General features: G+C 46.2%; 3 protein-coding genes across 3 annotated transcripts; 1 reads left to right on the forward strand and 2 right to left on the reverse strand.

The window, feature by feature from the left end:
- Positions 1–527: 527 nt before the first annotated feature.
- Positions 528–24,907, forward strand: ITM2C (integral membrane protein 2C). Its single transcript, XM_040074583.2, has 6 exons — positions 528–651; positions 15,163–15,297; positions 16,845–17,033; positions 17,292–17,402; positions 20,950–21,100; positions 23,087–24,907. Exons 1-6 carry the CDS (start codon positions 538–540, stop codon positions 23,176–23,178), a joined length of 792 nt encoding a protein of 263 aa, XP_039930517.1. The 5' UTR covers positions 528–537; the 3' UTR covers positions 23,179–24,907.
- A 16,703-nt stretch (positions 24,908–41,610) lies between these two features.
- LOC120757174 (G-protein coupled receptor 55-like) lies at positions 41,611–44,698 on the reverse strand. Its single transcript, XM_040074333.2, has 3 exons — positions 44,691–44,698; positions 44,412–44,507; positions 41,611–42,643 (listed from the first exon to the last, which is right to left on the reverse strand). The coding sequence occupies exons 1-3, from the start codon at positions 44,696–44,698 to the stop codon at positions 41,713–41,715; spliced, it is 1,035 nt and encodes a 344-aa protein (XP_039930267.1). The 3' UTR covers positions 41,611–41,712.
- Positions 44,699–62,218: 17,520 nt separating this feature from the next.
- LOC120757444 (G-protein coupled receptor 55-like) lies at positions 62,219–63,145 on the reverse strand. Its single transcript, XM_040074809.1, has one exon. It carries the CDS (start codon positions 63,143–63,145, stop codon positions 62,219–62,221), a length of 927 nt encoding a protein of 308 aa, XP_039930743.1.
- Between the last annotated feature and the right edge of the window lie 7,087 nt (positions 63,146–70,232).

Here is a 70,232-nt window from a genome sequence, read left to right on the forward strand (position 1 = left end):
CCATGGGGGGCTCTGAGGGCGTGGGGCCTGCCCGTGGGGGGCTCTGAGAGCACGGGGTCCGCCCAGTGCCCGTGGGGGGCTCTGAGGGCGCGGTGCCCGCCCGGGGCCCGTGGGGGGCTCTGAGGGCGCGGTGCCTGCCCGGTGCCCGTGGGGGGCTCTGAGGGCGCGGTGCCCGCCCGGGGCCCGTGGGGGGCTCTGAGGGCGCGGTGCCTGCCCGGTGCCCGTGGGGGGCTCTGAGGGCGCGGTGCCCGGCCGGTGCCCGTGGGGAGCTCTGAGGGCACGGTGCCTGCCCGGGGCCCGTGGGGGGCTCTGAGGGCGCGGTGCCTGCCCGGGGCCCGTGGGGGGCTCTGAGGGCGCGGTGCCTGCCCGGGGCCCGTGGGGGGCTCTGAGGGCGCGGTGCCCGGCCGGTGCCCGTGGGGGGCTCTGAGGGCGCGGTGCCCGGCCGGTGCCCGTGAGGGGCCCGGTGCGCTGAGGGCGGTGCGGCGCGGCCCCTCCCCGGGGCGGTGCCGGGGCCGACGGCGGCGGCGGAGCGGGGCCATGGTGAAGATCGGCGTCCAGCAGCCGCCCGCGGCGCTCAAGCCGGACAAGGAGAAAGAGAAGGCGGCGGGGGGCGATGGGGTGGCGGGCGCCGTGCTGCTGCCCCCGGGCGCCGTGAGTGGAGAGGGGGCGAGGGGCGGCAAGGGACGAGGGTTGCGGGTGGTGTGGCGCGGCTTCGGACGGGCACCGGCAGAAGTGTCCGGCATTACCGGCGGCTTCGGGGACTTGCTGGGCACCCGAAGTTTAGAGAAGCGGGGCGGGGATGGGGCAGGGCAGTGGCGCCGTGGCTCGAGGAGCCGTCCCTGGGCGCGGGAATGAATGTCCAGCAGAACTCATCCCTTTGGGTGGTTTAGCCTGCGGGAATGTAATTTTGGATTGGTCATACGTGGGTGAATTTCAAACCCGAGCATCTCTGAAGGCTTCGGGTTGGCATGGGGAAGAGGGAAGAGGAGGAAAACAGATGGTACTGGAGCAAGATGAGAAGCGAGGGGCTAAGAGCTCACAGCTCTAGATGCTTTGCTTTGGAGTTGCTCTGCTGCCTTCAGGTGATGGATAGGAGAGGGGGACAAGTGCTCATGCCTGCAGGGGTTGGGATCCCTCCAGGCACAAGAGGAACGAGGGCACTGGAGCATGCACAGCAGATACAAAGCAGGGGCTGGGGTGGGTGGCTCGCGGAAGGTGTGAGCCGTGGCCAGGCCCTGTCGGGCAGTGCTGGGCAAGTGCCAGGGGTGGTACGGCCAGTGCCCCTCTCCAGTACGGACAGTGAGCAAGGCACCGCTGTGTTTGGCAGCAGTTGGGTGTTTCTGAAGTCTCTGGTGCTGGAGAACCCCACTTGCCAGCCCTGCTGCGAGGATGGACCTGCTGGGTGAATTCCACACTGTGCAGTGTGAGGATGTTGTCCTGAGCTGGGCCTGACCCACGGCCTTATTACAGCACTTCCATTTCAGAGGAGAAGTCCTAAATGGCATTTCTGTATTCCTCACAAATCCCTAGCCCGTGCGTGTGGTCTGATCATTTATTGAACCCTAGTATCTCTCTGACTCAAAAAACGATGCAGGAGCTGTGGTTCTGCTCTGTTCCTGAAGCATTGCAGAGTGTTCCTCCTCGTGTACCTCGCCAAACAAGTGGGAATTGCCCTGGAGAAGTGCCTTGCAGCAGAGGCTTCAGGAGACTGCTGTGTTCTGCAGAGTTCAGGGAGTCACACCATGATGATCTCTCCCATCACACACAATGTGCTCGGCTGTTCTTCACTGTGCTGCCAGGGTCTGTCTGTACTCACTCTGTCGCGTTTGCATGTGTTAATCTGACACCAAGGAGTTCTGCAGAGACCTGGGGCAACGTGGCTGGCTGTGACCTCTCAGTGATTTCCTGATCGTATTCCCTAATTACAAACTAAGGTGCTAGTTTTCTTCCTGCCTCTGATGTCCAACCCTGGAAGCTGACTATCACGCTGGACTTCAGGTCATCCTGCCATTGAACCAGCTTTCTACAGCCAGAAACTCAGTTCTTCTGTTGATCCTGCATGAGGTCAGGCAGGATCCATCTATTTCTCATGTACACTGTAAGAAAAGGAGTTTAAAAAGTAATAAAGTAACAGAAGCTTATTTTTATCATTAGTGCTGCCAGATCCCAGCAATCAAAATTATTCTGATTCAGGTCCTGCCAGATGTGTGAAATTGGCTTAGGTAGCAAATAATAAATTTTGTGTTTTTACTTTGCCTTGGGCCTTTCTCTGACTCCTGGGAGGCATGGTGGTGTTCTTTTAAGCCCACCTTTGTGAGCTACAGAGGAACTTAAAAACATGAATTTAGAACAAAGACTCTTCAAGAGTCTCTTGATTCCATTAGACAGGCATGTAAGAACAAACATCAACATGAGACCCATGAAATAAGGGCAGGAGTGTGTTACAGTGAGTCTGTGCAGCATGAAGACATCTAGGGAGCAGCACATCCACTGACATCAGGTGGCCTTTTCCTGATGCTGTTTTTCAGACTATGCCAGTGGATTCTTTGGTGTGCTTGGGCTTAGCTGGACCTTTACCTTTGTAAAACACCCAACTTGTGGCGTTGGTCTTTCAGTAGCCAGGCTTTCTTGCCATACTCGCGCTCCTGCTGCCAATAATTTGTCTGTGTATGTCTTTCTCTAGCTGCCTCGCAGCAAAATGGCATTGGTGACATGCAAACAAGATGCTCTGCATTCCTTTCCTCTTTGATCTCATAACTTCAATCCCAGTGATAGGAGCCAGAGCTGGGAAATGATTCAGCGGCAGCTTCCGCAGCCTGTGAATTTTGGCAGGTGCTCGGTGAATGCAAAGATGCGGCAGGCAGGAAGATGTCTGTGATGCTAATGTGTCCTGAAAAGTAGTAGGTGAGGAGTCATGACAGCAAGCTTGCATGTGCTGAGCTTTGTTTCTCCCCTGCACAGCTTGGCTTGAATCGGGAAGAATATGCAATTTAAACTCCTGTCAGAAATATCCACATAGTCTTGAGACTGTTGCAAGACTTTAACAGCTTATAGAAGAAACAGCCTCCTCATTAGTAGGAACTGTGGAGATGTAGCAGCCTTGAGAAGAAGGCAGCTTGAGGTTATGCAGCCAGTAAAATAATCTGTTGGGTTCACTGGAAAATATTTTTTCAGATGCAAAATAGTATTCAGTGAGTTTTTAATTGAACTTCAGTTACAGTCTGAAATGGAAACAAATACACAGGCTGTGTCTTTAACTGCTCAGGGAAACACACTCCTTGTGATTGTGATGGATGTTGAAATCCACAGGAACCAAATAAAACTGGTGGCTGGAGCTCTCTAATCAAAATGTGGGTTGGGTTTTTTGGGGTTTTGTGCCTTTTTTTTAATCCCTTGTGCATTATTTGGCAGAGACAGCACAAGAGCCAGAGGAGAAGGGGTTTCATTAAAATCCTCTGCCTCACCTGGTGTAGATGAAAGTACTGGAGGGCAGAAGCACCTGTCAGCCCTCTCTCTATCCCGAGTGGACTTTGGCTGCCCCTGGTCAAGGGCTGTGCCCAGGAGGTGCTGCTGCCTGGGGGATTTGTGCCTTACAGCCAACACTGCAGCACAGGCTGCTGTCTGGGGATGGAGGGGGTTGCAGGCAGTGGGAACACATCTGTGTGATCCAGGGGCTGCTTTCACAGAAACCTGTTGTCCTGCCTCTGGGAAAGGAAACAGCTCCTGTTTGTCTCCGGAAGGATGAGCATGGAAGGCAGGGCAGTGTTTGCTCAGCTCTGGCTGATGAGAGAGGAGGGCTTTACAGGCCATGCAGGACTGGGAGAGCTCTCTCCATATCCACAGGCCTGGTGAGCCTGCTGGAAGCACCTGGGCAGTGGCTCACGGGCCCGGGGGCTGCGAGGGGCTTTCCAGGGTGCACACAATGCTGTCTGCAGGGTGTGACCGATGTTTTGCTCTTGGCTGGTTGCAGTAATACCAGGCTTTGATTTTGTGCCTTTCATCCCATCTGCATTCCCAAAGTCTTGACAAGACTCAGTGGTCTTTGGATCACACCCTTCCTGGTTGTGTGGAGAAGTTCTGGGTCCATCCAACCCTGCCGTGTCTGTGTGGTCTCTGTAGCTGCACCCCAGGACCTCTGTCTGGTGGGTGCCTCAGCTCCTGGCTGATGGCTGAGCTGCCCCAGCCTCCTCCTTGTTGCCACAGCTCTGACACCCAGCGTGGTTGCCCTGTTTGGCAGAAACAGTGGGGCAGAGCCTGGAAACACGCAAGGAGCAGGTTCCCTGAGGGCCCCTCTGGTGCCCAGGAAGCTCTGTTCCCTGTGACTGCACATCTCCCCAGTGAGGAGCAAGTCTGCTGTGGATGAGGAGCTCTTAAGCAGGCAGGTAGTGCCCCGCTGCTGGGGCTGGTGCTATGTCCCTGCTCTCCTGCCTGTCCTGATACTCAGCTGGGCATGGTGAGCTGGGAATGCTTTGCATTTGCCCAAGCAAGTCCAAGAGGATCAGTGCTGCATGGTGGCAGCAGGACAGCAATGCCACTTCTGGCTCTCCCAGGGGTTTGGTGCATCACTTGAGCAGTGATGCTCCAGAGCTGGGTTCCAGCTCACGGCGCAGGTGGAGGAGCAGTGGCTCTTTGGGCACTTAAAGCAGAGTCACACCAGCCTGTGGACTCTGCCAGTCCAGTGCAATATTGGGTTTTGTGAGTGACTTTGCAGAATGTTGTGAGGTGGGAGACAGATGGTGAGGGAAGGGGATATGAGGAAGAGTCTTCTAAAAAGGATTTTCACAAAGCAAGCTGTAAATTCAGAGAGAGGAAGTGAAAACTTGCTGGCAGTGTGGATTGATTGTGCTTATTGACATGTTTGCAGGCTTGAGTCCAGGCTTGAGGCTCTCAAGCTGTGGGGGCTCTCATCATGTTCAGGCTTAGGGAGCTGAATATGGTAGATCCCAATTTTGAGAACGTGCCTACTGTAACAGAAGGTTATTCCTGGTCTTTGCCCAACCCTCTTATAACCACATGGGCTGAAGTGATGACTCCTTTTTGTGGCCTGTATGGAGTTGTCAGCTTAAAGCGAAGCACTGTCATTTGGTTTTGGTTCTCTGTGGTTTGGGGATGCCTTGGAAGCAAAGGTAAAGGTCTGAATTGGGAAAAAAAAAAAAGGTCTCTGGACCCTTGCAGAATCCGCTCTAATGAAATAGTAGTCTTCAGTGTTTTATTGGACTCCAGACATGAATATTTGATATGCCAGCTGAGCATGACAAAGGATCTGGCTAAAAGTGGTAGAGGGATTAGGATAGAGAGTGTCTATTCCAAGCTAGAAGTATTATAAATGCAACCAAATTCTGAAACATGTAGCTGTCTTTCACCAAAGTGATGTAGACTGAGGAGCTGGAGACAGAGGAACTGGAAATATCTGTCTAGAGGTGTGTGTTCTCCCAGAGCTGGGGGAGAGCTGGAACCAGCCCAGCTTTGCATGGAGGAGCTTTTCACCTGGGAAGAGCCTGTTGCATTTACCCGCTTTGAGCACAGTGGTTTTGGTGAGATTTTTTTTTTTTTTTTCTTGCAAAACACAGAAAACCAAGAAATACCTTTGAAAAGAAGAGTTTCAAAGGGCACAAATAAACCAAAAGTAAGTATGGGACAGAAGCCCAGAGGAAGGGAGCTGCATCCAGCAGAGCGCTGCAGCCAGGTCTGAAGAGATGGCAGTTGAGATGTCCTTGTGCACCTCTCTGCACAAGTTCCTGATTTTGTGCTACCAAATGTTTGCTCATGATGAGGTTTACAGGAGATGGAAAAGGTGTTTTCACTTGTAGAAATGTATTTTCTTCCGAAATGATATATGAGAACCTGGGAATGTTTTTGGGGTTTTTTTTAATGCCAGTGTTACCGTTTGAGGGAGGACAGTGTGAGGGGTTTTTCGCTCATCTCTCTGCACTTGCTTTTCAGAGTTGTCTTCCTTGGTGCCATGCCCCATCTTTGAAGTCAGTTTGAGCAACAAAGAGAAGGGTAAATTTGCCTCCTCTCTCTTGCTGTTAAACTAGACACCTTTTCTTTGCGGTGAATTTTCAAGTGTAGGATTGACTGTTAGAGTTTTTCTATGCTGTTGCTGGGAGAAGAGATAATAGCTGTCAGTGTTCCAGAAGGGAGCAGTGACTTCAGTTTATGGTGTGACACTGTGCAAGTCCTGAGTTTCAGGGAAGAAGCAGTTGCTGTAACCTGAAGTCTGGTTCCTTGAACATGACTGAACTTGCCCTCAGGAGAAGCTGGACTCTGCCCCTCTGCTCAGAGTGATCGGTGCAAGTTTCTGGCTGTGACTGCCCCTCTGCTCTGCAGGGCCAGCAGAATGCAGGACTTTGGGCGTTCTTGGGCATCTTGGGCATGGCAGTGTCCTTTCTTCCGGCTTTTTGGGAATCAGTCACATCTAGAGGAAGAGTGAGGAGGGACAGAGCTGGCTTCATTTCCCATAGCCAGATCAGCAGTGCTTGGCTTGCTCTTGGTGGGATCCAGAATGGCTTGATTTGACCATCTCTACTTGCCTTTGCTGTGCAAACTCTAAGGTGGGTGCTGTGACTTTAAATTGTGCACACCCAAAAGCTCTCCAGACATGGAACTTACTGGGGGAAGCAGTGTGAGAGCCCAGTGGCAGTGTCCAGGTGAGTCCTGGGCCCAGCTCTGCTCTGCTCTGGGGCTTCATTAGCATCCAAAGCCATCACTAGAGGTGAAGAACTTCAGGTGAAATTGTGTGAAACCTTTTGATGTGTCTTTTCCCTGTCACATTTTCTGCTTTGATCTGGGTGTTGCCACAGCACTCAATCCTTCACACCTCTTGCAAAATCAGCCTCTGTCTCTTGGCTTGTGCCCAGGGCCACTTGCCTGGCTTGGTAGGTGGGAGCAGTTTGTACAACTGCAGTCTGGGAAAAGGGGTGTGTGTCCTGAGCGACAGCTCAGCCCTTTGGTGGGGACCCAGGCTCGTGGCTTGCTTCTTCCAAGCCGTGCATGATGGTAGAATCAGACTGGTTTTGGTGGCAGCTTCTCTTCCCTTCACCCGGGAGGAGAAGGAAGACTCAGCTAAACCAAGAGCAAGCTGAAAGCTGTTGGCAGTTCCTTACCTCAGTTTCGCAGTGTTCTTCAATATTTTTGGCATTTATGAGAGGTCTTCTAAGGAGTCAGGTGTCTGCCCACCTGCATATGTCTTTACCTTTGAGTCAAGGCTCTCTTTAAATTTGCCAGCCTCTCAGTTTAAGAGCTTCCCCTATTCCCAGAGCAGCTGCTCTGCTTCGCTCTTGCTTGTGCTGCCTTTTGCCTTTCATTGCTCTAGAGAGGTTTTGAGACCCAGTGCCAAAGCTTAACCTCCATTCTTCTCCTGGGGAAAATTCCTTTTAATAAGTTCTTTTAATGCCACCTCCCACTTCAGGGAGTCTTTTGTAAAAAACCCCTAAACAGCCCATGGCCTTCACGTGGCTGTGCTGGCTTCATCCCTCTCCCAGGTGAGGTCTGCCCAGGTGCTCCAGAACTTTTAGCTGTGGTGTTGGAGCTGCTCCATGGCAGGGACTGATTTTCCCCATCATTGCAGTGAGTGGCCTGGAAATCAGGCTGTGTTTATCAGAATCAGTATTTTGGCAGTCAGGCTGTTAAATGCCCAGGCTGGGATATTTTTTACCACTTTGTCACAGCTGTTTATTTTCTCTCTGCCTGCCTCTCTGTTCAACATGATGCTTGGGGCTTCAGCTGTGAGCGTGGTAAGAACAGCCTTGTTTTTAGCAGGGGCTTTGTTGGCTCTGCTAATGCTCTGAATGGTTGTACTCCTGGGAAAAAGGAGAGGGAGGCTGGAATCATTCCAGCTGGAAGTTGTTGTACCTCTGCCAAAAAAACAAAATTAAAAAAAAATTGAAATTAATTCCTCACCCCTGTGCAAAGAGGGAGGAGAAACAGCCCCTTAGTTCCAGAAGGGGATGGAAAAAGGAGAAAAAAAATGGGGTTTTATATCTCTCTTGCTGATGAGGGAGAAGGAAAATATGAACACTGAGCGCTTGGGAGCTCCCACATGCTAGGCTGCATTTTTAACATCCTGCTGTCTTTGTCATATAGCAACAAAGCTGGGGGTTTTAATTAGGCAGTGGTTGTTTTCGATATTCTAATTTCCAGCACTGTGAAGTGACTCCTGAGGCAGGTGGTTTTGTTGCTAGTCACGTGCTGTAGTGTCACTCAAAGGTGTGATTAGATTAATTTATTGCAACTTTTTTGCCTTCAGCTGTGATAGTCTCTTAATTACAGGCTTACTTTTGGGTTGGTTTTTTTTTTTTTTTTGCTTCCAGGCATCTTTGTGCCCAAAAGTCATCAGTTGTGTTCTCTGTGGACATGCTGTTGGGTGGCCAGTGCAAGCACTGCTCAAGGACTGTGAGCAGGGACTTTGGTTGCCTTGGAAACTGTGTGCCATATATATATATTATATTATATATATGTGTATGTGTTTTCCTCTCTGTCTGCATGCGCATGTTTCCATTTCTGACCTAGAGCATCAGAAACTCCCTTCAGCCTGGAAGGACTCTCCTTCCATGTGTGGGTTCCTCTCTTTGCTAGCGCACAGCTTTGACCCCTCTCAGCCCGGACAGTTCCTCAGGCAGTCTTCCCCCATGGGCTCACCTGGTGTTCTCATTTTGCTTCCTCTCCTCTCTTCAGGCATAACTGCTCTTGAGGACAGGACCCATTTTTTGTTCATCTGGCACAGGAGCCTTCTTTGGAGTGTCGGGGCTGCTTTGATGTGTGCCAGGATGCCTTTCTGTGATAATTTATCTCTCTGTTCCTCTCCCTCTCCCTGTCTTCCTTTGTCTGCCTTTTTCCTGTGTGTAGTCTCACGTCCCTTCTGCAGAGCTTGGCAGGGGCTCCAGTCTGGAGCCTGCCTGCCCACCCAGCTTGCTCTGGCCATCCCTGGGGGCTCTCCACTGCTGAGCTCCCCCGTGTTGGAATTCCTGAGTACAGACATGGTTGTCTTTGGGAGGCAGCTCAGGATTTCTTTTCCTTAAAGCTTATCCCACAAACTCCCCAGTGCTTTTCCTGGAGCAGGGGAGCAGCAGTGAGTGCCAGCAGCGCCCAGCAGCTGCGGGTAGTAGGGGTGCTGGCAGTGGGTGGGTGGACAGGAGGGCTTTGCTTCACGTGCAGAAAGAGCAGGCTCCTGGTACAGGCATGGGGTTCACTTTCCCAAGAGGGAGCACTCAAAGCTAAGCCATCCCATCAGAGGAAAGGTCAGGCCCTTCCAGCTTACACCTGCTCTAAGTGGCAGCGCTGCTCTTTTCCAGCAATCACCCATGGGGTTTTTGCACTTGAAGTCAGCAGAGGTGCCACCATTGCAAGGCCTTATGTTTTGGTTTTGCTCTGAGCCTAGGACTTGAGGTGCTGGAGGTACGATATTGAACTGATTTTTTTTCTATTCCTATAGTCCATATTGGCCTTTGGCTACCAGAAATGAGTGAACAGCAAGGTAAGTTAGATTGTTCTGATGAGGGTTTCTGAAGTTTGGAGCCTGCATCCTTTGAGGAAGCTCTGGCAGCATCTGCAGTTAGATCAGTGCATCAAACATTGAGAGTTCAGTTTGCTGCTCCATTGAGCAGTGTCCCAGAGAGCGATAACATATTTTAGATGGCACTGCTCTCCAAACTGCATCCCTTTGCATTGCATTTCTCTTCTCACTTGTCAGTCATCAAAATCACATCTACTATTTTTAGTCACCCCACTCTTCTTTTCCTGTTGGATGTGTATATTTAGACACTTGCCAATCTCTGTCTCCTGTTTGTCAGGCCCTGCTGCACCTAAAATGAAAGATTTTAAACCCATGTGTTTCAGAAATGCAGGAAAAAGGATTTGTGGAGGACTCAGCTGTTTCCAAAGCTGAAGTGGCAGAAAAGGGCCGTGAGCTGAGCCCATCTCTGCTGAGGCAATGTGTAACTCAGGAAGGGATCAAGGCCTGACACAATAACTTGAATTTTTTCACTTCTGTCATCTTCAGCAAGACATGGGTGATGAAGGAGCGATAATGTCACATTTCTATTTTTATAACTTTCTCCTGTATTAATGAGAAATTCCAAAGGCAGCATCTCACCAGGTATGGTTCTTGTGAACAGCTCCTCCAGTGCAGTGTCCAAAGGCTCAGGGCTGTGAAGCTGGGGAGATGGGCTCAATCACAGGTGCTTGGGAGGTTTCCCTGCTCTGACTCACTGTGGCCTTTGAACTTGCTTTCCAAACCTTGGACCAGACTTTGTGTCCAGCCAGGCTTCTGTCCACCACCCCCTTGTAGGAGAACTGTTCCTTAACCATTCAGTACCAAACAGGGATAACAGGACACCAGCCATTTTCATCATGTCCTCAGCAAGACCTGAAATTCCAGAGAAAATCCACAAAGACTGAATTAGGACTTTTCCCCACCCCTCAGGCTTCTTTCAAGCCTCCTCTACCCTGTGGGTCTGTATTGTGCCTCCATCTGGGTGTTTTCTGCCTGTGCTCTGTTCCTTTGCTGGCCCCATGAGCTGGCAGGGCACTGAGTCATAGTGAAGAGCCTGTTTTATCCAAGGAAAGAAATTCCTTTTTATATTCCAATATCCTGTCTGCTGCTGGGCGCTGTTGAGTGTCTGAAAGCAATCGTGCTTGCACACTGGAGCAGAGTCAGCATGTCTGGGAGCTCAGCTTGCATGGAGCTGCCTCTGACTCTTCCCAGCGGAATGAAGGATTAGCAGGACAATGCCAGGAAAAACCCCAAGATGTGCAGGTGCTCTTTGTGACAGGTGGGTGCTTTTCCCTGCGCTGTCCATGCACGGGAAGAGCGAGCCCTGGCTTCCCTTTGTGTTGCAGAGCGTAAGGAACTCCAGCCACTGGCTGTTCTGAAGTGCTCCACTGGAAAGGGAGCTGGCCCAGCCCTTTCTGTAGGCTCACAAAGTGCCAAGGAAAGTGGAGCACAGAAGGGATCGTTGTGTGAGTGGCAGTGGGGTGCTCTGCAGAGCTGTGGATGTGTCTGCATCCTCCCCACATGCACATCTGCAGTGCCTTGACTGTGGACATGCTGCCCTTCTGCCACTGCTCTTGCTTTTCCTTCTGTCCTTTTATGGAGAAGCAAATGAATGTTTGTCCTCTGCTCAGCCCAGGGAGGGGAGGAAGGGTCTTATGTTCATTTTTACATAAAATATGTCCAGCTCTTGGAATATTGTGTTTAAAACAATGACAAGATGAGAGCCCATTTACTCATCTGAAATACCTACCCTTGCCTATGCCCCAGGATGGTTTTGACCCTGACCTTTCCCATTCCTCTTGGCCAAAAAAACCCCAAGCTTGATCAAGGCAGAAAATTAATAGGATGGCTTGTTGCAAGCAGTGTGTCTGATTAACGAATTCTCTAGAATATTGTTAAACATCTGGTGAATGTACAGCATTTTTGTGTGTCATATTTTGATTTTTGTCCTTTGGAAATGCACACCTTGAAGGTATGAACTGCTCTTCAGAAAAACCCTGCTGCCAAGTCTGATTCTCCCCTTGCTGGGGAGGCTGGCATTCCTAGTCAAGAAGAGATGAAAATCAGCTGTGATGGATATTCTGGTTTTTAGAATACCCTGTTTGTAAACAATTCTACTGGAGGGAGTGGGGGTCCTGTGGGAAAGGAGGTGAGTAGTGGCACAAGCAGGGCAGCAGCCTGTGGAGCAAGCTTCTTGGATTTTTCCAGGCTGCTGCAGATTGGTTATCCTGGGTGAAGAGGTGTTAGAGCAGGCTGTGCACTGTTCCATCCGTGGGCTCTCAGCGCTGGGGACGCCTCCAGCCCCAAGCTGAGGTGCAGACTGATGTAGCTGCTTTTAAATTCTCATTTATTCACAGTGATAAAGGCTGGTGGCCTTTCCATCTGCTGGGCTGAGGGATGGACACATTTTTAGTCAGGTTTTTTCAGGTGATTTTTATGCAACATTTTGCAGGATTGTGGTAACTGTTCCCCCTGGCCTAGCTGGCTGCATTTTTAACCTCACTGCCTAAATTGCTGCTCCATCAGAATGGTTGCTGTTGATTTTTTCCTTTCCTCCCTCAGAATTTGGGGGTTTGTTTAATAACTCCTTTCAGAGCAAAGCTCTGCTTTGCTTCTCCCACCTTCTCCCACTACTCAAGGCTCAGGCACTTTTCCTGGAGCCAGAAGTGTTTTTTAGGGAGCAGAACTCACCTTTGGCAGCGAGAGGTGGGATGTCTCACGGTGTCTTTGGTCATGCAGAGAAGACAGAGCTGCCCTAGCAAGTAGCAAACATTGAGGGCTTATTTCCCCTCCCTACCATTCTTCAAACACAGCTTTTCTTTTAGTGGGAGTTTTTTTTTTTTGCCCTTTGAGTTGCTGTGTCCTCATGAAGCCTCTCTCCAAGCCCTCCCTGGAGTCAGCACTGGCAGGAGCTGCAGTGCATTAACCGCCACAGCAACCCAGCATCTTTTGGATATGGTTCACTTGCAGAGCACTAAACATCTTCTCAGCCTTGCTTCAGTGTCAGGAGATCTTCTCCTTCCTCTTCACCCCTACTGTCTGTGCTCTTTCTGTGATGACAAGTATCTGGTGAAAGCTGTTTTTGTGAAACACTTGACATCCAGCACGACTTTCTCGTCCTAGTGGTTCATGTCAGAGAGCCTTTAAACTTCCTCCAGTAATGTGATTTTTTGTTTCTTTTTTTTTTTTTCCTGTTCTTTGTGGCTTGTCAGAGTTGCTGCCCATTGTGTGCAGAAGGAGAGGAAAAAGGTGATATTTTTCAGCTTGCTCATCCCTTTTTTTTGCTGGAGGAGCAGCAGCAAACTGATTACAGTGATCCTTCAGTGCAGGGAGCGGGCGGTGAATCGAGGTGCTGTGGGTCTTTCAGCAGCTGGGATGAAGGAGAAATAAATGTAGATTAATTTCTCCTGGAGGTGTGCTGGAATTGTAGCTCTCCCAAAGCAATTTGGTCTTGGCAGTTATCAGGCTGAATGTGGCTAGGAATAAAAAAAGTCAGTATCTATAGGAGTCCCCGTTGGCTGGGGGTGGAGCGGGTAGGAGAGGGGCTGCAGGCTCCTGGCTCTGCCACTGTTCCTGCATCTCGGTGGAGCTCAGGTGAATCCCCCCCCTGCCTCAGTGATGCTGGGCCGTCCTAGTCTGGGACAGGAATGATGCCTCCAAGCCTGGCACTGAACTGCTGCTCCACGGTAGGGAAAGGGGAAAGAGGTGTTTGCTGCCAGCTGGGCTGGGCAGAGCTGGTCTGGTGCCGCCAGAGAGGGGCAGGGGCCCAGGGGCCTCTCCCATTGCGGCTTCAGCACTGGCACCACGCTGTGGGTCTTGGCCATGTTACCCTGGAGAAACATCTCTTCCTCTTAGAAGTGAGAGGCTGATGCTTGCTTTTCAGTCTGTTCCTCCCGTTTGTAGCAGTCTCCAAGTGGCTGTGGAGAGAGTGTCTGTGTAGTCAAACACATCATACCACAAACTGCACGGAGGGAGTTAATCTGCAAGAGCCCTCCCTGGTGCCTCTCTCCCTGCCTGCCTGCTCAGCTGAGGGCAGCTTTCAGCTCTTCTGTGTGGAAACTGGGGTATCTCTGACCCAGCTTCTTTCATCTGCTTCTGAAAGGCCTTACATCATCCTGCTTAACATTTTGGAGGTTTATTTTGGTAGTAAAAACAAGAGCATCATAGGTTGGGATGAGCTGTCTCCAGGAGGTAACCCTGCCTTTGCACTGCCCTCTGTTTTCAGGGCTATGACAAGGTGAGCTGGCTACTGTCTGTATAGATTGGGCAGCACTCTGAAAAGGACAGGTATGTTTTCTTTTGGTGCTCTGTCCATTTTCCTGGGAGCTGTGCTGCAATGTGCTTGAAAATGAAGTTGAGATCAGCGCATCTGTTTGTGTCAGCTCATCCCATCAGGGTCAGGAGGTTCCCCTCTAGGACCAGTAATTCCCATCACTAAAATTTCCAATGAGTTGCAGAATTTCAACAAAAAATTTGATTATAAATACATAAATGCTGTTACATTCAGTAGCCAGAAACTCTTAGTTCCTGGTTTTATTTTTTTATTTTTGGTCAGTCTTTATTGCCCACTGAAACAAAGCTTGTCTTTGTACTGAACAGTTGGTGGGAAGCTGATGATACATATCTGTGTATGTTCACACACACACACACACACACACACACACACACATACACACCTTTTTTTTTTTCAATACATATAAATACATATGTATATATATATATGTCAGTTTATGTGTCTGGGGTAAGGGAGGCAAAATGCCCAAGAAATATTCTACTGCTGCCAGGTGTGAAGTAGCTTTGCAGGGCAGTGCCTGCCTTGTTCATTGCACAGCACCACCTCTTTGGGTGGAAGAGAGGCTGCTGGTGCTCTGGAGCACCCTTTGGGTGGAGCAGCAGGGTGCTGGTGCCCTGGAGCACTCTTTGGGTGGAACAGTGGGGTGTTGGTGCCCTGGAGCACCCTCTGGGTGGAACAGTGGGGTGCTGGTACTCTGGAGCACGCTGTGGATGGAACAGCAGGGTGCTGGTGCCCTGGAGCACCCTTTGGGTGGAACAGGAGGTTGCTGGTGCCCTGGAGCACCCTTTGGGTGGAACAGTGGGGTGCTGGTGCCCTGGAGCACGCTGTGGATGGAACAGCAGGGTTGCTGGTGCCCTGGAGCACCCTTTGGGTGGAACAGGAGGTTGCTGGTGCCCTGGAGCACCCTTTGGGTGGAACAGTGGGGTGCTGGTGCCCTGGAGCACGCTGTGGGTGGAACAGCAGGGTGCTGGTGCCCTGGAGCACCCTTTGGGTGGAACAGTGGGGTGCTGGTGCCCTGGAGCACGCTGTGGGTGGAACAGGAGGTTGCTGGTGCCCTGGAGCACCCTGTGGGTGGAACAGGAGGTTGCTGGTGCTCTGGAGCACCCTGTGGGTGGAACAGCAGGGTGCTGGTGCCCTGGAGCACCCTTTGGGTGGAACAGTGGGGTGCTGGTGCCCTGGAGCACGCTGTGGATGGAACAGCAGGGTGCTGGTGCCCTGGAGCACCCTTTGGGTGGAACAGGAGGTTGCTGGTGCCCTGGAGCACCCTTTGGGTGGAACAGGAGGTTGCTGGTGCTCTGGAGCACCCTGTGGGTGGAAGAGCAGGGTGCTGGTGCCCTGCAGCAGCGGCTGATGGTGCTGTGGTTGTGTCCCTCAGGAGGAGCCGGTCCCCGCGGCGCAGGGCCGCCGCTCGCTCAGCGGGGTGTGCTACCTGACCATGGGCCTCCTCGTGCTGCTGCTGGGGCTGGTCTTTGCATCGATGTACGTGTACAGATACTTCTTCATCACCCAGGTAGGAGTGACTTGGGATGCACTTCTGGCTCCATCAGCCCGAGCAGCCAGACCACCTTTGAGAGAGGTGCTGCTGGTTTTTGTTGCCCTGCGCTGGGATAACTCAGGAGCCAGGCTGCTGGGCACTGTAGATGAGGCATTTCTTAAGTGGTCTGCTCAGGCTGCCCTTCATCCCCAATGCCAGGGAGAGCATTCCAGAAACCCTCCCCTTGCCTTATGGCTTTGTTTCACTTTCTTTGTAACTGCATAAAAATATTCTGGTTGTACCTTTTAAACCCCACATCACTGCTGTCCAGGGTACAGCAGTCTGAAAGCATGCCTTGTGAGGGGAGACCAAGCCTGGAGAGAACAGGAAGGTAGAGGGAAGGGAGCGGGTTTTTGCAGCAGGTTTTGTAGGCTCTAGAACAGAAAAACTCTGTAGGTGTGATAAAAATAGGTGCTGCTATTAATAAGGCAAGCAGAGATGTAAGAACTAAGTGGGAGATGATGTAGAAAGTGAGCTCTCAAACTCCATTAAATTCAGCACCTTTTCTTCCACCTAATCTTTGCAAAGCCTGGCCTGGCCTGGCCAAGGCACTGAGCTGGCAGCACTGTGGAGGGTCAGAACACAGGGAATGAGACAGGGCAGAGCTGCTTTCTAAGGAGGAAACTGCTGAGCTCTGGCTTGCTGAGTGTTTAGCCAAGAAACCCCCCAGCACTGATTTGCACCAGAGCCCTTGTTGTTCTGTGGAGTGGCCGTTAGTGAAGTTCTCCCAGAGCTGCTGCTCCCTTCTCTGCAGCCAGTACTTATCCACTCAGCAGAAGAGTCTTTTTATATACTTCTTTGGTCCATAAATTTCCTTGCTGTCAAACTAATTTGCAGTCTTTGTTTCAAGAATCATCAGTGCTTTATTACCTGCTGTCATTTACACCTGACCTGGAAACGCTGTGACAGCCCTAGGGCTGCTCCCTCCTCACTCACAGCTCTTTCCCAGATTAGGGTACCTGTCACAAGGCTTTTGGTGGAGACACTTCCCTAGGAGAAGCAGCCCTGGCCCTGAGGGAGACCTTGGCAGGGACACCTCCCAGGTTACTCAGAGGGTAGCAGCTCCCATTTTGCTGTGAGGGGAATCCACTTTGTTTTGCTGCATTTGCCACTCCAGGCTACAAGGGCATCTAGAAACGATGCTCTTCAGCCCAAGCTTCTGTGCCTCCTGTAGAGAAATGCAATTACTGGAAGCCATGGCTGTGGAGGGGTGTGAACAGCCTGGTGAGGAAATGCAAGGGCTTGCAGGCACTTCAGTCTGCCTTTCTGAATTACTCCTCGTGAATGCTGGCAGGGAATTCTTTATTCCCTTTGGACCTGGCTAGCATGAAGTGGGATGTGATCATTTCCCAAGAGTAGTTTGCACTAGGTTCACCAAGAATGTTCTCTGGTCAAAAGATTGATCTTAAAATATCTTCAAGCGTCTGATGAATGTTTTACCCAGCAGGGTACATTCCTGCCCATGTTTGCCGTAGCTGTTGGGGGTGTGTGTGTTGTACCGCTGCCTGGATGTGTCCCCACAGCTTCCCCGTGAGAGCGTGTTCCACTGCGGCGTCCTGTACGAGGACTCGCTGTACTCGCCCTTCAAAGGGCAGCTGGAGCTGCATGAAGATGTCAAGATCTACATTGAAGAGAACTACGAGCAAATCAATGTCCCAGTGCCCCAGTTTGGAGGGAGCGACCCTGCGGACATCATCCATGATTTCCAGCGAGTAAGGAGCTCCTGGGGCCTTTGGGGGCACGGCGTGGAGCTGAGCTGGGTGCATCAGCTCTTGTCACATGGTCTATTCCTGAGCTGTCCTCCTGCCCAAGGCCCTCTCTGGGTTTCTCCAACCCTTTCTGCTTGTTTGGTAGCGCGGTTTGTTTAACGCAGTTTCCTGTCTTCCCTGAATTCCCTCTTCTCACCCATTTTGCCAGTCACAGTTCACTGCAGAGGGTTCAGGTGTGTAATTGCTGTGCTTGGAACGCAGGGTCTGACAGCGTACCATGACATAACGCTGGACAAGTGCTACGTCATCGAGCTGAACACCACCATCGTGATGCCTCCTCGCAACCTCTGGGAGCTGCTGGTCAACGTGAAGGTACAGCTGCAGCCATGCTTGTTCTGCATGCTTTCCTTGAGCTGGCTCCGGGGTGCCGGGCGGCAGCTCCTGGGAAATCAAAACTGCTGTCTGGGCAAGGAAGCTTTGGCCCTGAGTCTTCATGTAGAGTTAAGGCTTCAGCAGGTTTAGCTGAAATAGTGATTGTGCAGACAGCACAGTAAGGCTGGTATGATGATCAACCTGACCAGGGAGACACAGAGAAGCAGCAGATTCTTTTCCCTTTGGTGTTTACTGATAGTAGGAATCAATGGAAAAAAAGAAAAAAATCCTTCCTTTCACCCTCATGTGGTTTGCACCATGGTTTGCCCATTGCAGAGCTCTCAGTGTCCCTTGGGGAGGAACAGGTGGCCTTCAGCACTCACCTTCTTGAGGGGGAATCTCTGCTGCCCTCCCTGCTGGGCTGCAGCACCAGGCTTGGGCTCATGCAGTTGTGCTCACAGCCGGCATTAATTTGGTTTAGTACCAGCAATTTTGTTCAGTTCAGAAGCCAGTGTTGCTGAAAGCAGCCATCTTAAAATAGAATACTATTTAATCTCAGCAGGAAAAAAGCACAGGATTTTTCAGACCGCAAAAAGTATATATCTGTCTCAGTGTTCTGCAGATAAATCAAAGCACTGAACCTGGGTCTTTCATCACTCCTGTGTGGGTCTGTTTAAAAGAAAAGGGAAAAAAAGACAATCTAATTCTTACGCTTTCTTACATTCCCTTTGCTCACTTCCTGCTATGTGCAGTGTGGTGAATTTGCAGCAGTTAAGCTCAGTGACAAACAGTTATACCTGGAGAGATGCCTGATCTCCAGTCCCTGTCAAACTCCCCTTTTTTTTCCTAGCAGTCCTCACAATTCCATGCACTGTGACTGTTTGGCAAATGTGCTGGGAACCCCGCTGGGGTATAACACACATTTACTTACAACTCGCTCCAGGCCTGTCACAGCTTCTGACCATGGCAGGTGACCAGTCCTTGGGGCAGAGGGAAACGGAAAAGGCAGGATTGCACAAGCTGAGAGAAAACAACTGAGAGATTGGGAGTGGCAATCACATCTTGAAATTACAGATATAAACTCACGGTCAGTGAAAATTATGCATTGTAATTGAATTTAAAAAAGGGATAATACATTACAATAAAGTGGTCTTATGTGTGTGAAGAGCCCAAAGCAGGTGTGGGTTTAAATAACCTCTGGATTATTGAGATGGGTGTCCAGCAGTGTCCAGTCTGTCTGTGGAGACTTTAACCTGTACCTTAGAGACATTGTTTTAAAGTGGTTATCTTGGTTTTCGGCTCAGAAAAAGATTTTCACTAATGAGGACAGTGAAGCAGTGGAACAGGGTGCCCAGGGAGGTTGTGTAGCCTCCTTGAAATTCTTGAAGGTTTTCAGGACCAGTTGGGATAAAGTCCTGAGGTCCTTTCCCAGCTGAATTAGTTGTGATCCTGTGGGCCTGGGACCTTCATGGCCCCATGTATGGGGGGCGCTTCGCTGGTCAGGCAGAAAGCTCAAGTTTCTTCCTGCTGCAGGGAGGATCTTTATGACCTCATGACTTTCCCCACTGCTCAAAAGTGCTGCTTTTTGGATTCTGAGTGAGCTTTGTTGGTCCTTGGACTTGGAGACTTTTGCTTTCTCTGCATCTCTGAATACAGTCAAGTCCCTAATGAATGAGACTAATGCCCAGCAGAAAGTTTAGTTTTGGACCTGTTCAGTGACTGCAGTCCTGTTTTTAGAATCTAATCACAGTCCAGCAAATAACACTAGTGGTTTGCTCCAGCAGACTGGGGCAGCACAGGGAGCTGGGGAACCTCCTTTGCTCTGTCCTCCCAGCCAGCCTGGTGCCAGGGTGCCCCTTTGCAGAGTGGCTGCCACATGCCCTGCACCTGCTTCTTTCAGGCTTTATTCTGTACAGGTGTGGCAGTTCAGTGACCAGGCCTGCATCAGTGTCTGACATAAAAGGATGGAGGGATGCTCCCCCTATGCAGCAGCAGCAGACTGGAGGTGACCCAGTTAAATGATGGATGGTCCACATCTCTTGCAGAACACAAGATGCTCAGAGCTTTAGCTTGCTGAAAGTTCTTGGCAGAGACTTGAAGGTATTGTCCTTGTTGCACGGTCCTGCCATGGAGGAGTGGTGATTCCCCCTTCACCTGCCACAGCTGTTTCAGTCTGAGATGGTGAAGAAACTGGCTTGTGTGCTCATGTCTGTCTCTGAGCCCTCTCCTCCAGGCCAAGGGTACAGCACATCCTGAGCCCCAGCCCTGGCTGTCACCTTGACAGCCCCTGCCAGGAACTGCTCGTAGCTCACGGCCCCCCTCCCTTCTCCCCCTGAGAATCAATAACAGCATTTCTTGCAGAACTGTTGTGTTAGTGCAGTACAAACTGGCACTAATTGTCTAATCCTGCAGTGTTAGAGGACAGCCTTATTGATCCAGCTGGCTGTGCCAGCCCAGCAGCACAGCAGTGAGTTAAGGTAGTGTGTTTCCAGGTATGTCTCCGTGGAGATAACCAGTCCTGGGAAACAGAAGAGGTGATATTTGAAACAGTGCTGCTGTTGCTTGCTTTTCACCTTGCTTATGCTTACCTTGGCCCCAGGGTCTGACAGTAACTCTTCTTAAGGAAGAGGTGATTCTTTGCTTCATGATCTAGTTAGCATCCACTCACAAGTGCCCCCCAACCTAAGCTGCACTTCTTACACTGCTGTTTGTTGCTACAGTGATGTCCAAACATGAAAGATGCCACCTGGGAATGAGCTTGCAGAAAGTCTCCAGTGCTGAGCTGAACTCTTTCCTGCAGGGAAAGACGTGACCTCCATCTCTGGGGGGCACATAGAAGCCCCATTTTTTCCATCCCTTGGTAGCTTTCTGCCAAGACACCTCACTCATCACCCTGGTCTTCATAGTGGCCTCTACCCCAACAGCAGGGATGTCCCTGCCCCAGACGTTCCTGGGGCAATGAAGGTGTGTGGAGAGCTCAGTTCTTCTCTGAATGTGGTGCCCTAGGCCCATCTCTAGTCCCCCTTCCTGTGGGCAGTAAGAGCAGGACATCACTGTGGCTGTGCTGAATGGACCAGAGAGGAGAGGGGAATGTTGGAATCTGAGCTGGGCTGGTGGTTTTGGGTTTAGCCTTTTGAAGTAAATGTAGAATGCCTATTTCAGTGGAGTTCCTGGAGTTTGGTTATGCTTTTATTTCGCTCCAGATGGGTTTGTTGTACTCTCAGAGTTACAGTTTTGGGCATCCTGCTCTAAAATTTGGGTCAGTTTATAACAGGGTTGATCCTACACTGACTTCACCACTTATGTGAACATTTCATTTTTGGATCTAATCTGGTTTGTGTGCACTGTGCTAGCAGCAAGGGACAGTTTCCTGCAAGGACAAGGACACATGTTAGCTGGCCTCATTAAGTGGAGCTTGAGCCTTCCAACAGTGACTGAATTTTCTGCAGTTTGGTTGTCCGTGGTGCTCTGTGTGAAACCATTACATTCAGGGTGGAGATTGTGGCAGTGTTTGTGCCTTATTTTGGTGGAAACTCTGTCGTTTCAGAAGGGGACATACCTGCCTCAGACGTACATAATCCAGGAGGAGATGATTGCCACGGAGCACGTCAGTGACATGGAGCAGCTGGGCTCCTTCATCTACCGCCTGTGCAGTGGCAAGGAGACGTACCGGCTGCGGCGGCGCGGCGCCCGCCGACGTGAGAGCCCTGCTGCGTGCTCCTCACCACACATCAGCTGCTCACCCTGCCCCACAGCCCTGCCCCATCCTCCTCACCTGCATCACAGCCCTGCCTCATCTTCCTCACCTACATCACAGCCCTGCCTCAACCTCCTCACCCTGCACCACAGCCCTGCCTCATCCTCCTCACCTACATCACAGCCCTGCCTCATCCTCTTCACCTACATCAGAGCCCTGCCTCATCCTCTTCACCTACATCAGAGCCCTGCCTCATCCTTCTCACCTACATCAGAGCCCTGCCTCATCCTCCTCACCTACATCAGAGCCCTGCCTCATCCTCCTCACCTACATCAGAGCCCTGCCTCATCCTCCTCACCTGCATCACAGCCCTGCCTCAACCTCCTCACCCTGCCCCACAGCCCTGCCCCATACTCCTCACCTACATCAGAGCCCTGCCTCATCCTTCTCACCTACATCAGAGCCCTGCCCCATCCTCCTCACCTACATCAGAGCCCTGCCCCATACTCCTCACCTACATCAGAGCCCTGCCTCATCCTTCTCACCTACATCAGAGCCCTGCCTCATCCTCCTCACCCTGCATCACAGACCTGCCTCATCCTCCTCACCCTGCATCACAGACCTGCCCCTTCCTCCTCACCTGCATCACAGACCTGCCTCATCCTCCTCACCCTGCATCACAGACCTGCCTCATCCTCTTCACCTACATCACAGCCCTGCCCCATCCTCCTCATCCTTCACAGCCCAGCCTCATCCTCCTCACGCATCACAGCCCCCTGTGGCTGGTGCAGCCATGCTGGCCTCTTAATGGCCAGAGCTGGGTTTCCCTCTGGGGTTTCCCTTGAGGTATTTCCCATCCAGGTGATTGAAACCCAGCTTCAGGATGCTGCTGCAAGTGGGTGCTGACTGCTGTGTTTGTGCCGTCCATCAGCCTAAAAACTTTGCAAAAATGGTTTCAGGAGCCAGCAATTCATTTACCGTGGGCTCCTGGGACTGAGCTAATAGCAATGCTGTTGGGAACTGTTTGGAAAATTTCCCTAATGAAGGCACCCAATTCAGTGGCAGCTATTCAGAACAGATTAGATCTGCAAATTGCCTTTAATTAATTAAGTTTCTAATAGTATGGAAAATGTTGTGAAGAGGGAACATTGGAGTGTGTAAAAATGATTTCATGGAAATCAGCAATATGTACCTTATACTGAAATGGTAACATTGCTGCAAAATACTCTTAAATACCAGTATTTGTATTAATTTGCTTTTAAGGTATACTTAAAGGCTCACCTGGCTCGTGGTCCTACAGTCAGCTGGGTTTGGATCTCAGGGGAAGCTGCAGGGTGCAGAGGTCTCCATGGCTGTAGCTGATGGTGCTTTCCCAGTGGGAGCTGCACTGACGTGGAGGAGCTGCTGGCATTCACTGTTTGTTCCTCCCATGGAGCCCTGGCACAGTTCTGCTTGTCATTGGGGCACCATGGGTTTGCTGTGAGGAGGGAGGAACTGCCAGCAGAGCTGCCCAGAGCTGAGGACCTGCATTTGAAGGGCATGGGGAAGTATTACCCAAGGGGAAGCATTACCCAAGGCTGGGGCCACAGCAGGATCAGGCACAGAGGGATACAAACAGCAGGAGAGGAAGTGGCTATCTTAAACACTTCTTGGCTGCATCCTGGACTGTGGTCTTTACCAGCCCGTGACTTCTGCTCATTTCTTGAGGCTTTTTGGTCCCTGAGATAAGACTGAGATATTGTCAGCTGAAACCAGCTGTTTTCAGGTGACTCCTTCAGCCCATGGCAGCTCTTACTGCAGGACTATATCCTAGAGAAGATTATTAATTCTTCCAAAGACCAGATAACGCTGCTTTCCATATGGGCTGTGTTTCCCCGCATTTCAGTGTTCAGAAGTTGCATCTCATCTGCTTTCCTTCCCCTCCTTGCTTTGGTTCTTACAGATTATCATTTGTTGATTCACCTCTCTCCTCTCTTTAAATCACCAGGTATCAGTCGACGTGAGGCTGGAAACTGTCATCGTATTCGTCACTTTGAGAACACTTTTGTGGTTGAAACTGTTATCTGCCAAAAGTCGTGAAGGCACTCTGCAGATGTAACCTTCCTCAGCTTTGCTTGCACACACACGCGCACACGTGCTCTCAACCCTCTCTTTAGACATGGTAATCTGGCTACTTTTTATACTCCCCCCAGCTTGTGCAGCTCTAACCTCTGGGGTCCTTTGTGGCCTCTTCTTCCCTGCTACCTACCCAAGACATTTGCTGGGCTTAAATTTACACAGTGCTCAAAGATGACTGGGGGTAGATGCAGTTTATTCCACACCACGGGATGGAAATCTCTTTTGGGAGCAGGTTTGGGTAGAAGGGATGACTGAGAAATAGGAATGCTGGAAATAGGTGCTCTTTTCCTGGCTGAGCAATTTCAGGCTGGGATATTGCTTTGAGGCTGCCTTGGCTCTGGGACAGAAGGTGTATGCACAAGTATGCACAAGAGGAGGATTTCCATTTTGGTGCTGATGTAATGTCCTAAACCAGGTGCACTTAGGAAAGAATAGTTGTGAGGCTACAGACAGGGCAGTTTGAGAGCTCAGCAGAGGGAAGGTGGTATCAGCAGCAGAACTGGTAGTTACTGGCAAGTGAAGAAGCAGCTTTTTCAAATCTTTTAACAGTGTGTATTCTTGTGTAGCTCCTCCAGTGAAAGCTGTTTTGATAGTAATCACTGTAATCCAGCTGTGTATCACATTTTCTGCCAGCTCCAGTGGAGTACAGATACTCCTACAAGGCAAGATTCAGCTGATCAATACACTGCAGAGAAATTGTTTGAACAAAACTGCATTTCTATTGATCATCAGATAGAAGAATTGCAGAGTAATTAAATATTCTTTCCTCTGTTCCATAAATATAGTTAAAACTAATTAGGTTCTTGAAATGCAGGCAGTTTTTTGGCTTGAAAGAATCGGGTGAGTTTCAACTTGGCACATTCGTGTTAATTGGTTTCCAGCAAATCTGGAGTTGTTCACCATCTGTTGAAATGAGCTTGTTGTTTTGGAAGAGGAAGGATAAAGTAAATGAAAGTACAATCATTAACTCAGCAGAACCAAAAAGTGAAGTTAATATATTTTAAACTTTTGAATGCTAATTCTATGAGTTAATTATGTGAAAACAAAACAGGATCTCAGGATGGTCATGTAATGCAATAGGAATTAGTATGTCCTTAGAGGCTGAGTATTTATTATTTTATATAAACATAGCTATAAACATGAATTTCTGTCAAGTAGAGGAGGATACTTCGGTTTAATTCTGCTTTAAGCTTGATGTAAAATGAAGAATTATGTGCACTTCTTGCAGGTTGGTGTGGAAAGTTTCCCACTGCCAGATGGGTATTTACTTTCTAACATTGTGTTTTCCCAGCAATAACCTGCTGCTAGCCCTGGCCTTTAATTGCCAAGAGGATGACAAGAAGCGGGTCAGAGAATTGGTTCACTTGATGGAAGTAACTGGTAAATTTAAGCCCTGTGTTTCTCTTAATTTCTAGAAGCCTGAGCCTGCACTCAGGTGACCATACAGGCCTCTTGCCCTCCCCTCTGGTTCTGCATGATTTAACTGGTCTTTGGATGTGCTAACTGTGCAATCCCGCAGCTGTAAGGACAAACCTTGGTTCTTTGGGGTTAACTAATGTGGTCGCTGTTCCATAGGATGAGAATGCAGTTGTCTAGAAAGAAAACATAAGATGCTTTGTATATTTTGTCTGGTGGGAATCTTAACTTCTTAGGAAAAAACCCATGAGATAATAAAGTCTTTTACCTCTGATCTGTGAAGTGTGTGTTTGTTTGGAATGGGAAGCACGTGCCCTCCACAAAGCTGGTGCTGATGGGAGGCAGCAGCTGAAGGATCCAGCGCAGTGGGGTGGAGGAGCTGGGCAGTGGGAGGATGCTGCAGTGGGGAGCCCTTTCCCAAGGTGATGGGAGAGCTGTGGGGATGTGGCTGACCCACTGGGGAGCTGCCCATGCCTGGAGACTCTGGAGCCCCTTCCCCTCTCCTTGCACACCCCTAGGACACCCAAGGGGAACCCGTGTGGGGAAGTTGCCCAGCTGAGGTCTGTGAAGCAGCCAGATACCTCTGCTGCTTGGGTGGCTCATGGGCATTAGATTTTTTTGCTCAGTCTTCCTTCTCCAGCTGCTGGATCTCTACACAGAAATGTGTCCAGTGTGACCTAAGCCTGCAGTTGCCTTCTGGCTGGCTCTGCAGGGCTGGCCTTTGGGGTTTTTCCTTTCCTCACTACACACAGTAAAGGAGGTCCCTTGGTGCCCTCCCAGGCTTTCTCCCCCTGTTTCATCCTGGTAGAGAAGTGTCAGAATATTTTTCCTGAATTTTACTGTTCCTCTTTCTACAGTTAGTCTGTGGTCAGTCAGGGAGGAAGTTCACGCTTTGCTCATTACAGACATTTTTGCTGCATTTTGCATTTAACTCTTCAGTATATGCGTGCTCTTTCCATCACTGGGCTTCTGAAAGGAGCTGCACTTTACAGTAACTGTGTTTGCCAAAGCCTCTTCTCCCAGGCTGGCCCAGCCAGCTCTGCCTGACTGCGCTCCTATTCCATCAGCTCTGGGCTGGGGAAGCAACTCTGCACTCTTCTGTGGGAAACCTGAACATTTCAGATATGCCTTTTGAAGGCTGAAATGCTGATATTAAGAATGTGATTGATGCGTTCCAGTAAATCCAGTTAGCAGTGAGTCAGCCAACTAAGATTCGTCCACTGCAAAGAAAACGAGATTGTGAAAATTTGCATTTTCAAAATTTCCCTCTTGGGCCAGTTTTTCATTTTCTGAGGTTGTATTTGTTGCCCCTTGCTCTTAGGAGAACTTAAACAAGTCAGTTCTACTTCCTAATCTTGCTCACACTCTGGCGGTAGGCTACTTTATTTGATTGAACAGTGGCACATATAAAAGCTTGGCAATAAAACCTGCTCAAGGAAGACTGGCAGAGATGCAGTTGAAACCCTAAAATATGGGTCACTGTGATAATGGCTGGTGTCTAATATAATTTATCTTCTAATACCTGCATATTGCAGCATGGCTCAGGCAGTTAAGCTCTGCCAGACAGTGCAAAGTAAGTCAAAGTTGATCTAACTCTAGGAGCTTCCACTTCCAAGCTCAGGGGTGGTTTTTTGGGGGATTGGTTTTTTTGTTTGGTTGGTTTTTTGTGGGTGTTTGGGTTTGTTTTTTTTTTTGTTTTTCTTTGGCTTTGTTTTGTTTTTTGTTTTTAAATAAAACTGCTGGAAACCTATTAACTTAGCAGTCAAAGGGTGATGCCTCTCAGCGTCTCCTGAAAAACATAAATGACTTTTTTCTTACAAGCTCTCTGCAGTTGCATTTACAGTCCTGTCCCATCCCATGATGTGCAGCCCTTTGGGATCTCTGCAGCCTTGGGACAAGGAGTATTCAGGCCATGATGGACCACATGGGTGCTCCAGAAAGGAGCCCAACAGGAACAGCTCTCTGGTCTATTGTGATTCCAAGCTACTGAAAGCCTGTTCTTTCTCCTATACATGCTCATGTAAGTGCCTTAGGATGTGCAAGTTGTTCCCAAAGCATTTTGCTGCTCTTGTTCTGAATTCCACCCAGAATGTTATAAGAACAAGTACTGTGGATGCTGCCTCAGCTTCCCAGAGAGAAAAAAGGTGTGTTTGGACAGCTATGCAATTGTCTAGGTTTGGAAAGACAGGTGTCTGCCAGGGAAAGCTGGAGCTTCCCTTGGAATGGGAAATGTAAGCCCCCTCCGTCCAAATTATTAAGACTTTGCAATTAGGGTCTTTCAGGCAAAGATATGGGAATAGGAATATTTATTCTTTGCTAGGAATATTAAAAATAGAAGTGTAGTAAAGCAAACAAACAAAAAATCCTAGAAACCCTGGCAGAGTCAGAATATGACCTGACACCCTGTTGGTCAGGGTGTTGGGAGTAGTCCACGTAAGTCCTCCTAGAGTGACAGATGTGGTTCTGTTGGATGATCCTGTAGAAGAGTGCAGTGATGGTGAGATGGGTTTGGTTTTCCTCTGGAATCCAGGGCAAACAGGCTGCTCTGGTGTTTCTGACTGTCAGGTTTTATCCAGGTAGGAATGCTTGGCTCCTCCCCCTGGGTGGAGCATCTCCTAAAGGCATGCTGTGATTGTATCAGCCATGCAGTGAGCCTCGATGGCCCATGAACAGCAGATATCCCCTGCAGGGAGGATGGGTCCTGGAAGGGATAAAGCACACTGCCCCACATGGTTTAACAGCTGGCCATTAACAGAAGGCACCCGGCCCCTGCCCCCCAGAGTTATGAGGAATGGATTATACAAGAGATAAAGAAAACACCTCCCTAACCAGCTTTAACAGATGAAAAATAGAATACACATTTTTGGTTACATATTGCAACCCAAGACAGTGATCAACAAAAATAACTTCCCAGGTCACAGGTTTCTTGCTCTTTTGGCAAGTACAATTCCTGATGTCCCAGTGAAATCATTGAGGTGCTGCAGCTCTGTTGCAAGGAATGTCTTCTGGATTAAATGAGCAAAAAGCAGTGTGAGGGAACAGAGTCTCCAACACATATGGGTTGAGCTTTAGTGAATATTTATAGCTAAAAAAAACCACAAACCAACGTTATAGCATAAAAAGGGGTGAAAGCAGCTAAACTTCCTGATATTAAGCTAAAGTAATTGTTTTAACATTTTGGTAATTCAATTTTTTTTCTTGTTTTGAAACAATTTTTATCCAAAAATGCTGAATTAAAATGGTGAAGTAATGTGAATAGATGAAACACTGTTCATTTGGTGTTAAAAGAAACATTTGTGTTGACCAAAATGTCTGCAAACAGCGTCCAGCCTTACTTGCCAGCAGGGCCCTATGAGACTGGGAAGTGAGCTGGAGCTTGAAGCAATATTTGGACAATCCAACTTGTCATACTTAATTTAGGAGTCTTTGTTTCTGGAGAGTAAGGACATCTCTTGAGGATGCCTTTGCTCAGCTGAGGAATTCCTGCATACCTGAGTCTCTTAAGTTAGATAATGCATCTAGTTTGTGTGTCAGATCCTTCTAGTGACTGGCATTTTTTAACACAAGACTGGCTTTAGGACAGGGTGATACTGGCTGTTGCTTTTTCTGGCTGCTGCGTGCACGACTCCTTGTTGTGTTTCTCTGCTTCCTCAGGAGCACAGCTAGCTCTGACTTGCTGTGTCTGCAGGTAAGGTGGTAGGTGCTGAGCAGAAATGGGCGTCCCTGTGTGGCTCCTGCTTTTGATCTCTATTAAATGGAAGAAAAATTTCTTGATTTAGGTTGGAGTTACCTCCACAGCAGTTTCAGTTGATCACTGTGACCTTCCCCCTCATCTCCTTTCCTGTATTGTTCCCTTTTCCAAGAGGTGCTCACGGCTCACAATTGGGTCCTCACATGGCCGAGCTCTCCCCACAGGCCCCAGTTCAGGAGAAGATCTGGAGCAGACCTGAGTGGTGCAGCACGTCCCAGAGCCTCAGCCCCTGCCCTGAGCCTATCTGTCACTGGCTGTGACTGATGTGCTGCTGGAGGCAGCAGGACGGTGCTGCAGAGGTGACACAATGTGCAAGGCAGCCTTGGCACCAGGACTGATTGTACAGGCTTGGCCACCTCTGGTGTTGGCAGCTCACATCAGAGCTGGTACATTGGGCAGGAAGAGCAGAGGGGCGGCTCATCAATTACCAATTAACTCCTTCTCTCTCATTAAAAGCTTTGAAGAAGTGGGTGGGCTGAAGAATCAAGAATCAGCTGTTTCCTCAAGTTTGCTGAGAAAATTTGTTCTGGGAATATAATTATTCAAGCTGGATACGGAAGGTGTTTGTGCCAGCTCTAATTAACTGTTCTAACTAGCACAAAGATGTTCTCCAGTGAAAGCCAGTGTGTTACTCTATTCATTTGGATTAATTAATGTGAAAAGGCCAAGTATGTAATTTAGTACTTGAACTTTCAGATCTGTATTTGAATTGAAATCACATTATGCAATGGTTGAATATTCTCCTGGTATGACTGAAAGAAGAACTTATTTCTTTGGAAAGAAGTTTCCAAAAAGAAGACAACTTTATGTTGAAGAAAACCTCTGAAATTAAAACTTGCTTTCTTTTCAAGAGACTTCTCTAAATGTCACTTTGTTCCCCACTTTGTTATTCATGTAGTAACTTGTTCTCCCCGAAGTAACAGGAAAGGCTTTGGATCAGGCCCTATCTCATTTCTCCCCCTTATCAGATGGTCATTTTGTGGTTGCTGCTGCCTGAACGACAGTCAATCCTCTAAGTCATTCTCCCTTCTCCAAAAATTGTTGCAAGTAAAACTCAAAGAAGCAGCTGTAAGCTGACTTGCCCTGGTACTGTGGATATCCAGAGCTGCCATCTGAAAATGCCCCAGTGTCAGCAGTGTCGTCAGTGCAATACATTCTGCAGAGGTTTTGGGAGCTGCAGCCTGGCCCTGGCCCTTAGGTACCTTCTCCTGCAGCGTGCCTGGGTCTGAGGAGGCCTGGGAAGCACCTGTGGGCAGTGGGCAGTGGCTTTGCAATGCACAAAGAAATTTGGCAAGCTGGATTTGGGAAAGGAAGGATTTACAGCTCAGTGGTTTTGAATGTACAGGAGCCTTTGTGGCAATTAAACCAGCAGCACCATGTTTATGGTCTCTGGGGGTTGTGTAGGAAAATACAGGCCAATGCAGTTACCCTTTAGAGAAAGGCTTGGATCTGACACAGCTGTGGGTTTGGGTTTTAAGGGCTGAAAGTAGTAACATGAGACAGCATTTTATGACTTGACTGAGTTCAGATTGGTCTCCAAATTTGACTGGTAATTTTGTACATCAAATATTTGGGAGCAGCCTAGTAAACTGCTTTATTGTTGTTAAACAAGCTAAGAATAAGCACTGGAGGTCACTGCATAAACATCCAGGAAAAAAAAAAAAAAAAGAAAAAAAAGGGGCCAGGATGGAATAAACCATGCACAGACACCCACATCTACAGGCTGGATTTGCACGGCCATCTGCAGCCCCAGCTCCTGGGGAGGGAAGCAGGGGAGGCTGTGTGGGCTGGCAGCCCCATGTTCCCGTCACAGGTTGTGCAGATGATTGCTTTGGGTTTGTAATGGCTTCAGCAAGACCTTGGAGTGAGATAGGGCTGTCAGACCAGCAGTGGGGACAGGGAGCAGGGGGAAGGCTCAGTGTGTTGTGTTAGATTCTGACTCCAAATTTCTGAAAGCACTCCCCATCCCTGGCCTTCTCCAGTGCTGCTGAAGAGTCCCTGGATTGTAAGGAGCTTCATACATATCCCAGATGGCCCTTTGCTGTGGCACAGTCTGCACACATTTGTCATGGGGCACACACCCTGAAGGGCTGCAGCAGCTGTCTCTGAGGCTGCTCACTGAGGTGTAAGAGGCTAACACAACATCATCCTTAAAAACCAACAGCATGCCCAGTTATTGAGCAATGTTGGAAAAGTCCCATGGCACCACACGCAGCACCTGTGGCGTGAATGTGGCAGACAATGAATGGCAGGCAATGAATGTGGCTGGGAATAGCAAACAGGTGATTTCTCACCCCACCCCTGGCAGGAACAGTTTAAACTTGCTGTGTTTCCCTTTGTGGGCAGGGTGGTTATGAAACTGTCCCCCAGGTTAGGGGGAAATGTGGGAGGAAGGGAGCTGTTTTGATGACCAGGAGAATGGCAGCCGTTCTGGGGCACATGAACACCGAGCCTTGGCTGTCTGTGCTACCTTCCTGGCGTGCTAGCTGCAGACACTGCCCTAAGTAGGTCCTTATCAAGCTCTTAGCTGTATTTTGGGGACAGCTGCCTGGTTGAAGGGTCACAGCTGTCAGTCTTGCCTTGGCTTGAGCTCAGGATTTGGGAAGGAAATGAGGGCCAATTAAGCGTATTCTGTCTGCTGCCCTATTTTGGTCTATGTTTTTCATTCAGTTGAAGACGTCCAGGCCCCTGGCACTGCAAGGAGGGGCTCCTCTCTTGGTGGCAGCAGCCTGGGGAAAAAGAATTGCCTGATCAAAGTGCTTTGAGAAGCATTTTGCTGCATTTGGAAAGGAAGTGCTTAGAACTGACACTCATCCCCCTTTCCAAGAAAAATGAATACTGCAGAAGTACAGACAGTTGCAACGTAGTTTGAGCTCCTCTGAAGCATGAAGCAGGTTTGCAATAAGCCTTTTGGACCATTTCTTTCTGTGCTTTATAACAGCTTTTAAAAAAGTTTCAATTAAGATGCCATGGATAGAAATGCTTGCTCTTTCCCCCTGACCCAGTATTTCAGTGTTAGCCCATGAAATGCGTGAGCCGACAATAAGCAAACTCAAACCGAGTTGCCTTTATAAAAGAAACTCCCAAATATCAAATGGCTGGCTGAAATGTCAAGTGGGAGGAAGAAAGCATGACAATTATCTATTAAGGTTTGCAAAGGAAATGCACTCTGCTTTCATTCAGTGCTTTTGATGAAGTTGCTTAATTGCACTAAAAGGTAAATATTTGGTATTAATCTCCTTGACAATTTGAGTTCATCAGTGTAGCTGTTCCTGAAGCGCTACCCCTGCCAGAGCAGTGTGCTGTGCTCGTCCATACAAAGAGCTGGTGGGGCTTTATATCTTCAGTTTGCCTCTTTCAATTTTTCGATTTTTCATTAACAACCACCATTCTTACACTCTGACTGCTGGAAGGGCAGCATTGTGTAGGACTGTTTGCAGGAGCTGTAAAGCTGATTAAGGCCTTCTAATATTTGTGTGTCAGCACATTCAGTTGTGTGCTGTGATACGTGTGGGCAGGGTAATCTTAGCCCCACACAGCTGGGGTACAGTGGGGTATCCTGGCACTGCTTACATCCACTTGCGTGGTCAAAAGAGTGGTTTTCCAGGTGAGGGGAAGGTTCTGTATCTGCTTGATGCCTTGGGGTGGCTCCCTAGAAGAGAGGCTGGACACACTTAAGAGAATAAAATGGGAATTTATTAAAAGCCTTCAATAGATACACCTCGGGCAGTCAGAGCCTCCCAGAGGCTACTCGCAAGGTGGTCATGAGTTTTTCCAACAATTATGAGTTTGGTCCATTTACATATCAGGGGTTAATTCTCCAATTACAGCTTCAGGTAATGAAGTCATTTACCCCCAGTTCACTCCACCCCAATTCACTTTTGTTTTTACTTTTCAGGGCCTGAAGCTGTAGGGTGTCCTTGAGTTCCAGGCCCAGAGGAATTGTTTTGTCTCACTGAAGTGTGAAGACAGCAGTTAACACTTTTTATGAAGTATAGAGTTATGCACTAATGCAGCACAGGATTTGAAAAATATAAAGGCTAAAATCTTAAGGCATCATGCTGCCTGCTCCTGAGGCCGTGGTGACTGCCGCCATGGTGGCTCCAGGCCTCCTCAGCCAGGGGGCCGAGGGCTGCCCGGTACCTGTGCCAGAGCGTGTTGCAGGGTTCCTGCTGGAATTATCATGTTGTTACCTCATCAGTGGACCCCTCATGGCAGGTTTCGTGGCCATGCTGCTGCCACTGGCCCCAGCAGGGCAATGGAGGGGCTGGGTGGTGGCAATGCTGAGAGGGGCAGGAGCGGGCCGGGACCTGCCTGCCCTCCCTCCCCCTCACACGGGGGCTGTGTCCTGGCACTCACCCAAACACACAGGAAGTGTCAAAAGCTTAAATCAATATTTTAATGTCCAAACCCGTGGATTTCCCTCACAGAGATGCGGGGCCAGGAGGCAGCACTTTGACTCCGCAGCTGTGTTTCTGTGCAAAATCCTCCCTGGGCACAGGTGGTGTTTAGAAGTAATACTGCTTTTCTGACCAAAACCGTTTCTGAATTTGACAAATGGCTTTGAGGAGAAAGATGTTAAATATCCTTTGCTGTCTGTGTTAGATATAAAACCTCGTGCTAATGCGTTGAGGCACAGCTGGGAGTGCCCTCACAGTCCCCTGGGCTCCCGGGTCATTGCAGAACAGGAACCTGGGACACGTTGTGGAGATGGAATCCTGGATGTGGTGGTGTATTTAGGGAAGTATTAGAGGGTGGTGTTTTGTTGGTTTTTTAATTTTTTTTTTTCTTTTTTTCAAACCAAACAAACCATCTGTGTGTGATGACCCACCCTTAAGGGGAAGGTTGCACCTTAAGTGTGAAAAATGCCAATCACTTGTTTTTAAAATTTTAAAAGTTTAATAGTAAATAAGATGGTTATAAAAATAGAATTAGAGTAAAAAATTGCACAATTAGAGTTAGAACAATATGAGACAATAAAAAACAAAGTTACAGACGTCTGGGTGCCTCCCCAAGCAAAAAGCTTCTAAGAAGGACCCCTGTTAACAAAGGATTATCTCTTAAAAGCAATAGCCTGTTGAATATTCATATATTTCATACATGATGCATAAACTCCATTCAAACAAAGAACCGTCTCTGGTTAGTATCACTTTTTTTCCTTTAATCTCTGTGGCATCCTCAAGGCTGAGAGAGGCCGGAGGAGTTGGTCTCTTCTGATAAGAAAGTAGGAAATTCTTTTTTTCTCTGAAAGATTTATGTTTTCCTGTGGTTGGCACACAAAAACTACACTTTAACTACAAAAGTATATTTACAATACTATCAAAACATCAATACAATATTAAAAATCAATACAACATAATACATATAGTAAACATCTTGCGTAGAGCCATATAATATGCACTTTTCACATTAAGGGTGGGTTGTCACACCGTGGTGGCAGGAGAGGGGAGGAGAAAGGGCTGAGGCTGCAGATTGCACTCAGGGATATGTGGCACCATGAAGGGTGGCATTGTAATTGCTTTGTCATTTCAAAAATGTGGTAAAGGTGACTGGCATGGTTGGAGTCAAATGCTGGGGAGCAGTGAGCCCTTCATGTGTTGGATGTGATGTGCTCTTGGTGTGCTCTGGTGGCAGTGGAACAAGAAAACAACAACAAACCAACCAACCAACAAAAAAAGTGTCTTCTGTCACCAGGGCTTAGCATGGAAAAATTTGCAAAGCAATACATGATTTATCATAATTTATTCTAAGAAGTATCACTGTATATACATTTTCCTGGCACTTTCCCTCTTTGGCAATTGAAGACTGGAGTTTTTCCCAGTGCTGCAAGTGTCACCCCTTGCTGTCCCACTGATTGTCAGCTCTCTGTGCCTGTGCTGAGGGGCTCCCATAGCCCCCCCCTTGTCTCCCACTGCCCCCTTTCCTGGCACTCACTCACCTTGGGCTCAGGGTGCTGCTGCCAAGATCTTCCGAAGGAGCCCCTTTCACAGAGGGCACCTGCCACAGAGAGCTGTTGGCACTGCCATCCTTCTGCTTTTTACAGCATTTTTCTTTCCTCCTTTTTTAAAAATTCTTTCTACTTCAGAAGTTTGGTAACAGATGTTGAAATCTGTTCCCATCTGAGGGTGAATAGGACCTAGGTGACAAAAACAAAGCAAATTGGACACGTGCTTTTGGTTGCATCTGTCAACTCTCACCCAGGGATGCAAAAGCAAATACAAAAACCCTCAGAAATTTTGTTAATAGTTTAAGGAGCAGCTGATACCTCCTAAAAACCTTCAGACCATAAGGATTCTGTTGCTTTGTCTGACTTTTCTTTACTTCTCCTTCATTGTTCTTCCTAGTGAATGCTATTTGCATGAAAATGGGACCTTTTGTTTCTGAAGAGCTCATCCATCCCTGCTACTTATTCCTTATTTGGACACTGACCATTGGAGCCTGAGTCTGTACAGAGAGTGCAATTAACTCGGATCCCCCAGACTCTAATCCTCTGGGATACTGGGCTCATTTCCATAGCATCTGACAGTGATATAGAAAAGGGTTTCTCACCTCAGGTGGATTAAGTATGCTGCAGAGGTTGAGCAAACGTGGTTGTAATAGAGAGTGGGGTGCACAATTTTTAAGTTCTATCAGTGGAAGTTATACCCTTCTGACAGGAATTTCCCCAGAGTCCTCCAAGGGCCAAATGTAGTTGTTAAAGAAATTAAATTTTCATGTGTTGTTTCCAGCTGTGTTTGAAACCCCATTCTTCTTCTGGGGGCTGAGAATCCTGGAGCTGCAGGCGCCTGATCTGCTGCCCCTTTGTTCCAGTGAGCCACCGGCAGTGCGGCTCCGTGGCTGGTTTGTCACTTGCAGTTGGCTTGTGGTGCTGCTGCTTCATCTTGTTTGATTGGAGAAACTTGCCTGATGGTTCTTTGTGCTGTCTTCATCAACACTCAAAACATCACAGGACTTCCAGGTGTCCCTGAGCTGACCAGTAAAGTCCTTCCTTCCTCTTGGCTCTCTGACAGAAAGACATTCAAGCTTTGCTCTTTTGACATTTTGTATATAACCAAGAAAATAATATTGTTTATCCTGAACAATTTTACCAAAACTTTGATAAGAGATTGTGACCGACATGATTCTCTTTGCATCTGTGTTTAAAGGACATGAGCTGGGACCTGGATTGCAAACCTGTAATGTGACGAGGGAGAATGTTTGGAATAAGATTCTTGAACACATGCAGTGGAGTCCTAGATAAACAAATGCTTCATCTAATGCAAACAAAATAGTTTTCAGTATGGGAATCCAGCTGCTGTGGTGTTCAAATTAAACAATCTGATAGCCTGATAGTTAGAATGGGTGTATTTACCCACAGGATTGGATTTTTGATGGGCAAAAAGTGGGAGAGGGATTTGGGACATCTTCTAAAGATGTTTTGTGACAGGTGTACGTGGGCATCCCAAGGCAAATGACACAGGCTAATTTGAGAGAGCAATAACCCATAATAACATGGAGCATAAAAATTATCTGAATGGTGTGATTGTGTGCAGCAATGAATCCTGGGCTAAGAATCAGTGATACTGCTTGGTTTCTGCTTGGTTTTTCCATACCAAGGTAACACTCCAGCCTCAGTATTTTGTGTTGCAAAGGAGAGGGGCATTAAAGGTCTCACTATTGCTGCTGAGTGTCATGTTGAGCTTTTTCTTACCATTATAGCATGGAGTGGGTTACAAATGCAAATGTGTCCATGGCCTTGTTTTACCTCCTCCCTTTCCTGATGGCCTACATGTGGTTTTTCTGAGTAATCATAAGGCAATATGTGTTGGGCTGTGGGTTTGAATTAGGGGTTATCTGTCTCCTTTTACGTGATTCTTGCCGTGAGAGATGGGCAGAAGTGCGATGGATCAAAAATAGCCCATCTCTTCTTGGAGGTTAGGTGGGATACCACAGAGCAGCTTAAAAGGGAACAAACACTCCTCGTAACACAGCGGGGTCCCACCCCAAGGTCCTTGTGCAGTCACAGGCAGGAGCAGCAGCTCAGAGTGAAACAGTGTTCTATCCCTCAGGCTTCCTTTTGTCTTCTCACTGCTCAAAATAAAAGGTCTAAATAGCATGTTTGTTATTAATACCAAGTTATTTTGACTGCATGAGGGAAACAAACCTACCTTCAGGGCTTTTACTGTTGTGCTGAGCTGGGTTTGGCAAAAGTCACAATCCTTTTTTTGTGCCCCCTTTCAGCTACAACTTTTTCAAGTCACACCACTTGCTATCAGTACGAATGAAGTCAATCAGGTCTCTGCTGTCTGCAACTTCTTGTGTTTTCTTGCCTAAGCTTTTCTTTAAACTGATAAAAGCTGTGTCAGACAGTATCCTTCCCTGTCTCAGTAGTGACGGCAGCACGAGTAGGCCCAGGTTAAATGCTGGGCTCTGGGAGGTGGCTTTGATTGTAGTCACAAAGTTAATACTTACCCAGGAATGGTTGGGATTCTTGTGGTGTACTCCAAAGTGTAATCTAAATTGGATTTCCTGGATTTGTAATGCTTAGTTTTGGATTTCCAATTGCCCACCAGTGTTTGTTGCTCTAAACTGCTGATGCTTGCTCTCAAACGCAGTCCCAGTCTAATGCCCTTTTTGTCTTGGAATAGAGAGAAGGATTAATAAGAATCTGTAGCATACAGCAGATGTGAGGTTTTACATCATTTGATGTCTGCAAATGGCACTGATTCAGCTCTTCTTCCAGGGACACATTTCTGATTCCTCATAGATCTTTCATTTTAACACTGTCCCACAGCAACATTAGAAAACATGGTAAATGCCATTCTTCTGGAGTGACAGTGTATAAAACCAGAATAATAAGAATACACAAAATGAAGGAGGTTGTAGGCATCTTCTGCATTTCCCAGTAGTTAAAGACACCGATTCATTAGTTTGTTGCTATGGTAGACCTCTCTCAGTAGCAAGAAACCCAACTGAGGAAGAAATGTCAGCTTTGCTAAAGGGTTCAGTGTCTCCAAAAAGCTGAAGGCAGAGGCTTGTGAAAGGGAAGGAAAGATGAGGACAGGGATGAATAAGGCAAGCTGGAGCACCTGATTGCATTGTGGCTTTGCGCTGGCCAGCTGCAAATTGAGGAGCAGATGGCACAGGTCAGTGTGAGATCAGCATCCTCCCTCCAAAAGCGGAGCCACATCTGCGTGTCCCTGGCACACCAAGGTCAGCCGTGGGAATTCTCCACTTTATGGATCCACTTAGGACATTTTTACCTCTTTGTGAGACTTCCACCAGTAAATGCAGCAGATGGAAAGAGCGTGCAAACAGCTTTGCTCTGCGGGGAAATAGCTGTGAATGGAGCTGGGGTGTGATTTCTGCTTCTGCATACCTGCAGCGCTTCACTTTCATGGCAAAATTGACTATTTCATTTTTCAGAGGGCTTCTGCCTAGCATCTACACTGCTACAAATGCATCTCTAGATCATGTTGCTGTCCTGCAGAGAGAACAAAGGGCAATTTTAACTCATTTTAGCAGCAGTAAAAATGCAAAAACATTTTGAGAGAAGTGAAGCATAAGAAAATCTCTATAAAACCGTTTTTATTTCTGTTGAGAATTACTTGTCTGAAGCTTTTTTTTTATTATGACTGATCACAGATGTGATATTGTTCATGGTAAATACTTTTCTCCATTCATTGTACGTGAACATCTTTTATAAAATATATAAAGTGGATTTTTTTACATTTTTATTCCCAAAATAGTGAAAACTCAGTAGAATTTTCTGCATGCCTGGTACAAATACTGTTTCCATATGGGAGATGAATGCTTTGGTTGGGATTTCCATGGTTATTTGTAATTGTAATTGGTGATGTTTTCTTTTAAACCTTTTATTCTTTCCCAAGCCAAAGAGATACTTCCTGAGCCTGACACATAAAACAACAGTTGTACTAGAAGAAAAGAAATTTGGAAAGCAAAGGACAGTTGTGCAGAGTTAATCTAAGTCTGAGCCTCACTATTTTCCCAGGTGAGTGAGGCTGCAGGGAATAGAGCATTTGCTGCTGAAGCACATGCCCAGTCTCTCAGTGAAACCTGCAAAGAAGTGAGTGGGAAAATTGCTTATGTGAACAGGATACAGGCTTGAATGTCTGCAACACTTGGCAAGAAATCTGGCAGCCTCAGGGTGCATTTTTGAAAGGCTTCTCCATTGAAATGCCTTCCTCGGCCCAAAGAGTGAAGCTCCCCAGCAGAGCAGCTTCATCAGCTCCCTTGACCCACTGTGGTTTCAGTGCTGCTTCAAACCTTTTGCCTTTCACTACCCAAGTTCAAGTAGAAGACATGCTCTATAGCAGCTCTCTAGCCCCCACTGCATTTTCTTGGAATAAACAAATGATTTTAAGCTACGAACTGTATGTGTTAGGAATCAGTCCTTGATTCTTGTGGGCAAATGGCTTCCAAACAAATCCTTGGGTTTGCTTTCTTCTTCTTCATATGAATTTCAGGTTTTCAGATTTTTTTTTTCCTTTTATTTCTTAGCACTCTACATTTTTTAATAGTGTCTTGGTAATACCCCATGTCATGGTTTAGATATAAATGCCTGCCAATGAGCAAGCTGCTGCAGTTACCCACCTGAGCAAAGAAGGGATCAGACAACACTACATTTGACCTGGACAGTGAATGTTCAGAGGCCCAGAAACAGTAAGATCCAGCAGGAAACTTCTGAGTAGAAAGTGTTGCCTTTACAAAATTCTAATTTTTCCTAGGAATGCAGAATGAAGGTCATTACTGTGGCCTGATCTTTGTGCTCTCTTAGAGCTGGCAGACGCACTACAGGCCATGTGGAGAGGCAGGGAGCTCAGACCGTGCTTGGCTATACCCTCTCTGTGGACAGGTACTTTCTGTTCCACACCTCAGCCTGTTTGTTTCTAGAAAAATCAGTGGCCAGAATCACTGGAGAAACACAGAGGAGAAGAAATGCTCAGGAGAAGACTAAATGCCTCAAGCATTTTTAACTTGTCCTTTGTACAGTGTTAGCAATGCTTAATCTGGTCAACATCCCAGACCCTTCTAAGCAGTATGTTATTGCTGAGGAAGGTAGCCTAGAAGCCAAAAAATCCCAAATTTGATGTTCAACTCCCTGCTGTCTAGCAACACTCTAAATTAAATTACAGTGCAAGTTACTTTATGATCTGTGGGACCAAGGACAGCAGGGTAACAAAACAAAGAACGGGTGTATTCAGAAAAAGCTGAGCAACAGAGGAAGCATAAAACTACAGGTGAGCTTCTAGTCTCAGTTATTGCAGTAAGCCCAAAGTCACGTCAGTGAAAATAATGGAGCTGCTTCAGGCTACAAAAGAGCAATTGAGACCAGTTTTCTCATACACTTTGGCATTTTCTGCCTCCCGAGGTCCTGACGCAATCCCTGTTCCCTCTGTTCAGGCACTGTCAGTTAAACCTGAGGCCCTCTTGGCATGGCCTACTGCTTTGGGATGTAAAATAACTCTTCTGCCTCAGCACTATTTTCTTCTATGATTTGTTAACTCTTTTACCAAAAGGAGCCTGAAGTTGCAATGGTAAAAGCCTTGTGTCTCCTGAAGTGCAGTTAGTTAGGAGGTAAGTTGTGAGGATGAGGATTTCCCTGTCTGCTAGCAGGGATATTCAGTCAGATATTCTGAAGTTACTGAGGGAATCAGTGGAAATGGCCATTGCTATGGGGAGGGAATTCTTGCTGGAACATCCTGGTGAATTTTATTTTCAGGCACTTTTTCATAACCAGGACATAAGGTAAATACATAGTCAAAATCCTCTCAGAAGCACAATTCATTGCCTGAACACCGAAAGGACTCTGTCAGCAGCAGTACATACCTAGGTCTGTGTGGGGTCAGTGTTCCCAGCCGGAACTGGATTTTTTTGGTACAATCTCATACCCAGATTCACTTCAAAAACATTCACTTTGACAGACATGTAAACCTCCAGCTCAGGGGAGAAATCAATACACAGTTTGCGCATTATCGTTGTCAAAAGTGTGTGGAAAAGACACAGTTCAAAGGCTGGGATTAGTATCCCTGCCTCGAAGAGGTATTGCAAGGATCTAGCTTGGCATGAATATGAAAACTCCTTGGCTTTGAATGCTAAATCAGCATCATCCCTCAGGAAGGTGGCGGCTGATGGCTGGGACGGTGTTGCAGGTGGCACTGGGGGTGGCCCAGAGCAGTGGGCTGCCTCTCTGCAGGCTGGATCCCGGTTGTCTTTGGGTTTATCTGCGCCTGTGAGCACTGATAAGAAGTAACTGACTGGCATGTTAGGCTCTCGCTGCTTGATTATTTTTTATTGCCTTGTTTGTTTGGGGAATGGTAGCGCTCAGCTCGCTCTGAGGTCCAAAAGGTTGCTTTCCCCCAGGGTTCTGTGTGTTTCTGGCTACTGCTTTGGGGATCAGGGCTGCTCTTATCTTATCCCCCCATGAGGTGGGGTTTGTTCCTTCAGGTTCATGTGTTTGCCACTACATTGGACTAGGGGATTTTATTTCATGCTCTTGTTTGTTTTGGCTATGTTCACGAAACTGTGTTTGTAACCAATCAGGAAGGAACAGATGTGAAAAGCCTGCAGGCAGGAGAGGAGCTGGTGAGGAAGCCTGGAACTGGGGGAGTCGATTGGTGTGTGCAGTGTGGAGATTTGGGCCAGTGGCAGCTGTAGTTAGTTGTGTGATGAGGTAGTCACAGCAGCTGTCACTAAAAGAAGTACTGCACCTTGCAGAGCAAGTCAAGGAGTGGAGGAACGACGTGGAGATCTTGCTATACCCATGTGAACCTAAAACTGCCTTTGCATTTAGAGTTACTATCATTATTTTTTTTTTTTTAAAGCACGTGCAAGTCTAAACCTGACAGGTGTATGTATGTGAAGACAAGCGTACAGGACCAGGAGAGGGGAGGCAAAATTTCATCTGAAGCTTTTTACCATGAACTTCAAGTTTTTGTTTCTTAACAGGCCAAGTCCTACTGCAGTGACTAAAGTTTTGAGGAATGTTTGCGGATACAGTGTGGACAGGGAAGCTGAAATATGCTACCACATATAAGTGAACATTCTTTTCTTTTCAAAGTAAAGAAGAATCTTAACCAAAGAAATATGCATCAGATTTATATGAATAATTGTTTTGGTTTTTTTTTTTTTTACCCATAAATAACAGGAGACATTATTAAAAAAGTTAGGAACAGTCTTCTAGAAATGGACTTAGTTCTGGTTTTTAGGAAATATTTTCAGCTGTGAGTATTTAAAGCAAACTGCTTAGTTAAGAAGTTCAGAACCCTGTACTTTCCACTAAAACCTCTCCACACATCATCCCAAGTAATGAACATGCAGTACATAAATCAAGGCTTTTGCGTGGCTCTTTTTTCACTGTTTTGCAATGTGTCTTCCAAGGACTCCTTTAAAACAAAATAATAACACACCCCATCAAGACAGCAGTTCAGGTTTGCCCAGCAAAGGGTCACCTGAACAGTGTCTCGTAGCACTTGTTGAAAAGAAATGTGGACAATGTTGTTCTTCACCAAGAAGTACACGAAGTATGCCACGTGGTAAGGTGTGAAACACACCAAAAAGGCGACCAGGTTTGTCACCACGATCCTCTCTGCTCTGGTGCTGTGTGTTTGGGGGTTTTCGGGGTTTCTGTGCCTTCTCAGGCACCGGACAGTCTGGGCAGTGCAGAAAGTCATGGCTGCCATGCTGCCGAAAAAGATGATCTGCAAGGTGCTGAACAGGCCTGCGTTCTCCCACGTGCTCTTGGAGAAGTTATGGAAGCAGGACGAGATGTTGTGGCCCTTTCCATGCAGTTGGAAAGTAGAGACTGTCCCCACGGAGGTGCCCAGGCAGATGAGAGCACAGACCATGGCAGCTTTCTTGATGGACCTGAGGGTGAGGGCCGCGAAAGGGTACTGGATAGCGATGTACCGGTCCACACAGATGCACAGGGAGATGAGGATGCTGCCATACATGTTCACAAAGTAAAGACTCTCCAAGGTGGAGCAAAACACAGACCCCAAGTTCCAGCTGTCCTGAAGGTGGTAGGAAATGATTTTAAAAGGAAGAGTAAACAACAGCAAAGTATCCAGGAATATAAGGGCTATCATGTAGACTGTAGATTCTGACAGCTTTTTAACCTTAAAAAACAGGAAGGACAGAGCCATTATGTTGAACAGCAATCCCAGGATAAAAGTGGGGGTGTACACGATGAGCTGGAACAATTCCACGGTAGCACTGATATTGCCCTTGTCATGGGTGTCATTCATATCTCCAGGTATGCTGGAAGAGAAGAAAATCACCACAAGGAAGGATGAAGATCACATAGAAGATATAGAACAAAGACTAATAAGGTCTCTGTGTGTCCACTCTCTTGGACTGCTGTGTGCTTAATTGCAGCTCCCAGTAACATGAAACTGCTCAGTGCCAATGATTTTGGGGCAAGTTTATACCTCAAGGGGGAAGAGGGCTTCCTGCTGTCCAAGCCTCACTTGCACTGTTACCTGTAACCCCACTCTGTGCTGTCTTGTAATTTAGGCTGGACAGAGTATGTGACTGTACCATCCTCTTGGAGAATTCAATCTCTCCAGAACCAAGGTAGCAGGCCCTGATTTTAGGGCTTCTTGGATCGCAAGGGTGGAAATAATTATGTGGATCCGGTTTCCTGCATCATAAGAGATCTCAGAGTGCCAAGAACATAAAGGTCCCCACACATTTATTAATGTGAAGATCCCGTACAGTCACTGCCATCCTGCACACTCTCCCACCACTCCTGCACAAAGAGGGAGGACTGGGAGTACCACTGGCCCTTGTAAAAGCCGTCTAAAAGCTGCAGGCAGGAAGCTTCCAATAGGCTATTTCTAGCAGAGGTTAAGTCTTTAGTAGAAGGATGAGATTTTGTCTAAATCAGCCAGACTTACCACGGCAGAGACAGGAGTTACAGGAAACATGCAGCTGGATTCTCCTCTGCAGAGAGGGGACTAAAAGTGTCGAGGCAGGCACTCTGTGAGCTGGGGTCACAAAGTAATTATCTTCTTTAGAGGAAGGGTTCTGGCTTGATCCTGCCCTCAGACTCTCCTGATAAGGACTAGGAAAGTGCTCATTGGTTTCTGCAGTGCTGTAGTCACTTAAAAATGCAAATACCCTGGAATACCTGATCCTTTCCTCCAGCCAGTTCCATAACAGGAAATGGAACCTGTAAATAAAGTCTGTCAGGGATCTTTCCATCAGCACACAGAAAAGGCTTTCTGCTGTTCTCTAGTTTTCACTTCAAACCAGTGTCTTTCCTACACAAGTTGCTGATTTTGACGCTGTTCTGTTTTAGATTTGTCAACTGAGCAGTCAAAGTTTCTGTCCTGCAGATCAAATCACCCCCCTGAGTATTTCACAGATAAACTCTCCCTTACTGTGGTTTGGGAGATTAAGATCTCTTTGAGTGAGATTAAGATCAGCAAAAAGGAAATTTAGTTCTTTGCTCCTTAAGGACAAAGTAAGGGCAGGTAAATGAGATTCTGTAACTTGCTGGCTTAGAAGTAAGAAAAGCAACGTGAAGCACTGTGAATCTGATGCTGGGAGGGAGCCCATCACTGAGAGCCAAAGGGAGGAAATTAAGGAATTTCTGAAAAGTAATAAATACTAAAAGTTCTTTACTTCAATGTCTCTGTAGGAGATTTCATTACTACTTTCCTTTTTCTTCAGTCTTGTTTTTAATTTGTTTGATAATGTATCTAGGAAATTCTAGGTCAAGAGAAATAGGATTTTAGCCTCTCATCTGTGTTGGGTCAGAGATGATTAACTAAGAAAATTCTTGCTATGTTTAAAAGATATTTCAGACTAGGGTCTGTAGTGCAGGTTTATTTAAATAAAAAACACAAAAAATATTATATAAAGCATAAATTCAAAGGGCAGTTTTGTTCAGTCATTAAAAAAAGTTAGCTAGGCTGTAAGCAATGCAAGTTATGTAATACTTAATTAGTTTCTGGATCTCGTGACCAGAGAAAAGCTTTTAAGGCAAGGTTTTGCTATAGTAAAATATCTCTTGTCATCTTACCTTTGGGCTGCCTTGTGCTCTAGTTGTTGACTTTTTCTCCTTCTCAGCTTGTGGAACTCTGTGGCCTTGTGTTTTCTTTTAAGGCAGCGGAGTCTGCTGCATGCAAAGCAGCTGCTGGTCAGAATGTCAGAAAGCACCAAGTGCTGCTGCTTTTTGTTTCATCACAGATTTCCATGACAGCATTGGCCTCCCCACGCTGTGTCTGCGTGCAGGCACTATGTACGTAGGATGTCACACAGCTCATTTAAGGACGTAAATACATGGCTCTGTGGGACTCACATCTCCATGAGTCACCCTTTAAAATGAGGTTCTGGTAACAGAAATTCTGCCTCTACAGACTTTGTTTTGGGGGTTTTTAAATTTGTTTGTTTGCTTGTTTTGGGGTTTTTTTTTGGTTTTGTCCAATACAGGATTTTATTGATCTACTCCATGGGTAGAGTGTTAGTTGTCAAAATGTGCTTTGAGCTAAATCCTGTCATTGTTTCCCTTACTTTTAATGATATCAGAAACGAAAAAGATATTGCTGATTTTCAGCTGGTCATCTGGTATTCACTTGGTGTTTCAAAAGAGTCAAGGTTTACTCTTACATCTGTTGATACTCCTAGGGAGCAGGGAATATACCCATGGAGAGTATCTGGCAATGATTTTGTACAGGTAGGAAGGGGAAAAAAGTGGGTTTTTTTGGCCATTGTATGTATGTTTGCAGTGCTCTTTCCAAAAACGGAAAGAAAGGCCACAGATGTAGTTTTGCTTGGTCTTCTGCACACAACTTAAATTTCAAAACTGAGGATTATACTGGCTGAATTAAAATTCTATCTCTGTGAAAGAGATGAGGGATGGGTGATGAGAGAAGAAATAGTCCCTTAGGGGCTCTCCCATGGTATTTTAGTTTAAATTACTCTATTTAAGGAACAAAAAAAAAAAACACCTCCAAAGGAAAAAACCCAATACAAGTTTGAATGAATAGCACCATATCTCATTTTTAGCTAGGTTTCACTTCTGTGTATCCTGTGGTGGTCTTGTGACCATGGATGTGAACAAATCCCCACACACGGCACAGGCAGGCACCACCACCGCGGAGAGAGACGTGGGCCTGGGTGGTGGGCAGCAGGGCTGCCATCAGCACGGATGTGCCAGAGCGCTCTCAGTGCTCCTGCCCCCTCTGGGGTTTGCAGATGCCACTTCTGAAACTGCCACCAACGCTCAGAGCGGGTGCTCTGTCTTCCCACTCAACATTTTCCCCTCACACGCTTGGTGCTTTTTCTTCTGTCTCATTTTCTCTTTGACCCTCATGTTCTGAGCCATGTGAGCACTGCCCACCTTGCTGGAGGCTGTCCTGAACCAGGTGTGCCTGGGCGAGGTGTCCCCGAGCTGCACAGAGCCCCGTGAGACTCCACATCTGGAGAGAGATGCTCTGGGAAAGGCAGGATGAGGAAGCAGCAGTGTCAGGGTTAGTTTAGCCACGACCAGTGAGTGATCTGCTTTTTTTCCAGCAGAATCCTTGTGGGTTTTTTTAGAGAAGAAATGGCCAGGAAGGCATGCTCAGGGGTACAAATGCACTTGGGGCAAGGTGTGAAGGCTCCTCTCTCTTCAAACTGGAATGGATGAAAAAGTGTGTCGCTGAGGGCTGATGGAGAGGGTGAAATGAATCTGAGTAAGCAGCACAATGGAAAGGTTGGGACAGCCCTTGAAGGACTCTCACACTGTTCCTTAACAGCTTACTTGGGATGCAGGGGGGAGAAAGCAGTGGGCAGCAAGGAACCTTTCTGTTCTCAACACAGGCTCTACTCTGTGCTGTTGGGATGTGTCTCTTCACAAAGTCCCCAGGTCCAAGTTTGGGTCCCTTTTCTTGGAGACTTGGGAGAAGGGGGCCATCTCTACACATTCTCCTCTGTCCTTGACACTTCTGTGTGTGTCACCAACACCACCAGTGTATGCAGAGCCTCCTGTTCCACGTTATTTCAGGTGCTGAATGCATCATCTTGTGCCTGTTTCCTGATGCAGGAGCTGCTTCACACGCATTGCTTTGTTGGTATTGAGGACTTTGCCATACCACTGCTGCCACACAGACCTCACCTTCAGGCACTCGTCTCACCTTCAGGATACACACACATCCCTCAGGGGCAGCCAGTGAAGTTCTGCTGATTCCATGTGCTTGTCCTTAAGGCCAACCTTCTCCTTGCAGCGCTGGCCTGTGCCAGCCGAAGTCCTGGCTCTCCTGCTGTCAGTCCTGGCTCTTGGGAACGGCGTCAGCATGGGGCTGATGCTGCTCTCAGCCTTCCAGTTTATGACATGTCAGTAACCACACGGGGCTGTGCAGTGAAGACATGATGAGGTTTTTTACCGATTTAAATCATAGCCTAACCAGTGAGAAAAGTATTTGCCCTGCTTGAGAAGAGAGAGCATCCGCTGCTGTGATCCAAAACTGCCTGCAGCCTCTGGGTGAGCAGAAAGTGGGATGAAATGTCCCATCACCTTCACCCGGTGGCTCTGTGGAACTGTTTGTAACTGAGTTGCTCCATCTCGTGGCTACAGGAGAAACGAGGAACTCGGCTTCAGCCCTGCCGTGTGTCTGTGGTGTGTCACCGGGGAGAACAGCTTTTTGTGTGGCTCAGTTTATCCCGACCTGTCCTCACCAGCCCAGCGCTCAGATTCTTGTCCTCGCCGGCTCTGTTTGTCCCGGCATCCTCACCCTGGAATGGCGAGCAAGGGAGAGCCAAAAGCTCTGATGGTTAGGGGAGAAGACCAAAGCACGGGAACAGCAGAAATGAAGCTTTTCTGTGGAGGAAGTGGCCGCAGGGACTGAGTGCGTGCGGCCGGTGGGGCCGAGGGCCAGGGCCGGGAAGCCGCTGTGCCGAATCCGCGCTCTGACCGCGGGCGCTGACGTTCGGTGCCCGCCGAAAGAGCGAGGGGGGCACCGGCCAGCCCTGGCTGTGCAAGAGTGCCCCGGGGAGCGAGGGTCCCTTCGGTGCTGGAGGAGCTGGATCTGCTGCTCGGGAGAGCAGGTGAGCGGCAATGGCTCTTTGAGCCGTGACTGTTCAGTGTTGAACGGATCCAGTGGTTTTGGAGAGACGTATCTCGGTTTCCGCAGAGAAATCAGCTGAGGATGCTCCTGCGGGACTTCTGAGTCCAGAGCAGCAGGCTAGATATTTTCCATCTCAGTGCCCTGAGAGTGCTGAAATTTTTAAACTGCTGGAGATCTGTCTCTGATGTTGCAGATTTTGCACTTTCAGTTGTTCTCTGGCTCCGCAGAGCAGGCGTTCAAGTGAGGCTCGTGCACCCCTGCATAACACATCACAGCCCATGCGTCCCTTCTGCCTACTGACTGAGTCATTTTGACACTTCTAAGGTATTTTTTTCCTACTTAAACCATTAGCTACACTGGTCTTCAAATTATCATTACCTTTGAAAGGCTTGAGACAGCATTTTTGCAAATCTAGTATTTCCTGAGAGATCACGGCAACTTCCAAATCAGATGGCAGACCTGGCAAGATCAGACAGGCGCTTCGGCTGGAATTCTGCAAGGTGGGAAAAAAAAAAAATAAATCAGTTACTGAAGATGATCAAGATCTCATTTTACTTTTCACAGTTGTGAATTGCATATACAGCTCTAGGAAAAAAACTGCACAAATGGACCTCCTTTCCAAAAGGCACTTCCACTCGATTTTGAGCCAAAATTGTGCTGCTTGGTTGGCTGAGGTACTGCATGCACCCTGTGGTGACCACAAGAGTCTCAATCAGACCCCACATCTCATGGTTCTGTTTCTTCTTAACGGGAAAAGTCAGTTTTCCTTGCCTTGTTTCTGGGTGTGTAATGGCACAGCGTGTCTGTGAGAAACTGCCAGATGTATTTACAGCAGGGAGGGAAGGTCATTAAATGTCATTTCATTACAAGAAAATAAAGAATGGAAGAAGAACCCAAGAGGCATTTTAGGCAAGAGAAAAAGTGTGTCTCGAGTGGGTCAAGTGATTGGAGCCAGCAGTGGATTGTCGGTGAAGAGTTAAAAACTGTGTGAAGAGAAAAACTCAGGTTGGCAGCTGAATCATGGTTTCCAGTGTTCCTATGGTAGCACAAATTGAATGACAGCAAACCTCCAAGTTTAGAAAATCAGCATTAAGAAAGAGATTAATTAGTTAGTAGTTAGGAATGAAATGACAGTAGTGAGAAGCTGACAAACCTATATTTTCCTGAATTTCTATAGATAAGATATTCCTCAAAGAAAATATTCTTACAAAATTGTAGGTTTGCAAAAGACCTGCTGGGGGGGGGGGGGGGGGGGGGAAGGGAAACTTTAAAAAAAAATGGTTTTACTTGAATTCATTTTGCTTTCTCTGTGTTCTGCTCTATTGCTTCATTATGTAAACTGCATGTACCATTGTGCCAAACATCAACTCACAGTCTATTTTGTGTTAACAGGTCAGCAGCAATGCATGTATTTATGATATCATGACATACTAGTAAAATTGAATGTTTTATCACCAGAGGTAGAGCACACAGAGGAGCTGGCTGCTAATGAAAATCTCTTTCCTCCTTTTGTGTGCATAGTTGGACACATCTGTTTGGTGCTTTGCTAACATTACAACCTGTTTATCAAATGCTGTCCCTGCTGAATGCTGTGCTGATGAGGTGTGGTGTTTGTGTCTGGACAAACCACTTTTAGGGTGATTTAAATTTCTGCACAGGACATCTCAATGCACTATGACAGGCTTTGCCTGCTGGGCACAGCCAGTGTTGGGTTTTTTGTCCTCAACGTACCTGTTCTGGTCTTGTCCTGCTGGCACAGGAAGGGTTTGGGTTTATTTTTTCCAATTTATGTGTGGGAAATCAAAGCAGAGATAGTAAGAAGGATTTTCCAAAGATTGTACAACACACCTGCAATGGAGTGCAGTTTCCCAGATCCAGATAGCCAAGACCAACACAATTTTTCGCCTGCTTCTTCCTGGGGCTCAGCTCTGTCTGCCACCCAGGAGGGACAACATTGCATCAATTACGGCTGGATGTTCACGCCCTTCTAGAAGTCCTACATTCCTCCAAAAAAACTTGTCTGTCTGCCCTTTCCTATTCTGAATTAACTACTCTCGGGTGGTAAGTGTTGAAACTGTGTTGATAGTATGTAGTAACAAACAAAAGAAATATTAAATGAGGTCTTATTTCCTTTCATGTTTCGTACGTATGTAATCACCCAATTAATTTGAATCTTTCCGCCTTTGTGATTAATTTCAATGCCATTTCAGTTGGGGTGAGGCTGTGTGAAGTGGGGCAGGGAGAGCTTCATGCCAGCCTCTTTATCTACAGGATGCTATCTGCGTGTGCAGAGTTAGAGATGTGGTCCCCACAGAAAGGGGCCCAGTGGCTCCACAAAAAACCCCAAACTCTGGATTTCAACGAAAAGAAGGGAGAGCTGCTGCTCCTGCCCTCACCCTGCTGCTCCTGCCCTCTCCCTCGTGCCATCTCCCCCCTCCTCTTCCTCCTGCTTTGCTTCCCTCAGAGGGCTGGTGTGCACAGACTGAGCCTACACCGCTCTCTGCCTTTTTACAATGCCCCTTCAGTGTTAGGTTTAAAGGGTTTTAGTGGACAACATCCATTGTGAGTTAGAAAACGTCATCTTCCTTCCTGAAAATGAAGCTTGATAGCTGCTCATTTGGTATTGTGACACACCTGCACTTCTGACTGCTCCCACTTATTAATTTTCAGTGAAATCCAACTCATATGAATAAATATATGACACTGATGAAGATGTTAGAAGCATTTATCAGGCCACATCCTTTTCCTGTTGTTTTCCTGGTAAGGGTTTCTAAAGTCAAGTATTTAAATATTTTAGCATAAAAATTTCTCTGGTCTTGAGCATTTTTTTGTAAATAACCACAACCACTGAAGCAATACTAAATAGGGCTATAACACTGATGCTGATTTAGCAGTCTGGCTTGTGATCTAAATTATGTGGGGAGAGGGAGAAAGTGTTAGAGTATATTTTTCTTTAACTACAAAATCTTTATTTTTTAATGGTCTTACTGTAATCTGGCTTTTCCAGAGATGATGCTTGGTTCATGTTTTTCAGTGTTGACACCTGGTTCTTTGGAGTAAATTGTTCCAGCATCCAGAATATTGTTTATTCCATTCTTTCTGATCTCATAAACTTGTGAAAAGTCAGATCAAATTTGAGATGAAAATGAATCCAAACTTCTAGAACTGCACTTTATTAAGCCTGCCACTTTTCAGCCAAATCTCTGCCTGAAACTGTAACTGCTGGTTTAAAATTTGTTCCTCTCGAGTAGTTAAAAAGAGTAACTATTTTTTGTACTTGTTTTCTTCTTTTTAACCTGACCTTGTTTATCGAACTAAGAAATACTGACCATTTTTGTATAGGAGAGCTCTTATGAGTCTGGATTGAGAAGAAGATGCATGTTTGGAGGGAACCCCACACATGTTAATTTGATTGGAATTCTCCCCCAAACATATGGATGCACTTTATAATTATGGCTTATTACTCTTCTGCTCAATGGCACCTCCCACACCAACATCCAAGGGACTCGTGGTAGGAGCAGCTGCTACTCAGCAGGACAGAGATTCTTAGCCAGGTCTTAACAACATGTGAGCAACAAGGTAGGGGAGGAAAAAAGGTGTGTGATGCTGTTAAATCTGTTAGCTTGATGCTGCACACACCAACACAATTTTTATTGTACACACTGGTACCACAAAGCGAGTGTGAGTGCTGGGGTTTGGGTTGCATCCCGGTGAGTTTTCACAGCCGGGTCCAGCAGCGCTGTGCTGCACAGGCACTGAGGAAGCCCAGCTTGCCTTCAGCCTCATCCCAGTAGCCAGGGGATCCAGGGGATCCAGCAGAAAAGGGGCTCTGCCTCTGTGGAGCCTCAATGCCTCCTCCTGGTGAGCCATGCTCAGAGATGGGTGATCTCCACTTCAGAAATCTCTCTGCCTGTGGTGACGGGCTAGTTTTAAGGTGCCCTCAGGGTTTAAAGGTGTTTTGTTTAATACGGGTCTGTCTTCTCCAAGGGTCAGGAGACTGACTACTGCTGAAGGCAAACCAAAGGGTCTGGGTGCTGTGCAGTGAAGCTCTCAGCCAGAAGGAAACCCAGGCAGGGCTTTCATGTTCGTGTTCTCTTCGTGTTGCATGTCGGTCATTTCATTACCCCCAGTTCTTCACCTTTAACTTAGCACCATGTTAAGCTAAGGTCCAGCTCCAGATGTACACGAGATCTTCAGGTCTCAGCTCTCTGACCTGAGAAGAAAAGTGACTCAATCCCACAGCTTTCAGTGTACAGGAAAAAGCAGCTTTTTCTCACTGCTGAGGGAAATCTGGGGCAGATTCTCAGAAGAGTCCCAGCTGTGGCTTGCTGGCAAGCACCAAATCTGGAAAGGAGCTCTGTGGACAGGTGACTGCCAGCGAGGGTGAGAACACGAAGTGAAAGAGGACAGAGGATCTGCAGGGCAGGAGGGGGATGGCTGCTCAGAGTGACCGCTGTGGGTGTCACAGGCATGGCTCTCCTTTCCCTGCCTGTGGATAACCGCCTGCTTTAGGTGGAGGCAAGACAACAAGCAAAGTGGAAAGTTTTGTAAGGAACCGTTCAAACAAGTGAGCCACAAGCCAGTTTTGAGAACTCAAAGGTAACGTTGAGGAGCCAAAATGTAGGTGTGAAGTTCAGGAATGGAAGAGGGTTTGAATTTCAGCCAAGGCCATGGTCAGGGACAAAAACATGTTGCCCAGAATGTTAAAATTAATTGCTATTATTTTAGGACCTGGAGAAGGATTGTGATGTATTTGGTATGTTAGATGGTACAGCCACTTGGAAAATTAAAGATGTTATTGAAGAGCAGAACCAGCCCAAAATTTGGACTTGCTGAGAGACTGAAAGTGCTCTGGATCACTACCAGTATGTCCTGGTCCTCAGCTGCCTGTGGTGATGGGGAACAGAGAATGGTTTATTAATATTGCTTTCCAATATGCATTTTCCTGACTTTCTGACCTTTTCAAAGGGATTAGTTTGAAGTTGTGTGCCAGGTCTTTGTCAATGCAGTGTGTGTATGGTTGTATTAGAGGAATGGGCAACCACATGACAGAGTGGAGTTAAAATCTTTAAATATTTGAAGAAATGTCAGCACCTGATGATTCATAACATCCTGCTATTAGGTTTAAAGGGAGGCATGTTTAAAAAGACCACAGCTCAGCCGTGAGTGTCGCTGTCATGGCCCAAAGGGCTCTGCAACATCTTCCTCATCTTCAAAGCTCTGGCTGCATCCCTGCAGACCTGCCCAGGCTCCCCACGCTGCTCCCCAGGCCCAGGCCCAGCAGGATGCACCCTGTGGGAAGGGGATGGTCACTGGAGCTCCTAGGTGCAGCCCCACATCTGCTGACAGCCTGCCCAAAAGGACTTGTCCAGTTAATTGCAATGACTAAAATTTGGCTGTGACTTCATGTCCGGATGGTTAAAAAAGCTGAGTTTTACCTTTACTCTTGGTAGATGGGGTTTGTAGATCTTTGAGCTACACTTTTGGTTTCTGAATTCTAGTTACAGTAAGAAAAAGCTCAACCCTTCAGACACCCACTCTTAAAAAAACCCAACTGCTTTAGAAATAATAGCCTGAAATTATTTTAAAACTGAAGTGCCTCTTGGTAATGTATCTCCGACCTTTTGGCATTTACAGATCTTACTGAAGCTCATGGGTGCCCTCTTCTCTTTCCAGTCAGAGGAACTGAGAAAACATCTGACTGCTCCTTTTACAGTGACAACTGAAAAAGCAAGGTCTCAGAGACCAGACTAATAATGGTGAGACCTTGGTGTGGGTGGAACTCTGACATTGGCAGAGTTTGATGATGGAATCAGCCACACGGAGCTCTAATTAATTTTTAAGGTATTTGGTGTTGCCATTGAAAAATATTTCTATCAGTGGGTGAACTGGGTGCAAACAGGATGAAAGATTTATCTGGTGATACTTCTGGATTTTTACAAGGGTCAAACTGTAGGAAGAATGCAGCAGAAAATAAGAGACAGCAGCTTAAACGTGGGTGACGGAAAAACCAAACCATGGTTTGTGTGACCAAGGGTGTTTCAGGGAGAGAAGGGTGGAGGCAAGCTGGAAGAGAGTGCATAATGTGTGTTCTTTGTTGAAAAATTTTATGTTCAATCTTGTCAGCTTTCTAAAGGGGAGAACTCTCACTCTTTGGTCTGCTGGAGTGAGGCTGGAAGTGGTGGTAGTGAATTCTGTCCTAAAAATCGCCCTGAACATATTTTTATATGATGGTACTCGGTGCAGCTAGGAGACAGCAGAATATTTTTCTTTATTTTTGCTTCTCTTTTTCTCCTGCCTGCAGTATTGAGCCAACACAGAGGCAATTCCCACTGAGCTGGGCTGAAATCTGTGAGTGATGATACTTAAAGCATCAGGCTGAGCCCTACATGAGTAATGGTGTAAGAGAGAGCGGGCATTTGCATTCCAGAATGAGCATGGAAAGGGAGCATGTGCTTGTTTTCACACTCAGCATCCTTGCTGGGGAGACTATGGCTGTGACATCACCTTTGGTCTCTTCTTCTGTCTGTGTGTTGCCAGAAAGCACCTGTAAAACGGGGACTTTAGCTGGCATAGAATTTGTTTGACAGAGATATATAAATGAGAGATGGTCCAGCTGAATTCCCCCAGCTGAATTTCTAGCACTGGAAGTCAAAAGAGAACAAAGAACAGAAGGTTTCACTGTGTAAATTCAGCAAATGTGGTTTGGAGTAATTTAGAGAAGTTTGTGACTCAAAACGAATCATACTGTCTACTTTCAAGAGAAAGATTTAATTCTCACGATATCTTTGTGTTTTTACTACTAAAGCCTGAAGAGAATCAGGTTTTAAAGGTGATACTTTTTCGAACAATTTTACTGTCTTTATTACACTTACGGTTTGTTGTTACACTGAAAAAGAAACAACAAAAAACCCTAAAAGAATCACACCACAGTTCAGGTTTCAGTATTTTACGCTGCCAAGGGATCTATGGTTTCAAGGCAATTATGTCACAGGGCCCAGCTTTGCAGTGTGGTCTCAGTACATGAGAAGGAGAGAGCTGGAGACATGCAGAGATCTTGGTTTTACTGGAACTGCTACATGCTGGGCACACCTAAGAAAATTCAATGCAGTGGAAAAAGAAGGACAAAGATCTGCAAGAATTCGGTGCAGTTATTTTGATTATTTTGAAGTGTTTCAGTAACTTTTTCAACTGCTGTAGAAACTGAAGCAAGTCTTGCTTTCACTGGGTTGGGATTGCTTGCCTTTGGGTAAGACTTGGTGCAGCAGCAAAAGAAAGGCACTGTCTGTCAAAGGTTCACAGTGGAGGCATTAGCATCTTTTAAAAGAAATGGCATATTCTTCCCTTTTTTTGTATGATTCTATAAAGTGCTGAGAAAAATTACCCAGCCAGTGTCAACCTGAGTGAAGGGGAAATGAACCATAGTAACATAGCAAATAAACAGATCAAAGGTATCAGAAAAACACCAAAATCTTCATTTTTTCCCCCGTATCATCAGGCAATTAGTAGATTGATACAGATACTAATGGTTGTTTGAACTCTCATTAGCCTACGAGGGCAGTCATGTGTGGTCTCCTTTCCAGAGCGCAGCTAGCATCTGGCATAATTATCAGCTGCATCTTTTTCAGTAATGAGTTGATTGGGGTGGCAGAGACAATTAATAAGCATCTGTATGATTTCACCTACAGGATACAGATACCCGAGTCCACAGAGAGCTGATCTGAGAGCCCAGATGTCCAAGCACCGTGCTGTCCTTGGGGAGGACAGACTGCTCCTTGTTGAGGGCAAGCCAGAAGTTAAATGTTGAATTTCTAGCTGGAGATGCCAGAAGCTCTTCAGGGGCTGCTAAGGGACCCTCAGTTACTTCTGTATTTGACACTGCAAGATTGGGCATTGCTTGAGGTGGGAGCCGTTGTTTCCACTCTTCACAGTGTGGCAAAATGCAGCTCTGAAACAGAGTTCTGAGAGCACCTCTGGGAAGCTGGAGAGGGGCACTGAGCGCTGGGGCTGCTGTGCCAAAATGAAACTCGAGTTTCATTTCAGCGCCTTGCACAAAAGATAAAATATATACATTTTTTATATATAGCTCATAGGACCAGACAACCTGCAGAGTTTCTCTGTTCTCTCTGAGAGCTGTCACAGGAATTTCTCATGAGTTTACCTGCAGTCACATTTTTAAAAAGGGAAAACAGTGGGTTTGGATTAGGGTCTTGATGTGGTGATCGTGGGCATCAGTGGTGTTTGCAGTTGCCAGAAATACAACTGGACTTCAGGCATGCACTGAACTGGCTAAATTCCATCTTGGTTGGAACGAAGATTAACTGTGGAACAATGTCTCTCAGGTGTGATTTTCCATGTGTCAGAAATACGAAAATGGAATGAGTAGACTACAACCTTAATGAGAACAAAATAAGGCATTTACCCCTAATTCTTTTAACGTGGAAATCCAGCTGTCCTTGAAGCTGCTGTGCTTCAGTAAGTGGGGGAAAACCAAATGATTTTTCAAATCTTCCCCAGACGTAATGGCTCAGCAGCAGCTGCCTGCCCTGGGCAGCACCTCTGGGCACGAGTTGGGTGCCATGGAGCAGACTGCAAGGTGACTGCATGGATGGCATATCTCACGGGAAATCTCATTTCTCATGCCTCTGGGACACTCCTTGCCCCAGAGGAAGCTGGCACTGCATGTATGTCTAGAACTGGGGCTTGAAAACCTGGCTAATGGAAGACTTGCAGAAGCACTGAGCTGGGGTGAGAAGAAGATAAATAGCAGGATGTGTTTGTTTCAAGACACCTGCATCATGGGCCAGCTTTGAGATTTGTCATGAGGTCTGCAAGCATGCCCTGCCTCCCACAGCGCTGCCTTTCCTGCTTTAAACAGGTGAGCACTGTGATCCTCAGTCCAGGCAGTGTGTACAAAGGACATGGTGTGGAAAGGCTGCCAGATGCTGAGTGAGGGGTTTTTGTGCAGTGAAGGGTGTCAGGTGGTGTAAATGGGACAATGTGGATGTCGTCCTGGTGCCCCTTTATAGATGTACAGTAAGTCTGACTTGGTTTTTGAGTTCATTCCTGGCAGGATGAGTCCTCACCTTGGAACAGCGGGTGCTGGAGAAAGCAGTGCCAATGCTAAGACCTCTTGGTGAGACAGAAATGACGGTGATTAAAAAAAGAATGAATTAAAAATCCACAGGTCCAGCATGAATTTGGCTCTGGTGAGCCCTCTGTCATGCCGTATGCTGCAGTGAGTACTGCCAGCATTTCTTTTTTTTTATACATTTCAAAACGGAATAAATGAAAACAACACTTTTGACAGGGCCAAAGGCAACAAACTGTGCCACTCCAGGAACACAGAATGACCTTGCAGGGCCTGAACTACACCAGCTGCTTGGCTACTGCCCAGCTGGTTCAGCTTTTTGCTTCCCACGTTTGCGGCAGTAGCCAGAGTGCCGTCTGTGCAGCGGGGGATCGTGTCACTTGCTTTCAGTCATTCTGACTTCCTCAGATGAAAGGCACTAGAGAAATACCACTGCTCTTAGTCTTCCCAGGTGTGCTTCAGCGCTAACACTTGCTTCAGTGTCTGTGTTGGCCTGATGTTAAAAAGATAGAGGATTGCTCACGTGAGCCTGATGTATCCATGCGGAAGGGGTGAGTTTGATTTCTCTGGAGTTTTCAAGCTAACACTGAGGTTACAGAACTGTCAATGCTCATGACATAGTGCCATTTTGTGGCAATCAGTTCCTAGGAGTGATTTTCCAATGCAAATAGCTTTCTTGACAACACAAAATCATTTAATTATGTGTTCAGGAGCAGCACGAGAGCCTTCACCTAATGTTTTCCATAGTCTAATGCTACATAACAAAAAAAAGAGCTGGGTTTTTGTTTTGGTTTTGGTTTCTTCTGTTTACCACACACCTTTATAGAAGAAATATTTTTAGCTGTTTACAAAAGGAGTTTACAAAAGCAGCTGAAGAAAGCCACAGTGCGAGATGCAGTGGCAAAGGGTACAGGGCAGGTACACACACAGCAGCTTGGGGACACCTCTGGGGAGACACCCAAAATCTTGCCTTGAGCAAGAAGAGGGGTCAAAGAGGGGTTTTCTGTGCTTCTTGTGATTTTTTTTCTGGGAGCAGATTTGTGTCTTTGGACTGCAGCCGCCTCGGACTGCCCCAGCAGATGCTTTCCCTGACAGCAGGCTCAGCTCACCCTCTGTGAAACCGCTCTGCTGCGGCGTCCTCTGCTCCTCTTCCTCTGGCCTTCCTTCCTCCTGCACGCACGGCAGCTGAAGGTCAAGAGAAGTTGCTGCCCCTTTTGGTAACTGAGCCTTTGGCTGCTCTCTCCAGGCTGTTCTCCCATTTTGGCAGTGCCAGGAGCGCAGCCGTAAGAGTCTGTGTGGAGTTTGTGTTTCCCCACATGTTTAGCAAGCCCACCAATCTGAAACCCAGCCAAGCCAGCTCTCCCCTTTGTACTGCTGTGTAAGTAACAGGCAGGTTTCTTTTCAGTTTCCTCTGGGCAAGCACATTTCTGCCCCTCTTTGTGAGGACTGTTCCTTGAGAAGTCCTTGGGAAACCTTTTGGGGTGCGGCAGCCAAAGTCTCTCTGTCCCCCTGGCTCCACAAAGGGATTGTTCAAGCTACTGCCATTTGCCACTGTGGTGCTGAGCAGGTCCCTGCAGGCTCCTAGGGCAGGTGACAATCTCCTCAGGAGATGGGTGGCCTCTGTTTTCCCCTGCTGGAATCCCCAGTTCCTCAGAGGACACTGCCTCTGCACAGCTCCTGTCCTTGTGTTTGCATGGAAGGGTGGAGAGTGTGCCCAAGACTCAGAGAAAGCAGTTGGCCTAAAGTGGAAAATATTCTGAATGTGAGCGGGAAACCTCAGCAAAACCACTTTGGTGGGGCATGCAGAAGTCTACACCTTTGAGTAGCCTTGGTTTGTCTCTTGTTTGAGGCAGGCTAAGCTGTGGTGTTGCAGAATAACCCCTGAGTGAAATACCACTGTGAGGTTTGGTGTGATGTCTGTTTGAAGATGAATTTCAGTCTTCCAGCCCGTTTCAGCTTGTTGTTATGATCTAGAGGCTGCCTTGAGCAAGGAGATGGCTGCTCTCCTCAGTGGGAAGTTTCCTGAACACTTGAAGTTACTTGATATGACAAACTACTAGAGTGACATTTATTAGCCTTTCTTTGTGGTTGCTCATCCTCACATGGAAAACTGTCTGGTTTATATTTTTAACTAATGTATTTAATCATAGCGAAAAGACGTAGGACTGGCTCTACGGGGCCCATGCCCATCTGTGAGCCCTTGTGAGGCTGACAGAGCTTGGACTTAGGCTTGGGCACTCCCTTTGGTGCCTTCATTAATCATGCATCATAAAAGCACTATGATGAAGGCTAGAAAAAGTTCATATAGTAGATCCTCAACTTGCTATTAAACCAGTTGAATTTCTTTTTTTTGATGTTGTTCTTGAAAATCTTTCAGAAGGGACTTCTTGGCCAATAGGACTTTTTGAAAAGTCCAGCACTGTTTTGATGGTGCTTTTGTAGCATTAGGAATTAGTGGAGTGTCACTGAGCTCTGTGCTCAAGCAGGAAATGAAGATGATATAAACCACCAAGCAAAGGGACAGAAAAGGAGTTTGGGGAACAAATACTGCGTGGTTTTGTCTGCTGGGAGTTTTTGTTTGCTTGTTTTAATTGGGGGTTGGGTTTTTTCCCTTTTGTCCAAACTACTTTTATGCTATTCTGTCTTTCAGTTATGTGAGTCTATAAAATATGGGGAATCACACTGATGGTAGAACAAATGCTAATCGTAGAATGATGGACTAATCTGCCATTGATAAAAATGCCCTCAAGGAAAATCAGCTCTCTTCTATGTTGTGAAGACCCGAAGGCCCTGTTGGAGAAGTTTAATTGGATAAAAAATAAAATTTGTTTTGTGAATATTCTCACCTGTGGCCTGAAAGAGTCCAGAACATCCAGGAAAATTAATGTTAAACACAGCACCTCTGTAAACTCCGTGGTTACTTGTGCAATTGTGGTTTTGTTCAACTCACAGAAGAGGGCAGAACTGAAAATGTAATTTTTGAAGGCATTGTTTTTGGTGTTTCTGGTTAGCACTTGATTTTTTTAATTTTTTTTTTTTCCACTGAGACAGTGCTTCTTTGACTTTATAGTACAACTGAGGCAGTGGGAGGAGACCTCAGCATGTGAGGGGTTCACATTCAGGTCTCCATCACTTTTCTGTGCTTTAAGAAAACATCAAGAGAGAAGAAACCATTTCTGTTGCACTGAACCTGTGTATCAGCTCAGAAAGGTCTGGGTTTTTAAAATGTCAAATGCTTTTCAGTTTTATTCATCATCAGAATTGCAGTGTATCTTCTCAAGCTGCAGAAGGATTTTTATCACCTTGTCCTGGTATAAAAATACAACTGGAGATGCTCCAGAGTTAACAGTGGATTTCCTAGAGGAGCCTGTATAATCCTGGTTTAGAAAGAACTGTATTCTTAGCTGCAGGTCAAAGACAAGACTTAAGTGTATTATTTGAATGTAAGTTCATCCTGAAAAGCAGTGAATTGAAAGTAATACCTTCTAGCTGAAAAGACCTGTGCTTTTACATGCTAAAAAATAGGACTACTGTAATAGGCTGTAAAATCAACACAGCTTAGCTTTCTTCCTTCTTTCTCTTAATTTCATTTTAATTTCATTTCATTTCTCAAATTTTAAGCATGCTTAGTGAGTCTGTTCTCATTTACTTACACAGCAGGCAAAATCTAGACAAATGAAATTAAACATTAAAATGCTTTAGGCCAACAAAGAAGTGGCACTGGTGGCAATAAATGGGAAGAAAACAGTCCAGATTAACTTCCAAATTTTGTAGTCTGGGTTTGCAGCCAGGAGCAGATTGAGTCCTGACAGCAGTGGCTCACGGTGGCTCCCACCACTGCCATTATTGCAGCTTAATTAGCCCTAACTTTAATAATACCAGCCCTGTGTGATGGGTCACAGTTGCTGCTGCCAAGTAATTTTTAGGCAGCTAGTGCAGGTAGAGGAGAATTACATCCTGCTGTCAGATTGGGAAATTAAAATGTTATTTACAAATCATACACTTCATGTGCACAGTTCATTTAGTAAAACATCATCTTTCCCCACACACACATTTTGTAAGCAAAGTCATATGAAAGGTGCAAAGAAGAAAGCTTAATCCATATTGAAAATCTGTTAAGTTTCTGAGTGCTCAAGGCAGTAACAAATAATGTTTAGAAAATCTACTCTTTTGGGAAGTTCTTCCTCTTGCTCCTTTACACAAAGCAGCGAAGATGATGATAAAAATATTTCTTCACCTCAGCTGTGGATCATAGCTTTAGTACTAACAAGTTTTAAAATGTTCATATTAGGCCCACTATAAGATATGTGCAGCTGCCTACTTGCACAGTCAATCATTTCTGTGGGAATTGAGGGACAGCAAATTATATTCTCAAAACTGGATCCCTTTCTTTTGAATTTGCAACAGAGAGAAGGTAATTTCTTTTCACATTTTGACTAAAGGGAATACCTGCCCCAGAAACTTGACTACCAGCAGTCTTAGACTATTTTCACAGCTGTTTGAGAAAGGCAAAGAATATGATTTCTTTTTGCAAAAGTGTTTCTGGTTATGAGCACCAACCATGCCCAGATAAGGATTCAAGAAATGCTTGGCTTAAATCACAACATAGGAATTTTTAGGTTGGTGTCAGAGCCAAACCTGCAAATGGCATCAGGGCGATGACAACCCAGAAGTGCTGACCTGAAGGGTTTAGACAAGCCCAGAGATCTTTAGAGAAGTGTACAGTACAGGCTAGAAGGACTTCCCTAAGGAATGAGCTGGATAGAGCTGGTGCAGTCTTCCAGCTGGGAGAGAGGAGAATATCAATCCGTCCCCAAACTTCTGTGACGCAGGGCTTGCTTTCTTAATTCCCCTGCTCCAAGGAGGAATGAGAAGACAGGCAGAAGAAATTTCATACATGTGTTATATCTTTGATAGAAATGCACTGATGTAGAAACACAGTTCAACACATTCAGTCTTTCTCTAAGCCTTATATTTGAATGAGCTGTTTTGATTTAGATGGGCAAAACCTGTCTTAAAATCGCAGGAGAAAGCCACGATGATTCCTCAGCACAGTAATCAGGAATGGTTGGTACCTGAGGTAGTCCTTTGGATTTCTATTCTGGGCAGCATGTCCTCCATGAAAGAGCAAAAACTGCTGTCCCTCATAAGACCCCTGAGTCTATGATGTTTCCAGGAGGGAGGATTCACTGCTGGCCCAGGCTGGCCAAGCTGCCCAAAGCAGAGGAGCTCCAACCTTCTGCAGAGTCAGACTTCTGGCTGGATACTGCTTTCTAACTGCCAAGATACCTTCTAAGCCAGAAAAGTTATGAATAGTTAATTCTGTACTTGCTCTTAGCAACACCTTTCTGATCACATATATAAGAGGAAAAACTGGTGCAGCTATGACAAAAGCTATGTTAGAAGACATTCCCATGATCTGGTTAGTTTTCCTCTGGCAAGCTTTTCACATTTTGTAGGTACTGTCAAGGCTAATGCTTCTTTTGGTGTCAGTCTGTCACTTTGCTAATGCTGGTTCCTTAATCTAACTTTTTCCTCCTTCATCTTTCATCAAAGAGAAGAAAAATACGGAACAGATTTGCGTTCACTGAAAAAACATTGTCCTTCTCCCTATGGCCCTGTCCCTGCCATGTGAGGCATAACACTGTCAGTGTCCTGGCAAGGGGCATTCTCCCACTGCTGGCAGTTCCATCACATGGCACAGGGCTTAAAGACAGGACACAGCTCGATGACCCTTTTCAGCTGTGCTTTCTTACAGAATTCCTTCGCAGCAAAATAGTAGAAGATGGCATCGAGGCAGCAGTTCAGGTTGGCAAATGTCATGGACACCTGGAGGAACAGGCTGATGGTCTGCTTCATTCTGCAGCCCACGATCACGTGCTGCCTCACCAGGCACTGCAGGCAGATCCCAAGGTGGACGGGTGTGAAGCACACCAAAAACACCACGAGATTGATGACGATTATTCGCAAGGAGCCGCTTTCTTCTACATTCTTTTTGGCATGAGTTTTGTGATTCAGAAGGATCCAGATGGTTTGAGCAGAGCAGAAAACCATCACTGCAAGCGGGATCAGAAACCCAAATATTTCCACAGAAACGATGAAGGGGACACTCCATGTCTGGTCCGACATGTTGTGAAAGCATTTAATATGTTCCTTCTTGTGAAACACATAAATTGGGATGCTGCAGATCCAAGCTACTGCCCAGACGAAGCAGCAAATGAAGACCGCCCACCTGGGGGATTGGTTAGCTCGACCTTCAAAGGGGTGCTTTATGCAGATGTACCTGTCCACAGTGATGCAGACGATGATGAAGATGCTGGTGTAGGTGTTGACGAAGTAAGGAGCCTGTATGAAGGAACACAGCAGCCCAGGCGCTGTGGTGACGGAGTAGTACAGCTTTGGTGGCAGGGAGAGGAGCAGCAGGACGTCTGCCAGGACCAGACTGATCATGTACACAGAGGTCTTGGTCTGCTTTCTCCAGAAGCAGCAGAACACAAACAGGGCCAGGATGTTGAGAATCAGCCCAAGAATGAAGGTGGGGATGGAGATCCCTAGCTGCACGGTCCATGCCAGGCTGTCGATGGCTGTAAAATTGCAATCCTCGCTGTTGTTGGTCATTTCATCCCTGAAATGACAAAGAGAGAGGGTTGGAAATGCGTAAGACTCAAAGTCAATGCCATAAGAAAGCCAAACCAAGATACTTGCAAACACAATTCTCCATTTTTTTGGTCTTGAGCTGGATGCTCGATCAGCCTTTGTCTATTATGGAAAGAGAAACCTTTCAAGCACAGAGCTTTCTATTTCTAATTTGACTGACTTGATATGTTACAAGGGAGTTTGATTCTCAGGGGAAAGTAGTCAGCACCCACTGATTACCATCCTATGTAAAATAATCCCATTCAGATATTGAAGAGACTGACTCATTCTAACACATTTTTTCAAAAACTCCAAAGATGACTGGTTATCTTTAATAATTTGTACATCTGCTGAAGTTTCCCTAACACTTATGCTTAGTTTTGATGCCACGCAGAAATGAATGAAATTATCATTTCATATTAAGGTATATTGATCTGATAGCTGGGATTTTACTCTTATATCTGAATCCCCATGCTCCCATCAGTAGCTTTTGCTGATGTGTTTTTACTGTACCCGCGTTTATACGATATTTTAGTTTTATCCAGTTCATATATCCAAAGCAGTATTTTAAAAGGTCAACTTAAGAAGACTGATCTTTTATCTAGGTGCAAAATGAGTAAGCGTGTTTTTTGCACTTTAGCCTAATTTTCAGCATTGTTTAAATTTGGGGGTTGCACTTCAAATTTTAAGTGGTTATTTTAGATAATCCAGCAAAAATCAGCAAGTGGAAGCCATGACATCTTCATAATGCAATTCTTAAAGAAATTAATTTGTCTTGAATTTTATCACTGTTCTTAAAAATATACATATGCTTTAACAAACTATGCTTTAAAAGTGCTTTTTATAACCTCTTTAAATCAAAACCACAAGAAGCCCTAATAAAGCATAAGAAATTGGTAGTTGAAGTTCCCAGCTCAGTTCAGCCAACCAAGTAGCTCAAAAGAAATTTTAGGAGTAAGTGAAGATGTTTTAAGAAGACTTTGATCAAGAGGAGAATCTTTGCTTTGGAGGATGAAAACTGACATCTCTTAAGCACTGCCAAATGGAGCTAAACTTTGCTAAAGAAACGAAAACCAACTATTGAAAGATTTTTTTTTTCTTTGCATGGCTGAAATAAAATATTTTAAAAGAATTAGAGAAGCTGAGAACAGCTGAGGAGATAGCCTTGCATTTTTCCAACTCTTATACCACTAATTTCACAGGAATGCTGACATTGTGCTGGAGGTCAGAGGTGGGATGGTGTGTAGGAATCAGTGAGTGATAATGGAAATAACTGTATCTGAACACAGAATGCACTCAGAGATTAACATGTTCCTATTAGTGAAACAGTTATTTTCCTGCTCAGACTACAGAAAGAACAGGCACATAAAGCTGAAGGTCCAGCCCAGTACTTGTTATGAAGTATGGATGTTATTAGTGCGGCTGGAAAAGGTTCCATCTAATTTATCTGTTGAAGGAAAGAATGTCAAATGTGATTAAAGCAATTCTGTAATTGTTGAGTCTAAGCTTCACAGATTTTTAAAGAAAACTGCTAAATAAGTATTTGAGAGCTCTTACCAGACCCTTATCTTTGATGAAGTACCTGAGGGAAAGGCTGAGGATTTTAGACACTTATATTTCAGCAAAGTGTCCTAGAAACAAGTGAATAACACTAGAAAAAAGAGGGTTTAGAGCAAGGGCTGTTTAGTAGGTAGGGAAATGGTTGCCTGGAAGCTGATGAGGACCTAAGACAGACTGGGTGGGGGTTACTAAGGGATGCACACCACTGAGACTGTCCTGGCTGTGCGACCCCACTGTAGGAGTGAGGGTGGCCTCTGGGGAGGAGCTGGGTGCCACTGCCACCTGCAGAGAACTGGACAGAGCCACGGGAGCTGGGCTCTCACGGCGTTGTCACCTTAGGAAAGCTGGATGTTATCAGTGGATTTATCTGTCCAAAACGAGAGCAAAGAGAAAACCTTGGTTTGGTCATCAAGATGAGGTTAAATCAATATTGAGCCAGCAATGTGCAGCAGCTGCTTAGGAAATCACATGTCTGTGGTATGTGAGAAGTGAGAAAATCACACAAAACACGGAGCTGGGTTGGTGCCGTGTGTACAAGGGATCACGCTGGGCAGATGCTGCTGTCACCAAGGGGCAGGACAGGGAAGGAGACATGGGAGCACGAGCTCGAGTGTGAGCATGGGTGTCCTGTGACCAAGGGCACCCATCTGTCTACCTGGGGAAAAAAATCAGGTGACACGAAACATTTTGGGGTAGTGACAACACCTGTCAATCCAGCACTTCGTGTACTTTGTAAATGCATCAGAAAATTGTGCATGATGACTCTTAAAAGTCTGAGGTTTGGTGCTGCTTTTCTTGTATCCCCAGCTCACTGAATGCCTTTTCTTTAGAATTCATTGGTAGAATTCAAATTACATGTAGCATTACTCCAGAAAATTATTAATTTCAAGAAAAGAGCCTTTAAATTGATAATTGCCTGATTGTCAAAGAACATGGTGGTTTTTTATCATTTTAGTGTCTCAAATTTAAAATTCACATCTTGAGTAATCCACAAGAATTTTTTGCAGTTGTTCTGGACTAAGCAATGTTTGCTCAGTATTCACTTGAGCATTTTCATTGACAAGTAACCTTGCAGTCTTTTCATAAGCATCATCTTTACTGCATTGCCCAAATTCTTAGTAAAAATACTGATAATACTCATCCTGAAAGATACTGAACTGTACCAGAGACATTTTTCCTATAGAGCAGACACTGATTAGAATCTTGGTGTGTACTCACTAATCATACAGAGATTTCATACTGCTCATGCCTCCTTTGCTTATGAGAATTTCTTTAGATGTAGTGTGTGAAGCCTGTTTCCCCCTCCTGCACCTCCATCTCCCTTTGCTGACAGAGTCACAGAGGAAGTCAAATTACTCCTATTTCAGTCATTCTCAGATTAATCTGTGCAGATTTTTACTTACCACTGACTTGAGTTCTGCATGCTTGCAAACAGATTCTTTGGTAGGTGATTCCAATATTTCTTTCAAATACTAAAGCCAGGATTACAGATCCAGATTTTCCAACTCCTTCCTTTCCACTTTCTTAAGAGAGGCACCTTGTTTGCTCTTTTCCAGTCCTCTGAGGAAAATTTCTCTGTTCTCAACAGGTTTTTGGAAGGAATATCCTGTGGCTTTAGGGTTGTTTCAGACAACACCTAGAAACCAAAAGATAATATAAGAACCTGTAATTAACAGCACTGAAGAGAGTGTGTCTTAGCTGGTCCACCCTCTGCGTCATCGCTGCTCCATTTGTTCTCAGCTTCTCCTGCTGAGGATTTTCCACTTCCTCTGGACTCATTAAACATCAATTGAGTTTCCCCATCACAGGACCTTGTGGTTCAGTGAGCAGCAAAGGTGGTCTGACCTAGGAAATGGTCAGAACAGGTTGACTGTAAAACAGCAAGGTTTTATAGTAATAGCTTCATTAGGGTTTTTTTGCAGTACAGCAGAATTCATGAATGGTTTCCTCTTTGCAGCTTGGTCCGAGTTCATCTGGCTCTAGCTGGGATTCACACAAATCTGTATGAGAGCACAGATTAGAGGTGTTACACTAAGGGTATTCTTATTCATGAAAGCATCATTAGCAAAAACATCCTTTGTTTATATCTATTTCCTAGAACATTATTCAGGTTAGATATAAGTGATTCTCTTGTGGATGTACTGGAGAAGAGTAAGATGGCTCAGTGCAACGATGAGCAGCAGGTCCCATTCCTGCCATATATTTCATCTGTAGCTGGATAATTTCTTACCATTTTTTTTCTAAGTATTTTGATTACAACAGAATAAATTTATATTTATCACAAAAGCAGTAATCTTTCTGTTCTAAGCTAAACAATACTATGTTTGATCTTAATTGTTTGAACTTTAAAAATGACAGTCATCTAACCAGCTTAAAAACAGTGTCTACAATCAATGCTGCTATTAAGTTGTTGTAAAAATAAAAGTCAATAACTAAAATAAGAATAATTTTACCTGAACGCCAGTAAGTAGATCAGTAGCACTGCTTCAGTCCAGGGTGTTCTACAGAGCATGAAAGGATTTTCTTACAGACTGCGCCTTACCAGTTTTCTAAGTGGCATAACCAACCACATCCTTCTTTTTTTTTTTTTTTTTTTTTTTTTTTTTTTTTTTTTTCCCTCCTTCTTCTTTTCTTTTCTTTTTCTTTTTTTTTTTTTTTTTTTTCCTGTCTCAAAATACATTCTGTGCCTACTTATATAAGCAAGTGAAGGTGGAAAAAGTGTAAAGATTTGAATCCTCAGCTGTTTCCAGTCAGTAGTCAAAACAGGAGCAATTCCCCCCAAATTGGGGAGCAATTCCTCTCTGAAGTCGGGGGCTTCAGCCTGGCCTTTACCTGGTGTGATGGAGGTGAGAGCTTTTGTGAGCTTGTGGTGGCTACCTCCAAATTTCCAGTTATTCCTTGAGCCGGGAAGGAGCTGGAAAGTGGAAAGTTGTAGGGAAGGTTGTAATAAAAATAGGGTTTCTTCCCCCAGTTTCTGCTCCATTTGCATACTGGAGATCAGGAGTGAAGCACTCAGAGGCTTCTGAGAGGGACAGCTCCTTCCACACATGCAGCTGTTGAACTATTTAAGGGGTATGTGCCAGTTTTAGCCAGCTCAGGTGTGTGGATCCTAACTGCAAGCTGACAAAAAAATATTTATCTGTAAGAGGACTGGGGTCCATGGGGCAGGAAATGAGGACCTTCCACGTCAGACACACAGCAGCCAAAACACATTTCTTGAGATGAGCTTCCAAGGCTTTCTGGAACTTCTCTGGCTGAAGTGTGAAACTCACTCACTAGTGCTGACAGCCCCTCTCCTGACGTGCACACACTGCAACCCTTTGCAGAAAAATGCAGGAAGAAACCCAGCTCAGAGTGACAGCTTTCAGATTGCAACCTGGCTTTGGAGGTAATTTCATCTTTCTGGAGAAAAAGTAGCATCAGAATTTGTATCACAGGAGTAGGAGAAGAAAAAAACCTTTTTTGAAAAAGAAAAAAAAGCAGAACCCCAAACAAAGTTTAGCTAAACCTCCTCAGAAAATTGTGTGTCAGAGGAAATGAAGGCAATATGATTCATAGCATTTGGGAAACACATTCTGGATTTGGGAAGTTTCAAGGGCTTTGCGACTTCTGTCTTCTCAGCACTGTGGTCTACCTCCAACTCAGCAACAGACTGAAATAAATCTGGAGTCACAGAAAGAAACTTAAGAGTGCAACTAAGTATTAGCAGAAAGACAACATCCTACGATTCCGAGTGACTTTTGAACAAGTTAATCTGTGCCGTGTTGCAGCTGAAATGGGGTTGCTTCTTTAATTTCACCTCAGGCATCCTCCAGACTTAGCCTAAAACTGAATTTTAATACTTTGTGCTGCCTTCACTCTCAGCACTAGCTTCATTCCTTGTGGCTCTGTGAACTTCCCACTGAGTGTCACTTGATGCATCAGACCTAGACAAAAAAAATCAGCATTCCTGTATACATCAACTGCGTGTTTGCTAAGCTGGCAGTGTTTTGTGATACATTTGGGTTCACCACCCGTAGGTGAGCAAGTAATTTATTGGTGTATACATAAATCACCTTTTTGCAGGTTGGCCTTTCTGGCTTAAATGAGGAAAATTTCCATCTAGAGGATATTTAATGAGGGCAAGTTCTGAATGACTCAGTCCCAGGCTGGCAGATACATTATTGGCTGAGAAATTAGGGCTTGTTTCCCCTGTCCCTGATGATTGCTTTTGAAGTTTCTCAGGTGCTATACATGAATATGCTCAACAGGAACTATTTCAGTGAGTCCTTTGTGCTCCACTGCCTCTATCACCCAGCACTGCTGCTTGATAAATGCTGTATTTTGGGGACCCAGGTGGCTGCATGGCTCTCTTTTTTCAATGGGAAGGAGAAGGCTTTCAGGTTTTTTTTAAATTAACCCTTAAAATGCACTGGGTGTGTATTTTTTGTGCTACCTAGAGACAGGAAACTTAACAACGGAATCTGTTTTCCAGTGTTGTGTTCCAGTTAGCAAATGAATAGTGGCTGGAAGAACCATAATCCAACTGAAAGGAAGTGTATGACCAAGAAATTCACAGTGTTTATGGCAAAGACGAGTAGGGTTTTTTAATTTTTTGTTTTGTTGTTGTTGTTGTTGTTGTTGTTGTTTGTTTTAGGGTTTTTTTTTTGTTTTTTTAAGTTTGCTGAACTTTCTCTTCTTTTTATCCTCTTGATGCCGTAAATGCTGCTCTTACTAAGTCAGGCATTTGCCATTTTCAAGGAATCAAAATCTCTTTCGGAGGAAACATGCTCATGTGCAAAACCACACTCGTTTGCATTATACCAGAATGAATTCTTCTGCTCTTCTTAAGTGGAAAATACATCATAGCAGCTTTGAGGTCCAGCTTTCACAAATGTCTAAGTTATGTGTTTGCTTGTCCTTAATGGCCAGAATGGAATGAGTAGGGCCTCAGATCTAGGATGCTCAAATGCCAATTAAACAAAATTCAGCAGAAGGGTCCAATGTGTTTCAGGGCCATTCGGAATGAATGTGTGATTTGTCCACCCAGACAGCTGTAAAATATCATCTCAGATAACAAGACTTAATTATCCAGAGTAAAACGAGTCAGAAAAAGACATTGCTCAGCAGGGAACTAGGAGGTGAGTAACAAACTGTCCTTGTCCTTGTGAAGAGTGCTGCATGCAGTGGGGAATTAGAAAGCTAATGAACTCAGACACCTGACTCTAAGGTGTCTTTTATGCTGTGCTGTGAATGGTTTCTGATATTTTGGTGTGTTTTTGAATGTTTCAATGACTGGATGGCCATTGTGAGTTAAGCCAACAAGTCTTGTTCTGAGCAGGGTACCACAGACTGCTCACCCCAAAGGGATTTGCTGCCTTTTTTTACGAGCTGAGAGCCTGGAAACTTTATCTAAGTCCAGCTGAACAGCAGAAAAACCCTGGAAAGGAAAACTCTGCCAAGAACTCCTGACGCTCCCACCTACCTGAGGATGTACTGTGATGCTATTTCTGTATAAAGAACGAGAGGA

This window comes from Hirundo rustica, chromosome 10 (assembly GCF_015227805.2).
Source record: "Hirundo rustica isolate bHirRus1 chromosome 10, bHirRus1.pri.v3, whole genome shotgun sequence".
NCBI classification, from domain to species: Eukaryota; Metazoa; Chordata; class Aves; order Passeriformes; family Hirundinidae; genus Hirundo; species Hirundo rustica.

Coding starts and splice junctions, on each gene's coding strand:
- ITM2C (XM_040074583.2), top strand. CDS start 538: ATGGTGAAGATCGGCGTCCAGCAGCCGCCCGCGGCGCTCAAGCCGGAC. Junction 15,298..16,844: donor GATACTTCTTCATCACCCAG/GTAGGAGTGACT, acceptor GTGTCCCCACAG/CTTCCCCGTGAGAGCGTGTT. Junction 17,034..17,291: donor TCATCCATGATTTCCAGCGA/GTAAGGAGCTCC, acceptor CTTGGAACGCAG/GGTCTGACAGCGTACCATGA.
- LOC120757174 (XM_040074333.2), bottom strand. Junction 42,644..44,411: donor GAGCACAAGGCAGCCCAAAG/GTAAGATGACAA, acceptor CTTCTCTTCCAG/CATACCTGGAGATATGAATG.
- LOC120757444 (XM_040074809.1), bottom strand. CDS start 63,145: ATGACCAACAACAGCGAGGATTGCAATTTTACAGCCATCGACAGCCTG.